Source organism: Merops nubicus, unplaced genomic scaffold (assembly GCF_000691845.1).
Source record: "Merops nubicus isolate BGI_N331 unplaced genomic scaffold, ASM69184v1 scaffold15613, whole genome shotgun sequence".
Classification (NCBI taxonomy): Eukaryota; Metazoa; Chordata; class Aves; order Coraciiformes; family Meropidae; genus Merops; species Merops nubicus.
The window spans coordinates 1-53,013 of NW_008597021.1; the positions used below are offsets into that span (position 1 = coordinate 1).

Here is a 53,013-nt window from a genome sequence, read left to right on the forward strand (position 1 = left end):
CCGGCGCCCCCTGCCGGTGAGACACGGGAGTGGCCGCAGAGCAGCGTCCCGTGCCACCGCGTGCGCTGTAGGCGGCAGCGGGTCGCACGATGGGCTGGGTGCGCAGGCCTTGTGTAACCGCGGGGACGTGGAGGCTCTAGCAGGGCAGAGGGGCCGGTGGTGCCGCGGGGAGGACAGCCGACCTTTGTTTCCAGTCTCCTAGGTGTGGTTATTAGACTGCCACGTTGTTCATAACTTCCTTGCCTTCCACGGTCGCCTTTCCAGGCGCTTTCTCTAACAAATGCACGCTGGGAAACACCCTGAGGATGCATAAAGTAGTGATGGTGTGAGAGCTTTCATGACTTGAGTGATGTAACACCTCTAATGCATGAGTTTCCTTGCATTGTCACAGGTAGTTGAGCAGGGGTTGAGACCAGCTGTGGAGACCACCTGACTTCTGAAAATAGTTGTTTTGGTCCATAGGAGTTCTTAATCTTACTGTTCTCAGATGAGTCTTACTTAGCTGAAATACTCACATAAATGAGTGCTTTACTTTTCATGTACACCTTCATTTAATCACCCTATTTTTTTTTCACAAGGTGGTTTAGTGGGTATGGTAGTGTTGGGTTGATGGTTGGGCTTGATGATCTTTAGAGGTCTTTTCCAACCTTAATGATTCTATGATTAGTTTCAGAGCTTGAGATGGGAAGAAAATCTGAACTGTTTCCTACATCAGGTGTCACTGTTTCATGGAGCCTTATGGTGCCCCTTAGTTCTTTATGGTCCATTTTATGTAGTGTTCTTAACTAATTCTTACCTTCTGTGCAGCTAATAAAATTGCTAGGGAGAAGGAACTTAAGATGGTGGTCATAATGTGTGACTGATCTCCTGTGACACAGTGATCCAGGGGTGGGTGTGGTAGAATTCCTGGCAGGGATCTTTGAAGCTATCTGTACGTGACCTGAATTACTTATGACTTCAGCATTAATATGGAATTCTTCCTCAAAGATATTAAAATGGGCATCTTCAGAACCGACAATTACTAGTGACAGTGTTTTGAGCAGCTGTCAGCTGTGATAACCTAAAAGTACAGATTAGCTCGGAACACTGACAAAACACTTGTTTCAGACCTCACTGTAACCCAGTACTAAAAGATAAGTGAATTTTCATCATATTCCACTAGTAGGGAAGACTTCCAAGGGTTGACAGGCTGTGGTACCCTTTTAAATATGATTTAAACTTGGCTATCATGTTGCCATTCTTCTGCACTGTCTAGCTGCAACATAGGAACAATTGGATCTATGGAAACCAAAAGAACCCTGACATTCTCTGAGATGTTTTATAAGATTGAACTACAGAACTGCTAAATACACAATGTACTTATCTGAAATTTTTGGTTTAGATTCTGTGGCTCTTCTGGTTTCTGGGAACAAAAACTGAGACCTCCATGTCAATGCTTTTATGTGTTCTGAAAGCTTATCACATGACACTACAGAGTTCATTATTTAATTTTGACTCTTATTTTTTATTGAAAAATACAGAAATATAAATCTTAAGTTTAGGGATACTGGTTATATCTGTCCAAGGTTAATGCTGAGATTTATTCTTTAAGGTACCATTGGTGTATTTGAGGGATTTGGTTCATTCTATTCAAAATAATAAAATCAGGTTTTATAAAATTCAAGATTTAATACACAGGCTAGGTAAGCCTGAGTTATTTAAGAACTTAGATTATTGTTTTATAGTAGAAATCAAAGTGGATTATTTAAGAAATTCAACATTGCATTCAGGCTCTCTAAAAAGGCATATTTGTTGCACTTGGCATGTGCTGGAGTCTAGAAATTTACGTAGCTAAATTTTTCTAAAACGTTGCACTGTGCTTACAATTACCTGGGTCAGCACATCGCCTTTGGGAGGCACAAAACTTCCAGGATCTGCTCAGTTAAAACCCTGATGTATAATAAGGGATTTCTTCCTGATTTGAAGCTCTGAGCATCTGTTTAGAAACCTTCCATGAGTGAAAACAGCTGTCACAGACAAGGTCTGTTTTTATTCTTTTAGGAAAACCCAATTTTCTAGTTTGTGTAGCAGGCTTTGTGTGATAGGAACCATCTTTTGTTAGACTGATGAAATAGTTGGTAAGATGGTGCAAGCTTTTACAGGTGTGATTCCTTTATCAGGCCTGACAAGAAGGGAGACTCTTTACTTACAACTGGTACATGGTTTGTGTGGAGTTTTTGGGATGGTGTTGTTTTGTTGTTTTGTGGTTTTTTTTCCTTTTTTTAATCCTTAGTTGAAATAACACTACTGCTCTGTTTCCCTTAAGAGTAAGGCTGTTGGTTTTGCTCTGCTGTCCCATGATATCTTACAATGAAAGATGACCCTGTTACTTGAGGTTGTGCATGGTTTAGGGATGGGGAGGATAGTGTGTATATATATATATTTTTTTTTTTTTTTTTTTTTTCCCTTTCTTCTGATTCTAATCAAAGCAGTAGCGGTGATGACCAATTCTTTGTCACTGTGGAAATGGCTGTGACTGCCAAGGGCAGAAAAAATACTCAAAATAGAGGCTGGGGAAAAGATAGGGAAACAAAACTTGATTTACAGCAACTGGAAATTTAAGTGTCGAATGCAGTAGGTGGGATTATATGTCTCTGCACAATGCATATAAGAATTTATTTTCTTACTGAAATTCTGGTGTCAGAGGAGTTTGAATAAGCTAAGCAGGGCATGTGTTAATTTACATAAAAATCTTTAACATTTAGGGCTCCTGGTTCTGTGCACCAATGCAGTATTTGCTTCTGCTTTTTCTGCATTTGTGTTGATGTCAAGCTGCAGCTCTTAACTAGACACAATTTTTATTTTATTTGTTTTAAAGATTTGTCTCTTAACTTGTTCCTGGTGGCTTATTTTACAAAAGGTGAACCTTAGTGTATTAGACCTAAGCTACATCCAGGCTGCTGACTCTGCAGTCCTCCTTAACTGGTCATTGTCCTGAGAGTAAGGCAAGAGAGGCTTTGAGTCATTATCTTTAGTCTTCCACGTTTGAAGTCTAAAGATTTTTATCAATTATGTTGTTTTGTGAGGGGTAAAGTGGAAGACACTTGAAAGGATGGAAAAGGGGCTTAATGTGGAGCAGTAAACATGAAGTAAATCCTAGGAGGAATGCAGGACAGAAAGGAAGGGTGGCAGACTAAATGCCATGGCTATAGCAGGATTAAAACGGGAATCCAGAAGGCAACAAAACCCATGCCGTGATTTAAGCGAGTGACAGTCTTCAGAGCAGTGTGACAGTACTGATGCCTTTTATTTTCACTAATATCTGATTCTTGAGACATGTAGGCGAAGGGTGAGATTCTTCAGTTCTTGTAGTGATGGCTGTAGATGTTACAGGTTGTGGAGTAGTTAAGAATCCAAGTACTGAATCTCTATAACAGATACCTGGTTTCTGAAAAAAGGAGTGAAATAACAGCTTCTTGGCCTCAGCTAGATTATTTTTTTAGAAGTTATTGCTTTTGTCATTAAAGAGAACTCATCTGGAGCTTCACAATACAATTATACTGCTGTGCTGGACTTCTGGTTGTATTTCTTATATCCAAGTGAAAATATTTCAGTTTATTAAAGTGTTTTAATTTGTGAAGGCAGTTGGATGATCAAAACTTTTCTCTGAAGATTAAGGTATACACTGATTACTCTGGTTAAAACCAATTTAGAATCAGTTCCTCAATATCTTTCTATAACTAGGTAGATGTAATTGATTTTGTGTGGGTGAGGATTTTCAAAGGTACAGGTAGAAAATGAATACTCATTTCTTGTTGTTTCTATTGAAAATTTCCTTGTTGTCTGTGGAATTCTCTATGATAGGTAGGTTACTCTTTTGACAAACTTAATAGAAAACTAAAAAATGAACAGCTTTAAAGTGTTCTGGATGAAAAATTGTAAATCTTCATACTGCAACTGAAAGTAAAATTTTGACCTTTGGAAATGATAGCTCTTTGCACACCACAGTGTTCAGAGTCTGGCTTTGACTAGTGTGTAAAAGATACTGTCACAAGTAGTAGATGAATACACCTTCATCTGATGGTATGGACTTCTTGTCAGAAGTGTTAGCAACATTCAGGACTGGTTTATGAGAGGTTTGAAACAAAGTAATATTTATTAGATGAAAAAACTGGGAAACATGCTGAAAATATTGTAGCTTAGGAAACCATCAGAGCACTGGTTTTGTTGAGTCCCTGGTGTCTTCCAGGTCTCCTCTGTGTGAGCTCATCAGCCTGTTGCTGCCATTGACTCCTGTACCTGTGGGAACACCAGTCTGTACAGTAGGAGCTGTTACATGCTTGTCTCTGGAGTGGGTGATGAGATTTTTGCCTTTTGAAACAAGGGAAACTGTTTCAAAGGAAGCTTACTCATCTTCCCCTCTCTTCATGTCAGAATGAAGGTGTATTATAGATTTGTGTGCCTGAGTGTCAATGGCTTGGTTTTGTTGTTTTTGTAACCTACTCCAGATAGATTAATGCTTAGGTGGCTTTAATTTGCTAAGAGCTCCCAGCTCTCCCTTTTGTGGGGGAAGAAGTTACAAGCATTTCTGCTTGATGAACAAACATGCTATTGGCTGCATTGCCTGATTTCTAAAATAAACTTTTGGGTGTGTCATTGTCTCACAATGTGATAAAACGACTGTCCTTAGAGGGGGTGAAAAACCTTCTTCCATGTGGTTCTATTGAAAGTATTTCAGAGAATGCTGTGGGAGAAGTAGCAATGGAAGGCGAGAGAAAATTACTAGGGTAACTAAACCCTCAAGGCATAGCCATATGTACTGAGTTTTGCAAACACTAATACTGGTAATTGTAATAATAGTTGGAGAGTGCTGTAAGGAAGCTGCTGTGAATCCACACAATTGAAAAAGTATTGAATTGGTGGGATTTTGGAGCTCAGGTGTAGATACTTCAGTCATACCTTAGTTTGCATCCTCAACAGCACTGAACAGTCCTGTCGTCTCTTCTACTTCAGATAAGTTGAGGCTTTTTTGGAGAGCCTTTTGATTCAAAACAAAACAAAAAAACTCAACAGCAAAATAAACAAAAGAAAAGCAAATATGGGTGCAGGCAACTGTGTTCCATTGAGCAGCCATGCTTTTCTTGCCAGAGCCCTAACTTTCCTTAGGAAGCCCATGTAAGAAGGGGGTTGAACTGCAGGTATGACAACCTGAGTCTGCTTTGTAGTCTGTGTGTGGATAATTGGAGCTAAATGTTCTGCCTGTTTTTCTGTCTGCTAGCTAGGTTTTACCCCACTACAGCCATGCAGTGTAGCAGCACTACAAATGCACTAAAATTTGACAAATTCTAAGATGAGTTAAATGTGAAGGAACTGTAGATTTTTATGATTTTTCTAATGTGTAGTGTTCTATGCTTTTTTGTCATTAAGGCCCTTTTCAGACATTCCACATGAGTGTGCACATTTAGTTAACTTCTTTTGAAACAAATACAACTTCCTATTTTCTTGGGCTGAGATAATACATCAGATCTATCTTGCAAGTAGTATATTACAATTTCTGTAAATTGATTTTCATTAACTTAAAATTTGGAAAGTTTAATTTCCAGGCTTTCCATTCAGTAGTGCAAAACCATGAATTTAACCCAAACTTCCTTGTCTCTTAAGGACTTGCTGCCTGGAATATTTTTCCATAAGTCAGGCATAATTTTATCCTGGCTGGGACCTGAAGTGTATTATCTAATACCTTCGTGTTTGCTGTTGGAGGCCTTTTCTTTTACTGATGCAGTTAAGAAATAGACCTGTGTAACTAAGGTTATTTATTAGCAATGAGGAGAAAGATTACTGGTGTCTTCCACTAGTTTAAAGTTTAAACTTTGGTCACAACTGTTTACTACACTATGCATTAAAAACTGAAATACCTTTAAAGCAAGCACTTCATTAAAATCTTAATTATTGAGGAAAAAAACCCTAACAAGTGAACTTGCTACTTCTACTTCCTTACAAATACCTATAGCAGATGTAATTAAATATTGAGAGAGAGCTGTTAGGTTACTGAGCTCTGACGCACGCTGTACGTGACTCCTGAACTATGTAGCTGACTCTGGTTGGAATTTTTGGTCTTAGCACGGCTGTGGTATGTGTCTAGTTGGTCTGAAGTGCCCCCTCTGAGGGTAGACAGCTTCATGAAGATATTCTTCAATATACCAGTTTTTTTTCCTTAGTTTCACTGATTTTAGTCATCCAGTTTGAGATTAAACTTCTTTCTTTCAAACACTTCTAAATTGGACTTTAGTGTCTGTAACTCCGAAGAGAATTTGGAGCAGGATCATAGTGTGGTTTTGAAGGTAGAAGAGATGGAGAAGTTGGCAGAACACTTGATATGAGGTCACAATTTCAGAATCAGCTTCCTGCATTCAGAGGTGCAATATATTGAGCCTGGCCTTCAGGGGAAATGACAGCACTTGTCTCTGACAGCCTATTGTGGGAGAAGGCACTGTAGAAACATCATATTGTGAGTAATGTGACTTATCAGTGGAGATACAGATTCCAGCTACTTTCTGTTTATTATATATTTAGCAATAGCTAAATTGTTAATTCAGAAAGTTTTAATAGCTTTAGGAAATTGTGGTTGTAGAGTTCCAGTAACTCCAAATGGCTTGTCTGAGAAGTCAGTTTGCAGTCTTCTGTTCTTACACTGAAGCATTTGTTTCTGGCTTGTAGAATAAATCTCTGCCTGTCATTCCTTTCTTAGTTTTTCTAGAGGTAGAATTTATGAAGCATCTCTGGCCCCTTCTTTTACTCTTTGTGTTTCTTTTCAAATAGACACGTGCCTTGCAAAAGCATTTTATGCAGGACACTGGAGGAATCTCTGCCTTAGCTGAATGAAATGAGTCTTAAATGCTGATTGCAAATGATTTACGGATTGTTCTGCTGGGGGTGGGAAAGAGCTGAAGGAGCTGGCATTGCAAGTTGTTTGCCTGGTTATTCTTTAAAGGGGGGAGGCTTACATTGTACTTCTGTTGTGTTAACAGTGACATCTTGTAAATACAAACTATTAAAGTTTAATTTGGTATTGCTATTTACTGTATACATGTCATATAAAATGGTATGAACGAGGTCTGAGTAGCTAATGTCTTGTCTGGTGACACGTTAATGTGTAGTCATTTTATATTTTGACACTGATGTAAATCTAGATGTCTAAATTGATCTCAGCAGTAAGTTAATGAATAGGAACTAGTGCCAGTGGGATGAAACATGATGTAATTTTGACCAGCTTTCGACCTTCTCTTTAATAGGTAAGTTCAGTTCTACGCTCTACGAGACAGGGGGCTGCGAGATGTCACTTGTGAACTTTGAGCCAGCTGCAAGAAGAGCATCCAACATCTGGTGTGTGTGAAGGCCAGTCAAGAGTGATGATTCTTGTCTTGCTGCAACAAAGTCTTTGATTTTAGTTTTAATAGGTTATTTAGTATGTAGTACAAAAAAATAAATATCAAATATTATCTTTATACTTTTACTTTTGAAACCTAAGTGATTGTTAGAAGATGACACTAACTGCATAAATAATCTTCTCCACTTAAATCTCAGAATATTAAGAATACTATTAGCTTAAGTAATAAATATGCAGACTTGAGGATTCAGCAGTTGCATTTTTGGTTGGCTTATCAAAAGCCTTTCTTAAAGAACTTAATCTAGGTTTTGGGAAAGTAGGTGGCTGTTGACCATGATGCCTATTAGTTAACTTAAAAATGAACTTCCAATTGTGAAGCAAATGTAAACTGATAAATTTTTTTTCTCAAGTTCATAGATGGCATGAAACAATACGTGGAAGTGTTAACATGCCTGAGATTAAAATTTGACTTAGAGCTGAAATAGCCAGCTACATACTGGAAAGTTCATCTGCTGTTGGAAAGATGCCCTTTCTTTCTCTGAAGGAATGGGAGGCAGAAAAAAGAACCACCCAAAACCTCCCTTACCCCCCTCAGTCCACTTCATTACATAGAACTGCTCTGAAGCTATTGCATCATGCCGAATGCTACAAATTCCCACCACGTGTAGCTGGAATAGCTCTTGGATTTACAGAGTAATGGACAGAAAAGCTCCCATCTTCAGATCTTCCTTGTAAAAGTGTGCAAGTGCCTTTTGTAGAGCTGAACTTTGACAAGAAGTTCTGTATTCCTTGCACAAAGCTGCAGATGCCTGCCTCTACTGCTTGCATGTTCCAGATGCAATGGCTTTGCTGATGGCTGCTCTTAAGAAGTTTTATGTGCTAATGGAAGGAACAAGCTGGCCACACCCAAATCATCAGATCTCAGCTTTAGAGAATACTTGGGTTTCAGTGAAGTAAAATTAATAACAAAGAATGTTTTTATCTTAAGGCAAGGAACTGAAGGAAAGTTGCATAAATTTGATACAAGTCTTACAGCCATGTGATTTACATAGAAAACAAACATCCAAAAGCTATCCAAAATTGGGGAAAAAGCAGTGGTTGGATATGGACTCTCATACAGTAAGAGAAATTTCTCCTCATATCTAATGAATGGAAATTGCAAAGTAATTTTGCTCTTCTTAGCAGAGGGTTAAGTTTATTTGAAATGAAGTTTTTCAAAAGCAATTTAAGTAACTCAATATACTTGTGGTAAATATGTACTATTTTTGGCACTTTGGGGACCTTGGTAAAAACAGTATACAATTAACAAACTCTGAACACACAGTGGACTCTGCACTCCTTTAGAGATGTGATGGGTATTTACACATCAGTAGCTAACAGCTTATAAAAGTCTTGGTTTTTTCAGGTGGAATAACTACTATAGTAATCCTTGTTTAGACAATTTAGGGACTAGGTGTTGAAAAAAGTTATACCGAGGGCGAGGGTAAAAAATCTCATTTACTATAGCTGCAGAATTTATGGAAATACACACTACTAAGTGGATATTTGTATTTAAAATACATGATCAAAGGAAAAACCTTAAAAGATTATTTTTAGATAAAACTTGCAAGGAGTCAAAATTAGTTTGGGACACTAGAAAATCAGAGCAGCCTGTTGAAATGATAATTTATAATATAAAGTCTTTCCCCTGTTCTTATAGTGACACGGACTCTCACGTATCGAGTTCTACCTCAGTTCGCTTTTATCCACATGATCTAGTAAGTCTGTCTTATTTGTTTTTAAAGCATGCAAAAAATCAGAACACTTTCCAATTTTATAGCACTGATTAATCATCCTATGGGGTAGCTCTTTGCTTTGGACTTTTCCTTTGGGTTTAAATGAAGATAAAATACTTATATATTGTTGCAATGTCTTTGTGTATATATACAAATTCATCTTTTTGTGTAGCACTTAAAAATTTCAACATAAGTGGTTTGCTCTGATCTAAAGCATAATGATTTTCTAAATCACATGGAAATTGGATGTTCTGAGATGCTGTGTAAAGGTTTCTGGAGGTGACTGGACAACTCAGACAGAATTTCTCCCTCTGTGCGTTATGAGGCAGCAGAAAGAATAAATTTCATGTTCTGACAAAGAGAAACTTCAGTAGTTCCCTTGAAAGGGATTTAAAAACTTGTCATTGGAATCTGCTGTCTAACATTTCAATTCATATGCAAGGAGTGACTGGGGGAAAAAAAGGCAGATGCTTACACTGTTTCATACCATAAATAGCTTTAGAATTACATAGTTTTGTGATCTCAAGCCTTTTAGATTGCTGTTAAATCCAGATATCTCTGTACTCGTAATCCTCTAGTCTTGTATTGCTGTGTCATGAAGCAGTGCAGATGGCCACGATTCTGAAGGTTGATTCTTAAGCTAGGAAACCAAAGTAAAGTGTAGTGAAGGACCTAATGACCTAATCAAGAGGGGAAAATGAGATACGTATTCAACATTTGGCAGAGGAGCAAGAGACTTCCCTTTACCTGACCATGCCTTGGATCAGGAGTGTGCTCTTCAAACATGGTATCTGCTAGAGGAACTTGCTTTGTGCTCCACCGCTCCCCTCGAAAATGCAGCCTTTAAAAAAGAGACTGTGTTATCTGTGCTGTTGATTGGCCACAGTGGTCCTGCTGGAGGGAATGGTTCCATTTAAGGCAAACACATTTGTAAAATCTTGGCAAGTGTGCCTAAAGGGACAATTCAACTTAACATTAATGATAGATTCATGGTGTGTCTACCTTATAAGAAAAAAGGTTTTTAAAAAAATTGTTATAAGAACATCTGTTTTCTGACACAGCCTATCTTAGTGGGCTTTGTATTTTTATTAAGTCTTTAGAAAGGTAGTGTTCCTGCTTGTTGTTTTTATTAATATTTTTCTGGGAAGGAAAACCTGGCTGAGCGTAGTTACAGTACAGTGATGCTTTAAGGAAGCATGAAAACAACTTTCAAAAAGAGAGAAATCAAGTGTTAAGCTTTAGGGTTAAGTACCACCTAGCCCCACCAAAAAACCCAACCACAAAAGCCTTACATTTTGACACTTAAAGATGACATGAGTACTTAAATTTTATTCTTTGACTTAAAAGATTGTGAAGATTTTTCATTAAATGACATTTTAATAATACTGTTTAAAGAGCAGTGCATTTAGATGTTTCTTGGCCTGTTAATTAAATTTATAAAGTGGGTTAGACAACACATACATCCTACAGTAACTTTGTAATCTTCTGAGAACTCTCCTTAACTGCTTTTTATGGTTGTTGGTATTACTGTGATTTCAAGGGAACTGTAGAGTGACAGAGTACAAAATAAGTGAGAAATACAGTCAGTTGTAAGTAGTGCTTGACTAGTTAAGGGAAGGCTTTTCTTTAGCTTGCTTATGAGTGTATTTGGAATGTAGTGAGTTAGAATTTGAGGACTGATGCACGCATATGTTGCTTTGTCATGCAAACCCAACCATTTGGCATGAGTGTGCATGCAGATTAGCTGCTTGGAAGAAATGTGTGGGATATTATTTAAGTTCAGGATTGGATTATTCTTGTAGCATACATTAGCCCTGTTAGTGTATCAGTTTACTTGTCTTCAAATTTGAAGTTTTCAGAGCAAATGGGATAATGTTCTCAGAAGACCTTTGAAATAAGGCATATGCTAAAATACCAAACTGTTGTGCTGTGTGCAAACTAATATTAAAGCTGGTGCTATTTATTTGCCATGACAGGAAAAGCAGAAGCCTGAGAACTGACACTGTTTAACATACAAGTTCTCAAAAGTGAAAGTAAATAATTGTATCCATTTACACCAAAGCACTTTTCAGTAGAATATAGTGGTATAATAAAAATGATCTTTTGTTAATACTGACTTTCTTTTAGCTTTCTCTTCCTCAGATCAGGTTGAACAGGCTGCTAACCATGGACACGGATCTGCTGGAGCAGCAAGATATTGACCTGAGCCCTGACCTTCAGGACCACATGCAACCTCAAGAGGAAGCAGCTCAAAAAGTCAAGCAGTACTATCGCTTTTGGATCCTGCCCAAGCTTTGGATTAGCATCAGTTTTGATAGATTAACTCTTCTGGCTTTATTTGATAGGTGAGATCCTTGTATGTTACAACACTTTAAAGATGTAAAAATAGTAACTAAACTGTGAGTAATTAGAGTGATCCTTACAGAACTTTACTTATTTACTGTACTGTGAAAGTTGAAAGAATAATCCAAAATCCAGTTCCTCTAAAGTAATGGAGGGTACTCTCCATTTTTCTCCAGCAGTGCTCAAAAGAGGAGAAAACAATGCCTCATTTTGTGAGTGGGGTGATAACATATTTGCATGGTCAAAAAGAGTTGTTGCTAATCTTTAGAGCTAGAAAATGACCTCCAAAAAATAATTGAAAGAGTCTGGAACCTCTCATACACTTAGATTATTTCAGGAGGTAGAGAGAACTTAACTGCTGTTGCAAAGTATTTTTCCAAAGGGTTATCTCATACTGTAACCTGTTGTCCCTTCTGCATTTACCTAGTGGAATAAAAGAAGGGTGACCCTCCAGTTACCAGCATTTGGAATATATAGAGTATTTGAGTTTTGGTAATGAGCTTCCTTGAGATAAACAACATGGTAGTTATTCTGTCCAAGCAGAAATGCTATTAATTCTGTTCCTGTTACAGAATTCTTTTTATTCCACTTGGCCAAACTTAGACAAGCAAGAGTGTTTTTAGTCCCTTCATTACAAAATCAGGAATGACAGATTACATACAGATAAGCTATCATGCATATATTTTTCACAGGCTTGTAATCATCCTTCGTGGACCTTAAATATAGACTTGTTACAGAACATGCCTTTGGTTGAGTATTTGGATTATTGCTGAAGTTATCTTCTGCTGTTTAAAGTTCAGTTCCAGAAGATGATAATTGCTTTCAGCTATCACTGAAATCCTGGTAGCTTCTGGCTTTGCTGAAAGCCAGTGTACTACTATGGTCTATGCAAGCTGAAATCTATTCTTAGCCACTTTGCTACCAGTACCATAATTCTTGTTGATTTCTGACCTCAGCTATTCCTTTGCAGCTTTTACTAGACAGTTAAGCTCTAAATTTGGTCTCTCTTTCTTTTCTTTTTTCTCTCCCAGGAATCGTGAGATCCTTGAAAACGTCTTAGCTGTCATCCTAGCTATTCTAGTTGCATTTCTGGGCTCTGTACTTCTTATAGAGGGCTTTTTCAAGGATATTTGGGTCTTCCAGTTCTGCCTGGTAATAGCCAGTTGTCAGTACTCGCTGTTGAAGGTATTTTAATTTCTATCTTCACTTTTTATAAACAATAGAAATAGCTTTAGGTGGGTGTTGCAAGTTGGTTAGAGCTTTAAGGACGAGATTGCATGTTTATTGTTTAAAAAGGAATGAGTAAACTTCAGCTTGGTGGAAAGTTTGATAGATGGCGGTACAAGGTCACTTCACTAGAATGGCTCTGCATACAGTTGTTAAATAGTCCTTTATTTGTTGTTCTCATGTACTTTGTTTCCCCAAAAAGCACATTCGTTCTTGCTGAGAACAGCCCACAAACTAAACCTGAAGTGGTTTTTTTTCTTTTAGTGGATGCAACTTAATATATTCATATTAAGCAGTTATATCTAAGCATATTTTAAAGCAGAGTCTCAGTTTCCGTTAGATAAATGTTAATGATATTTTTAATTTAAGAATGATTTCCTTATGGCTAAAGCATCAGGGTGGAAACTAGATTTAAAATTAAAGTGCATTTCGTTTGGTTTTTTTTTTTTTAAACAAAGCAGAATTTCTGAAAATGTTTTGTTTTTTAAAACTTTGGCTACACACATCTGCTCTTTGAAGCAATTTTATGGTTTCATACATTGTGCTCTTTAAAGGCTGTAGAGTGGCTTGACAGTTAAAAAGTTGATTGTAGATATGAAGAGAACTTGAATCGAACAAAGCAGAATTTCTGAAAATGAGATGTTTTGTTTTTTAAAACTCTGGCTACACACATCTACTCTTTGAAGCAATTTTATGGTTTCATACATTGTGCTCTTTAAAGGCTGTAGAGTGGCTTGACAGTTAAAAAGTTGATTGTAGATATGAAGAGAACTTGAATCAAGGAGGAGGTGGGGGAGAGGTAAACACACTTACCTGTAGACTTGGTAACTTTCCTCTTTCCATCTTGATTTCAGAGCGTTCAACCAGATTCTTCTTCCCCCCGACACGTAAGTCATGGACACATGCCACTGTGCCAACCCTGCAGATGTAGAACACCCACAGAGAACTGATCTTTTTGGTTTTATCTTTTTGGATATATCTCTTATGTACCACCTTATAAGGCACAGGAGGTTTATGTTGTATTAATGTGTGAGAAGGGAACTGGTACTATTTGCCCTCCTATGCATTGTTCATATTTAGCAGTTCATGTCCTCCCTCTTCTAAGACTAACTGTTGCTATAGAGCCACATCCTAAGTTTTTTTTTGATGACTATTTAGTATTCCAGTAAGTCTACTGAAAAGTATTTTTAATGTTGTAATTTGCTATGCTGGTATGAACTGACACGGCTTTGATGGTCTATTCTGGTCTTGTAGATCAGTCAGTTGTCCTAGGATGCACACAGGCTTTTTTTTTCCTCCCTCTTAAGCTGAGCATGCAATGCTCTAATGAGCATTAACATTTGAGCATGGAAATGCTCATGTGCTCCTGTTGCACAATATGTTTGTTCTACTATGCATCTGCTAGCTTGCCAAGACAAAATATTTTTATGTCCTAAATAAGATACGAGAAAGCATTTTTCTTCTGAATCAAGTAATTCACATCATTTTAAGTAATAAATTGTATGTTTTACTGAACATGCAAATACAGTTTTTTTTTTTCCAGTAGGAGCAGTATCTGAGTAATAAACTAATTGATTTTTCATCAAAATTAATATATCTTCTCTTGCTTATGAAGCCTAGCCAGAGTGTCTCTGACATTTAGTATTGCAAGAAACATACTTTAAAACTTAGTGGAGGATCAGGATAAGTACAGCTTAGTGTAACCTGATCTTAACAGTTGTGTTATCAAAGCCACAAAAAAAAGACCTATCACTGCAAGGCATTGCATCAAGGATTTTATGAACAAAACTTAAGGATGTGCTGAGGTGACAGGACATGAATTAATGAACGACGATTAATTTTGGTTCTGAAATTATCTGTAACAGAACAGCAACAAGTGCTTTTTCTGCTAATAATGTGTTTTTGTTGCTCTTTCTGTTTAAAACAGGGTCATAATCGTATCATAGCCTATAGTAGGCCTGTATATTTCTGTTTATGTTGTGGTCTTATTTGGCTGTTGGATTATGGCAGCAGAAACATATCTACAACAAGATTCAGGTTGTATGGAATGGCTTTCACCAACCCATTGCTGCTGCTGTCAGCCAGGGACTTAGTTATAGGTGAGTAATTTTATTTTTTTTTTTTTTTTTTATGGATTTGAATGGTTTGCTTCATCACAGTAGAAGACTTTTTTTCCACTCTGCATCTTATGACACTGTTGCAACATTACCTTCTAAATACAGTTCATTTAGTTTTCTTTGGAAAGAGTAGTTTTAGCTTTCCTGAAATTTATGGCAAAATTTCTCCTTCTCTTTAACTTTGTTGTAACAAACTGCAGAGATATCAACTACTGTAGTGTCATAAGAAAAAAAAAAAAATTTATCTTTTTAATTACCTAGTATCTTGGTCCTGATCCCTGAGCCTTCTGTTCTTTCTTCTTAACTTGGGCTTCAACATGCTGACCTGTGCTTGGACCTAGATACTCAGTAGTTAAACATTTTGATTTGGACTCTCTTCTAGAGAGACTTGTGGCAAATAAGTAGGAGTTCTTTTAAATCAGGTTATCAGTGTCTAGTAATTAGGTAGAACAGTACAGTCACAATTTTTAAGAACATTATAGACAGATTAAATCTTATTTAATGTCTCCTCTCAAAACAGCCTTATTAACAATAGAAAAAATATAATTTTGAGCTGTATGAGGTACTTTCATTGTATTCAGAGCAGCACTGTGCATTCACTATGTTGTTGGCATTTAACATACACTTTCCCCCCCCAAAAAAAAAATCAAATAAAAGCACCCCCAAACAAAGCAACCCCTGAGAAACAGCAAACCTTTCCTCTGTTTACTTAGAAAATTTATTGAAAACAGTAACAACTATATAATGTCAGGCAGAGCCCACAGAAAGGAGAGAATATTCAAAGGCTACTTTATTATGGGAACTCCTTGCATATTCTTTAATGGAGCAAAGTTATTTGGATGATCTTCTCTAAATTGCCTCTTTGAAGGGAGAAGAAAATCTGTAGGAATTCACCTAAATTGAACACACTTGCTTTTAACTTGTACCAAAATATTTGTGCATGAAAGACTACAGCAATTAAATGTTATGACTGCATGCCTCCAGTTCTTGGGCAGTCTTCTGTCCAAGTAAAAATAAAAAAAATTGGTCTTCATTTTGATTCCTTTTCTAAATTTTATTTTGGATTTGACTTTATTACTGATTTGTGCATTTTTGGAATTAGGTTTTATTGGATTTTAAGAAACATCCTGAATTTAACATTTCATACTGTTTACTTTTTTGACTTCCTGCTAGTAAATGTTTTATTTAAATCTAAATGACCAGTGGGAGGGAGGCCCAAGCCACTTATTTATGAACAGAGTATTGTCCAGGCATTTCCAGAGATGCCTTTCTACAGATCCTATGGCTGTACTCATGCACTGGCATACTTCATTCTGTGTCTGTGATGGAAAAAGAAGTTAGGACAGCAGATACTTTTGAGTCATGCAGGATACAAAACTAGCTTCCTTTCACCTTGTTTATGCCCTGCCAATTTTGGAAGTCTTTTCTTACCTTGAGTCATTGCCATAAGGTGCACACATATCCCCCAGAGTAATCCATAAATGCTTATGGAGGTGGTATGTTGCATTGTGAAAGCAACCTACTTTTTAAAAGTACTTAATCTTTTCCAGTTTTAAAAAGATGTGCTGTCATCTTCTCTAGGCTGTGTCCATTTTGGGATTAGCTGTTAAACTTCTTAGTTCAAGAATTCTGAACACTTTTTGATCATTGTTTTTCCTCTTCTCAGGTGTCTCACACCAGCTTATGTAGTTTCTATTTCTTAGCAGTTCTACCAATAAGAAATCAGATCGACAGAACAGCTCGCACTTTTTAAAGAAAATAAACCAACATAAAAACCTCCCCCTGCTGCCCCCTCACACATGCACACCCTGGCCTTTGGAGCAGCTTTTAATGTTGCTGGAACACTGTTTCAAAAAGCTCTTTGTATTGCCAAGCAAGTCGGCCTCTCACAAACACACTTTGTTAGCACAAAGGAAAAATCTCAGCTGCTATTTTTTTCCCATTCCCAGGCATAGATACTGGAACAACACAGGTGCAGGGCAAGGCAAACTTTCTTTAGATAACATAATTGCTGTGTCCTTGCCAACAGACCTGTGAGGACTGATACTTTTTTTTTTTTAATTTTTCTGCCCTATGTAGTGGACTTGATCAGCTGGTCTAAATCTGCTGCACATGTATAACAATTATTTTCAGTTTTAACCTAGATGGTCCCCATTAGACAGTCATTCTGTTACAGACTTAAAGCCATTAGAAATGTTGCCTTTTTGCTTCACTACTCTTTAGATCTGGGAATATACAATTTGTATTTTGTAATTGTTTTCAATACTCTCTAAACTGTCAGATTTTCTGCTAGGGTTATTTTCATGGGTTGAGTTTTCTCTCCCTCAGAACCTAGAACTTGTGTTAGGCTGCTGCTTGTGAATTGTATCTGAACTACTGAACAGTTGTGTAAAAGACTGCTATTTCAGAATCTTTTATTCCTTAAGATAGAATGTAAATGTTATGTGCACATTGGGACGTACCATTCTCTATTAAAATTAAGTGACATTTGTTTATCTTGGCATTCTTAAGTCCTGTAACTTGCAGAAGTTTTAGTCATTCATACAGTTAGTAATTTTAATTTTAAAAATAGTCAAGTCATTTAGGATCAGAACTTCTCAGAAGTGGTGTGGGAAAATGAGTAAAATTGTCAGATGTTATTAGTGGCAGAACACCCAGAGGTGAAATGCTTGGCCTCTCTTACGTCAGTGTGGCTGGTGTTACTTGCTCCTGTAACTCCAGACAGGCTCGGATAAGCCTCATTTACAAGGAGTGAAAACTTAGAAATCTCCTAATCTGTAAACACTCTTGGCTGGTCTTTGCTAAATAAAAATGGAAAGCCTGAATTGGCCTGTGTCCATTTCTACAGCAACTAAAACTGAAGTACAAGAAGTCTTCTGACTGGTCTGTGTAGAACCATACTATGTATTCAGTCAGTTCTGAGTCACTGAAGTTGAGATTTACATAATGGATGTTTTCCTCAGAAACAATAGTAGAAATACTTCAGTGATGTTGAGTTAAATGATGTGTGTGATACCCTAGAACACAGACTAAAGAGTATGTTACTGTACTGTATTTCTCATATTCACTGCTTTTTCAACTTTCTTTTTTTTTCTGTAGTGTTTACACTATGTTTCCCTATAGTGTTCTTCATTGGTCTTCTGCCTCAAGTGAATACATTTGTGATGTATCTCTGTGAACAGCTGGATATTCATGTTTTTGGTGGCAATGGTAAGTGTTGGGACTTTATTTTTGTCAGCGTCAAGAGTATCAGACTAGGAGCAGCCATCCAGTTAGTAGGCTGTTGTAAAAAGTTCAGTGATGGCACTATTTAAATCCCTGCATTATAAACATAGGACACTGTTTTTTTTTAGAAAGGCTAAATGTCTTCTGATTAATTACTGGGAAATAGAATTTCCGTCCTAGTAAATCTGTCAAAAAGTATCTTTCTTTCTCAACCGATTTCTGGTGCAGTTTTCAGCCATTCCCATGGTAATGCTGTTGAATAAGTAGGGAGGTGAATAGAACCACAGAAATTGCTTTTAAAAAAAATTTGTAGGGGAAAATACAAGTAGTTGATGCAGGTGTTTTTTTTTTAATAGAGGGGTGTTGCAACTAGTGGTCTGGTACCTTCCTTAATATGAAGTACTTTCTTATTCTAATCAAATTATATGACATTGTTTAATTTTTTCTTTCTTTTCTATGATACTCAGCTACCACAAGCCTGCTTGCAGCACTTTACAGTTTTATCTGTAGTATTGTGGCAGTAGCATTGTTGTATGGACTGTGCTATGGTGCCCTGAAGGTGAGCAAAATTTGAGACACAACATACATTGATGTTTTGGTTTTATTCTCTGCTTCCTTGTTTCTTAGATATTTAAATATGCAGAAAGTGAATTAGAAGCATTAATCTGATTTGGTGTGGGGTTCTATACTTGCTCAGCTGTGATGTCAATAAAGAAGATACAATGCAGGAACAAAGCAGATTTTTTGCCTTAAAAAGTGTATAATTTGTGCCTCCGCTAAAAGGCTATTTTTTTGGCTTAAAAGATGTGACCCTTACAGTCCAGTCCATTCTACATTGATTCTTGGAAAAAATTGTGTAGGTGGCTTGCTTCTGGCACAGCCTCCATGTATGGGTTTGATCTCTCAGAATGGTTCATGGGAGTATTTTTACAGTGCTGCAAACCAGAAATAGTCTTTTCAAATTAATCTGTACTTGAAAAGAAACCAGGAAATAGTTTGTAGTGTGAAAGTGAAGATATGTGCCTATCTAAAAAGGTAGGAGTTTACTGGCAAAGGGAGGAGGAGAAAACCTCCTCCAAAACCAACAGCTTTTCCTTACTGGAAATGACATTTTATTTGAAAACAGTTGGGGTGTTGGTTCTGCTTGTTGGATTCAGGTGTGTCAATCAAATCCTGTGTCTGCAATTAATTGTGTTATGTGTGCCTTCCAACTCAAGAGCTAACTGTTTTTTTTTACCATCCTGTCCCAGAGTAAAAAGTTGCTAAAGGAAATACTCCCATGATGCCATCACCCACAGAACATCATTAGCTTTCTGTGAATTTGTACATTGGTCTCATTTGCCTTTGGTAAAAACATCTGTTCAAGATAAACAAGCTTTAGCAAAGAATCACAGATCATGAAAACAAAAATAAAACCACGGGTTTAATCTGAAGTCAGCATATTAGAAAAAGCCAAATCTGAGTAAAAACATACTTTACTTTCAAAATTAAGAAGTGACTAAATGCGACTCCCAGGAACCTGGCTTCTCAAGGAATGCAGGAAATTCTTCATAAGGGTTATGAAAACTGATGACTGAGTGATTAAGATGGTGGAGGCTTAAGGGGTGTACACTGTTTAGAGTTTCTCATTTACAGTTAGACATAGGTAAATACTGAACAATATTTTTATACTGTAAGTCCTGTTTAATTTTTGTGGAATTGTACTTACTTTCTCCTTTCTCTTACTAGGATATACATAATTCTTTTGTATTAGATAAGTGTTACATACTTTGTCTTTTTTTTATTAACATTTCATTTCTGTTTCCAGGATTCTTGGGATGGGCAGCATATTCCAGTTCTCTTCTCCATATTTTGTGGTTTGTTAGTGGCAATATCGTATCATCTCAGCAGACAAAGTAGTGACCCTTCTGTGCTTTTGTAAGTGACTCAGCTTGTGTCTGTTCCCTAAGGAAGAAGCAAGTTGCAAGGGAACTTTATTTAATAATGTTCAATATTAGTACTGTTTGAATGATAATCAAGAGCATTATCAAAAATAGTATGGTATTGGTTCAGTAGTTTTGGCAATGAGTGTTCCCATCTAGCATGGGGAAACATTCATTCATGGTGTTATTGTAAGTTGGAGTATTGATCTGATAATGAGATTATTTCTGATTCAGTTAATAATTACCTGTGTAAAACAAAGTAGTTCGAGTAGGAGAAACACCTCCCATAGAATAGCCAATAGAGGCTCAGTCCACATACCTGGGTTAGGCAGAGCTTGAACTTGGATTTAAATTTAGCCATAATGTTGGATGAATTTGATAAGCAATAGTCTGGGGTAGATAGCGAGGGGCCCCTTCTGTGAGCAGGAAGATTAATGATTCATGAGTGTTCACACAGAAGGAAGAATTTATCTTTGGGTTGACAACTAAACCTTGTCCTGTTACTCTTAGTTCAGGTAACTTTACCCTGTTGGTATGAGGTCCTTCTCCCTAGTTACCTGTCTTTTTGTTCTTTCCAAGTACTGAAGCCTGCTTGTTTGACCTGCACATTCACCTCTTCAGCCAGATGTGGCACAGTTAATCAATGAATTTTATTTCAATATGTAATTGCCTTTGAAGATGTAGGGCTCATTCTATAGTGAGCTTCCTGTCCATAAAATGAAACAGTGCCTATTTCTGTGCCACATAGGGTATTGTACAAAAAGTCACTCAATTAAGGGGTTTGTGAGATGCTTAGGTATGGCTAGCTGTGCTGCATGTGGTCTTCTAAAAGCTTAGCTATAACTATTTTAGGCTTTAGTACCAGCAAGGTCTGCTGTGAATTTAGTAGTTTGGTCAGCATGGCTAATTCATTAATGAATCATGGCAGTACAGGTTTTTTTTTTGTTGTTGTTGTTACAGTTGAAGCTTGAAGTAGACCAAGAAAATCTTGGTTTTCTAGTCAATGTTGACAAATAGACCACATTGCACCAAGTCACACTTCTGTTCAGTTATTTATGAAGTAAAATTTAGTTTCATGAGTACTAAGAACTCCACTTAAAATTCACTGTTTGTTCAGTTACTCCTGTTGGTACTGGAGAAACTGCTCTTTGAACAACATCTGGCAGCTTATCTTTAATAGTGGGCATTGTATGCAACCAGAGAACTAATTCCTTTACAGACTTGAGATCTCATCTTTTGGAAATTTGCTCAGCAATGTGAAAGCACTAACATGGCAAGATAAATTCTTTCTTGTAATCAACTTATAATGGAACTTCTGACTTTATTTTAAGACCACATAGAACAATACATGCCTTTCAGTGGTTTCTTTTTTTGTCTTTAAGCTCTTTAGTGCAATCAAAATTTTTTCCTAATTCTGAAGACAAAAACCCTGAGGATCCTCTGTCTGAAGTCAAAGATCCTTTACCTGAGAAGCTTAGAAATTCTGTGGTAAGTTTTTTTTAAAATTACAATAATTCAATTTAAGCATTTACTTTTGGTATAGCATCAATGTGGCTCTTACTCAGCTCACAACACTTGTTACTATGGTGTTGATCAGAACAGATATGAGAGCATTTCTTCTAGCTCTGCAGATGAACACGTGCTACACTAGGAGTATAATGCTTGTATTGCAACTGAAGTTATTTAAAAGGAGGCACATGAGAGAATTGGAATTCCCTAGTCTGAATTGAGTGAAGTATGACTGAGGATTTTCTTCTAGCTCACATTAATACTAATAATTGATACTTTTGTGTAGAAGTTATTGGAAAGGAGTTAATGGTGGCAGAAATATATTAACTCATTTTTTATTAGCAGTGAACAAGAGTTCTGTTCACTGTTCCAGAAGCAGAAAATAAAAAGAATGGAAAGTAGTGTGGGGTTTTTGTGGTTGGTTTTTCTTAGGTGTTTTTTGTTTGTTTGTTTTTTAAAAAAAGCAGACTTATTAAGTGACTTATTCCATTTACTTTAGCACATATTTTGCTTTTTTGAAAAAACAGACTTAGTGATTTAAAAAAAGAAATTGTATTCCAAGTAGTTAAGATCTTCAGGCAGTAATTGCTGTAATTATTTAGCCAATTTTGGAGTAGTTAATCCTTTAATGATTTTCTGGGCTGTAAATATTAACACTGTATTTACAGGGTGGGAGCAGATCTAAACTTGAAGACCTCGAGTTGTAGTGGCCCTAAGTGTGTATTGCCCCCTTGTGACTGAGTCTGGCATTACTTGTTTTGATATTTTTTTGCCCATTATCAACAGTTTTGTCTTAATTTTTTTTTTTTAAGGGTAGTGGAAAGTTCACACTCATTCCACAGGGTTGTTCCAAACCCACCCTTCACCTTTCTGCAAAGGAGGAAGGAAAAAGGCTGAAGAGCCTGGCTATACTGCCTGGTCCTTAGCTCAGTCTTGGCAGATGTTGATGTCTTCTAAAGCTCTTAACTGCCCCATAGTTCAAGTAATTCTTAGATCATGCATGTGAAATTTGGTTGACCTTTCCAGCTCTTTCATTACATCCCCTCACAGTCCAGAAAAAGAGAGAATATATTTGGTATATTAATTTCACCTGCCTCACTTTGGGTATACATCTTTCCACTTAACTCCTAGCTACTAGAACTGGACTCTTAGAACTAAGGCTCTTAGCTACAACATCTCTCTTGTGAAATTTCTGGTAACTTGAAAATCATAATCAGTTTCCATGCTACTGCTGATGGGCATTAGGAATACAAAGAGAACAACCAAAGCTGGCATTTTCTAAAATTACTTTGTTTTGACTCCCTAGAGTGAGCGACTGCAGTCTGACCTGATCGTGTGTATAGTCATTGGTGTGCTCTATTTTGCAATTCATGTCAGTACAGTATTTACAGTTTTACAGGTAAGGTGTTCCATTGTGTTTGCCATTGGTCTTCTATATCCAAATACTCTAGTGTGATATAACAATTGCACTAGGTCTTCTGACTAGTTTTAGATGGTCTTTAAGTATAGTGTGACAAACATGTGACCAAAGATTTTTCATACTCCAGTTCTAGATCATTAAAAAATATTCTTCCTTGTTACTTTTTACATTGCAAATTTTTAGTCTCTGACACAAAACATCCTCTTTTCCTTCATCTCAGTTAAAAGTTTGGGAGGTTTGATTCATAAAAATTAAGAGGCTGAACGTTCACTCAGCACGTGCATGCTAGCATGGCTGTTTGTAGACAATAGTAGAGGGGGGTGCATTTTTATTGAACTGGTTATTTACAGGACTTCCAAGAGCCTTGGAGCTTAAAATATCTGAAGCAGTAATATTAGCTAGACTGACAGCTAGAAAACCCCAACTTTAATGTGTGCATATGATCCTACTTGATGACATGGGACCAGATCTTGTGCTTGAATTTAAGTAAAAGCATTTGGCTAAAAAGTTTAACTTAATTGATTTTTTTTTATTTTGACATTCCTGTAATGGAACCATTGGTTAGCTTATGAACAGCCTTCTGTTAGGTAAATGAAAGTTTCCTGCATGTATTTTTGAAGGATTTTGCCCTCCCACTTTTAAAAAGTGTCTGCATTTAGGTAGCTTCTAGTTTTCAGGCAAAATGCCCTACTTAAGCAAATGTACTAGTTTTTTTCCTAAGGAAAAGTACCTCTTCTGTTGTATGGCTGGACTTCAGCACTCCTTCATGATGTTGTTTTCTCACATGTTTGAGAAACTTGGCTGTATGCTCATCACCAGTTGTATAGCTCAACAGGCTTAGGCTTCACAGAATTCCTGGATCAGAGCTCATAACAAAGTAATACAATCCTAATTTTATCTAGAAATTTAGAGGAAATGTTAAAGTATAGGAAGCATTACTGTGAAATCCAGTCTTCATACCATGTTAATAGAGTAACATTCTGTGACTTCTGTGAAAGCTTTTGGTCTTGGTGGGAGGCTTATTATTCACCTTCTTCTCTAGAGAATACAAGATTAATGATTTGTTTTTCCTGATGCTTATACCTCCTTTTATCCAGCTGATGAAAATGTAAATTGGGTTCAGCCTTTAGGGGATAATAGCTTTACCACTTAAAAAATGAAATGGAGATGGGTCAGAAGCAACGGACTGTAAAGGGAAATTGGTGTACTTACTAAAAATATTTCTCAACTTAGTGAAAATTGGTTAGAAATGATTAATTCACAAGCATTTCTTGTTCAGTCTTAAAAGTTGGTAATACAAATTATGACAAAATCTGTTCCCAACTTACTATTGCAGGAGCACCTGCCTAGATGCTGGAAAAGGTATTACATTAATTAGTGTATGAGTGTTTATAAAACACAAACCTAAATTTCTTCAATTCTTCTTCTTTTTAGCCTATTTTAAGTTATGTCCTCTATGCATTGGTGGGTACGGTAGGCTTTGTGACCCATTATGTTCTGCCTCAACTCCGAAAGCAACTTCCTTGGCATTGCTTTTCTCACCCACTGCTGAAAACCAAGGAATACTATCAGTTTGAAGTCCGAAGTAAGTATCATTCATGACACTTTTTGGCAACTTACTGTAGCTGCTGATAACTTGTGTTACCTAATAGTATAATTATATGGTAATATATTTCATGTGCTAACATTCTCAGAGTAGATCTGTTAAAATGGAGTCTTCAAAAATCTTAAGTTGCAAATTTTGTGCTAATGATTGCTAATTGATTAGTTTTTATCAAGGTAGTGTTTCACTAGGTGTTTCTTCAAGACAGTAAATGTTCAAAGATCTTAGAGGATTAGGTATGGGGAATGCTGTCAGAGATTTCATCTTGTCATGGATTTGATTCTTAGTGGTGCTGTTGACATGTTTAACTACAGAAAGTGTAGAGCAGGTGGCCTGAAAATGGCAAAACACACCTAGGTACCAGTCTTGCTAGTTGATTTCCATAGACACTTAACTTTCACCTTGTGCTAAGTCTTTGTTTCCATGAAATCTTTCTCTGGAGGCTGCAGAAAATGTGAATTTAGTTCTACTGCTCAGCTTCCCAGTATGGATAACTATAGTGGTAGATGATGGGGTTTCCACTCTTGGAATGCTTTTATTGTTAACAGCGGACTTAAGAAATTTCTGTCAAAAATTGCTTAGAAACAACTGAAGCTTTTTTTTTAACTCTCTTCAGTTAGTTTTCAAGGTGTGAGACAGCAGTGAAACGAAGTGAGCATTCTGCTGCTCTAAGAACAGGGAATTACCAGAACTGATTTGCAGACTTCCTACCTTTGTAGCAGATATGCACTGTGGTCTTACACTGGTGTCTAAATTGTGGACTTTTTTCAGTGATTGAGTGTAAAGATGGATAAATATGAATAGTAATTGTTACATGATGCCAAACTATTTGGAGGAAGAAGGGGAAAGTCCAGTTTTTGCCTTTAGGTTTAAGTTTATAGCATCTCCCAGTTTGAGTTCTGTAAATTAAAGAATTCATGCCTTGTCAATGACTAATTGTCCTTGTGGCTTCTGTTGTAGAAACAGAGCTTCAGCTTTTGCTGGGGCTAATCTAGGCTTGTGCAGTCATTTGTAACAATGAAGAGGGGTGGTAATTTTAACAGCATCCTTTGTGTGCACAGTTTTTAACAGAACTTCTGACATAGGCTTTTCTAGCCTATATTTGTACTGCCTTGTAAAACAAGTTTTTACCTTACCTTAATCTGCATTAATTTGAAACACAGAAACCCTGTTATATATTTTGCAACTATTGTAGAAGTTTACTAAAAGTTCTTAAGTATCAGATATTTGTGTTGGCAGGTTACATATACTCTGTGTTGTAGAGGTGTAAACCAGAAATCATTTGTGTCAGCTATGGTTGGAAAATAACCTTTTGCATGGGATAAAAGGTATAATGTCAAACAGCTTCCATCAGTATGAACACTGAAATTACTGAAGAGGTGGCAGTGCAGTTCTTCCTGCCCTGTGTAGTAAGCAAGTAGGTTGCAAGCTGTTGTGTACAAAATGTACAGTACAACTGTTTAACAGTTTAACAGTACAAAACACTCCTCTTTCTAGGGACAGAAGCTTAGAACGAGCTTCTCTTTATTTTGGTTGCTAAAACTGAAAGTCACAATATGAGAATATAGGTAGTGTTTGTCTCCACAAATTACATGGATCAAGAATCTTCTGTTAGCTGAGATGAATTTGACAGTACAGTCTTATTTCTTCTTGTTAATATCTTGACAGATGCTGCACACGTTATGTGGTTTGAGAAACTTCACATTTGGCTCCTTTGTGTAGAGAAGAATGTTATCTATCCACTGATAGTCCTCAATGAGCTTAGTAGCAGCGCTAAGAATATTGCTAGCCCAAAGAAACTGGATACTGAGTAAGTAGAAAAGACTGTTGCCTAATTTCAGTATGTCTAATGTGGTGGGAAATCAAATGGTGAGTTCTGGCCTCGATGGGAAGGCAGTTAACGCCATTGCCTTAAAACTAAGGTAAAGAATAAGTTTTTTTCGTTATTTCAAAATTCTTATAGAACCAAGTCACCTTGCAGACTTAAACTGAGTGGAGTATGACATTGTTAATCTAGGAACCCACACAAAGATAAATCAATTCAATTCATAACATGTACTGTAAAGACTTCAGAACTATCTAGTGGTGTGATACCAGAATGTATTGTCACTACTTCAGACTTGCAGTTCAGATAGTCATGTTGTAGACTCTGAAGATCAGCAAGAAAATTCTGATATTTTGTCAGGGAAGATGTCTTTAACATTGTCTGAGTTGATGTGCCAGCTTGCAGCCCTTCTACAGCTTTCTGCTCTCATCAAGGAATTAATTCCCTAGGCCTTCCAGCCCCAAATTATAATCTGTATTGAGACAGAATTGCACTCTGCTTCTTAAACTGAGCCTTAGAGTCCCTCGAGCAGTGTAGCTGACTGTCTCAGCAAATGAGAGTTCAGTAATAGGCCCTGCATTTTTTGTCTTCAACAACAGTGACCAGGTTGTTTTTTTGGATTTGAAGTTCTATTGATTTAGAACAGAAGTGCTGTAGAGAAAATAAATCTGAAATAAAATGGACTATGTATTTGAGGGATGGGATGGGACTTTGGGGGGGGTGGGTTTGTTGTTGTATTTTTAAGTTTAATAATCTCTGGATCTAATAAGTTTTTACTTTGAGTTTCATTACTGTTGTCACTAAAAGACCTTTAGGAGGACTGTTGCTATTACATTGTTATTTTATAACCCTTTGATCTGAAAAAGACTATCATTAAGTTTATCATTAAGTTATGGTTCCCTTCATATAAGCCGGAGCAGTGTAGTCATGCAGGAAATGGTGATAATCCAGTGTTCATTCTGTCCTTTTACTGATTAATCTTAGAGCACTTCTAGCTTTTTTGCATCTCAATATTCATCTTAATTCTCCAGTTCACTTAAATTAAAGACCAGGTTTCTGTTCAGAGTACAAGGATGTTTCACATCTGATTTTTTTTCTTTTCTAAGCAAGACTTGCAAATAATGCTAATTCGTGAACATTGTTTGGCTTAAGAATACTGATGGAAAGACTTAGATTGGTTTTTTTAAAGGTTATTACCTGAAGTTGTCATTAAAAAAACCAAAACAAAAAAAACCAACCAACCAAAAAAAAAAAAAAAAAAAAAAAAACCAAAAAAACAAAAAAACAAAAAAAAAAAACCCAAAAATTTTTTTTTTTTTTCCTGTAGTCCAAAAGCAAACCTAAATCTAAACCTTGAGCCTGAAGAGATTGGCATTGCATGACAGCAACTGTTTATGTGGTCTTTAAACCCCTTTTGGACAGCAGATAAGTAACTGTTTTGTGTGAATTTCTCATACAGGTTGGGTGCTTTAATGATCACAATAGCTGGCTTGAAGTTACTGCGTTCATCATTCAGTAGCCCAACGTGCCAGTATGTCACTGTTATTTTCACAGTGCTCTTCTTTACTTTTGATTACAAAAGTTTTACTGAGACCATGCTGCTAGATCTCTTCTTCATGTCCATACTCTTCAGCAAGGTAATTTAACTCTCTATTTCTAGGTGTTTCAGGTCATCCAAAAGGGAAAACAGATAACAGGTAGTTCTAACTGATAGGTAATCTCCAGATCGTCAGTCCTATTGGTACTGTCATCAATATACCATAAGACAGCTAAGACTTCTCCTTTCTCAAACATAAGTGCTTCAGGACACGTATAACTTCTGAAACATTTCATGAGTTCCTGTTATTATGCACTTCATTGTTTTACTATTTTACTTGCTTTGTTATTACATCTTTTTTTAAGTCTCAAGGCTTCTGGTAGACCAGTAAGAACTCTAGGGCGACCAGTAAATTCCTCAGGCTACTTGTGTACTGCAAAGTGTGTTCTCAGTCAACTCACTGAATTTTTTTATTTTTTTTTTTTTTCCTGTAGCTTTGGTTACTCTTTTATAAATTGAGGTTTGTATATACCTACATTGCTCCCTGGCAGATCACATGGGGATCTGCCTTCCATGCTTTTGCCCAGCCCTTTGCTGTGCCACGTATCCTTTGAAAATGGGGACCTTTTCCTCAAGTCATGTATTTATAACTTCCAAATGTTGTTTTTTAATGGACTATGCATTATGGGCTAAATCTACTGAATGAACAGGTTTGTCTGAGTGTTTATGAAAAACTGCACACTGTCTGCCTTGCCGAGATGCTGCAAATTATGCTGTAGTAGATGGACCAAGAGTAGAACTCTGATATAAACATGGAGCAGGAATTATTTCATTCTGAGAATGACACAATTTTTCTTTTGGCAGTCATTCCCTTTTTCAGCAGTCACTGACTGTGGTTTTAGTTCTTGAGTTCTGCATTTTAAGCTTCTCTAGGCTGGTTTGAATGGAATGTTGAGTTTGTGTTTTCTGTAGAATCTTGAGAAAGAGAATGATTACTGTGTCTAGTGCCAAATTTTCAACTATTTCTGTTTTTAAAAGCAGTCACCTTATTGCTGGAGGCACTAAAGATACTTGGCTGCATAATACTTCTAAGGACTTTTTTGCTCTTAATTGGTGGTGCTCTCTGTTGGGTACAGTCACAGAAACTTGAAAAGTGGTTGTTGCTTTGCTTTCCTTAATTCAGTTATCCAACAGATTCTGCAATGTTGTTTGTCCAAGCAGCTGTGTCAGCTTTCTTCTCTACTCCATTGAATCCTTTTCTGGGAAGTGCAATATTCATCACTTCATATGCCAGGCCTGTCAAATTCTGGGAAAGAGACTACAAGTAGGTGAAATAAGACCTTTCAAGCTTGTGTCCTTTGTTTTTAATAATGTAACTATGGCTAAACGTAGTGTTTTGGGTTTTGTGTTATTTTGTTCTTGGGTCTTTTTTTTCCTCCAAAGCACTGCTATTTTTTTCCCCCCCAGAGAAAACAGGTTTATAGCACTGAAAGTTTTAATTGAACTTGCTTCTGAAATACTGTAGCAGCTGTTTTTTATAGTAGCAACACTTGCTTTAGCCTCTTAAGTAATTTCTACTTAAAGGTATGTCATCCCATTAATTTTTTTTAAAGATAAAAACCATGGCATTGTAAAGTGTGATTTTAATCAGAAAGTGAATTTATGTACAAAAACTGTTTGGGGGACAGTTAATAACTGTAGTTGACCTATGTTTGTTATTGCTTGTTCCACAGCTAAAACTGGCTAACAGTATAAAAAAAACTTCAGATCTTTTTGATCAAGGCTGGATCAGTAGTAAAAGATTCTTTATGCTACATTCTCCCTGTGTTTTATTTCTCCAAAGTCCACTATTGTTGATGAAACATCAGACCAGTAAAATGTTAGATAAACAACACAGGGCAAGATGAGTGGATAGTTCTGGTATTTATGGGGAATCAATTTTTCATCTCACTACTTTATTGCTTTTGTCCCTTCTAACACTAGGAACAGTTTTAATACAGTGTTCCGAATGTCACGTTAAAAGAATTAAGGTTGTTAAATTCAGCCAAAGAAATAAGAACTATCTGAAAATTACCCTTTCAGTAAAGTCTACTGGAATGTTAGCTGTGTTGATCTAATTGTTTTTAAGTTTGTTACATATAAAGGTTTATGATATTTATCTAAGAAAATACATACACTTATATCTAAAGCTAAAGATCATTCTGTGACTACCTACTGTGGACAAACTTTATTTTGGTATTGGATCATAATGCTGTATAGGCAGAAAATACTTTTACATATGAGAAGAGTGGCAAACTTGCATATAGAATTATTTTAAAATAACTTTTTGAAACTATTTCAGTAGAATATTTTGTAACAGCAGTGGTTTGTTCCCTTAGATTTTCTTGCAGTAACAAGTTCTGTGTTAAATATGCTTTATTTTACTGTTTTCAGCACAAAGCGTGTGGATCATTCAAATACAAGACTGGCTTCACAGCTTGATCGAAATCCAGGTAGTTTTCCCAGTCTGTTTTTGGTGGAGGTTTGGGGTTTTTTTTGATTGGTGGTGATTACAGATGGGTTTTATAAGATTTTTGTAGGATTCATATAGCTTGCCCTCTTCAGCCCTGCCCAGCCTATATGTTCTGTCTACTGTTACTTTCTCCTCAGTCATTTCTTTCTGTTCTCTTTAGACTGTCTTTTTTTTTTTTTTTTTTCTTCATGTTGCCCTCCTTACCTTTGTGTGTCTGCTTTACTTCTTGGTGCATATGATTACAAATAAAGACATTTTGCTTATTATTCTTCTCAAGTAGTTAAAGCCAGACATTGTTTGAGGAGGTCTCAGTGTCATGGTGATGAGACTGGTACAACAGTCACTGCTGAGATACTTCTGTGCTCATTTCCTTTTGCACTTTATTGTGCGGAATAGATTGATGGGAAATGCATGAATGGAACTGAAGGAATAATTTGGAAAATGGAGGAGTGACTAAGAAGAGAAAAAAAAATATGGTCAAAAGTGCTAAATGTCACTTAGCATTCATTTGGAGTAGTTGTCCCTTAAAAAGAGAGGGGGTGAAGTTGGAGAACGACCTTGAAATGTTGCTGTTAAGAGAAATGTAGGATTCACTGTGAAATGATAATTGACATTCAAGCTTGATGTTTTCCTGCAGATTCAGATAATAACCCAAATCCAATCTTCCTGCAGGTTCAGATGATAACAACCTGAATTCAATCTTCTATGAACATTTAACCCGTTCCCTTCAGCACAGCCTATGTGGAGACTTGTTGTTGGGTCGGTGGGGAAACTATAGTACTGGGGACTGCTTCATCCTAGCCTCTGACTACCTCAATGCACTAGTACACCTTATAGAGATAGGAAATGGCTTGGTCACTTTCCAGCTGAGGGGGCTTGAATTCAGAGGTGAGTGTGTTACAGTTCCCTGTCTGTACTGAAAAGCAAACTTCTGCTTTGGAAACTTATTTTCAGTTCCATCCTGTAAGTTAATTGCTTTGGAAGTGGGCTGTAGGGCCTCCTTATGCCCTCATCACATGTGAGGAAAACCAGCTTGCTCTACCAGAGTTGATGCTGTCTTTCCATTTTAGTGCAGCATGGCTACCATAATTGATTCTTGGAGACATCTAGCCAGAATGTGACCCTAGAGAGACAAATTAAGCTATCAACGCCTCTTGTGTTCCTTGACAGAGAGTTCACTTGGTGTTGCAGAAACATAATTGGAGCTGGGTTGGATTCTAAATGCTTCTAAACACAAGTCACCATTAAAGCAATCCTAGTGTTCAGCTTTCTCCTTTCTGTTTTCTCCCAAGGAACTTATTGCCAGCAACGAGAAGTAGAGGCCATCACTGAAGGCGTAGAGGAAGATGAAGGTTTTTGTTGCTGTGAACCAGGCCATCTTCCTCACATGCTTTCCTTTAATGCTGCCTTTGGGCAGCGGTGGCTGGCTTGGGAAGTGCTTGTGACAAAGTATGTTCTGGAGGGTTATAGCATCACAGACAACAGTGCAGCTTCCATGCTTCAAGTCTTTGATCTCCGGAAGATTCTCACCACTTACTACGTGAAGGTATGGTTTGGGTCCTTCCAGCCCTCCTGGGGAGGTAGGCTGGATTACACCTGGGAGCTGCTTGACATCTTGAACTTCTAGTGTCTTCCATATGAGATCATACAGTGTGATACAAATTATAGACGTATGAACACCTTCAGAGGATGGAGTTTGCTGTACTGATGATTACTTCATACTCTGGTGCATGAGCAGGACAACAACCCTGTTGTCTAGAACAGAGAGAACGCTTTCTAACTGAAGCTGGAGTAGAACCTTGAAAGCTGTTACCCAAATATAATAGCTGTCTTGTTAATGAAAAGTTAAATTGTGTGTTCTCTTGGAGAAAGCCAGACTGCTCTGATCTTTAAAAACTGTCCACAACCATCTTTGGTGGGTTTTTTTCAAGAAAAAAGGCCCAGCCCTGCTGTTATAAGATGATTCTGGGCCTCAGATCCCTTGAGATAATTGGTTTGCTAACTGAGATCTTTCATAAACCACCCTCGTTCAAAGAACTGAAAATTTTTAGGTTGATATATTTCCAAGATACTTATTCAGACACATGTTGTCTTGTTCCCCTCCCCTGACAGACACAAGGGTGTTAAACTGTCTTAAACTCATTTTATTAAGCATTTGAATTCTTTAGAAATCCAGTATCTGTCTCAATGTTTACTGGATAAAAATTCCTACTTATATGTTTTTCTGCAAAATTACAGGGAGTCCTGTCCCATGCTTTTTTCTTTTCCTTATTCCTTCAGTGCATGCTTCACAAGTCTTGACAGTCTTTGAAAAATCTGCCTGTGTACAAACCTGTATTGTGTTTTCTGTGCAAATTTTTTTGTCTGTTAGCTAAATAAATGCTACTATGTATCAGTCCTATTCATTGCCAGGAAAACAATGTAAATGAGCTGAAACAACTGAGATTGCTGACTTTTTTCAGTGCAATACTGACTCATATTTTAACTACTACTGTTGCAGGGAATCATCTATTATGTCACAACATCTCCCAAGCTGGAGGAGTGGTTAGCTAATGAGACAATGCAGGAGGGGCTGCGGTTGTGCACAGACCGCAATTACGTTGATGTAGACCCAACGTTTAACCCCAATATTGATGAGGATTATGACCACCGTCTAGCAGGGATCTCCAGAGAGAGTTTCTGTTTGATCTATTTGAACTGGATAGAATACTGCTGCTCTCGAAGAGAAAAGGTAAGTATGAACATGTGAGGAAAGCCATTCACTATTTTAGAATGTTGGTTTGACTTGCAGGCTGCTTTGATATTGATTTTTAAAATAGGGATTTATAATTAAAAACACCTATAATTTACTGGCTTTAATCTTCTACTTGTGAGATGTGAATTTAATTTCTCTAATGTCATTTAACCTGTTCATTAATTAATTTTCATTTGCCAGCTCAAATGAGTCGGTTGAATCTTATGCATTTATCTGCATAGAAAAGGGTGTATTCATAGAACTGATTTTTTTTTTTTTTTTTGCTTAGGTTTCAGTGTTCACAAATCAAACCTAACTCAAAGAAAAAAACAAAGAACAACAACCCCCCCCAAAAATGAAAATACCTGTTGCTATCTTATAAGACTGTCTTAGTGATCATACTGTACTGTTTCTTTGGACCACTGGAATTATTGGCTTGTGAAAGTGATCACGTTGTATTCAACCTTTTTCTTCTCTCCAAATCCTTCTACATTTAAAATAGAATATTAATGTCTGTAGAGGGATGTCTTGACTTACTGTTTACAAAAAAAATTTTAGGCTAGTCAAAGTAGTGTTTCCTCTGAGAATAAGCAGAAATTGATTGGAATTCAAGACAAGAACATAATTGTAATTTTTTAAATGCTTTGCATTTAATGAAGGATCTGAGACTTCAGAGTTCAGTTTTACTTTGGAGGCAAAAGTTAATTAGAAGCCCATTTTAATGAGTGTAAGATTTAAAATATTCTCGAGTAGAATGACAACAACTGAAGAAAACTGTTTCCCTCCAAGTCATGACCTTATGAAATATTTTGTGTAGGTACTGAAAGTCAGGTTTAATCACTTAAATGAATGATACTATTGCCTAGGGCATTGCACACCCTGTACAGCTACTGGTCTGGCTTTGAACTGAGGGTGAGTTTCCCCTAGTCCAGGCAAGTTTACAGTTAACTCAGAATTACAGACTTGTAATGCATGGTTCAGCTTACGTACCTTTGTACATTTTTGGATCTTTTTACTCATTCTGGCAAAAGGGTTTTTCTTCACCCATTCACCTGACTATTCTTTTTCTCTCTTGCCATCACAAGCCACTGGATTCAAGTAAGGACTCACCCCTGGTGACATTGTGTTATGGACTGTGCGTTCTGGGGCGGAGAGCGTTGGGAACAGCTTCACATCATATGTCTAGGTAATGAAATACTTGTTTCCTTTCTCAAAATCCCACTGGGTCCCTAGGTTAGACACTAGGTGAGTACCTCTTCATAAAAGAATGGGATATTTAATGTCATCTTCCCTTAAACTAGACAGAAACAACATGTAACTTGACTTTGTTATAACCACCAGTGAAACATAACCAAAGAACAGCAAATGAGAGCTTGGATTTGAGCATTTTATTCAACTAATGATGGGGGGGGGGAGGGGAAAAAAAAAGCACCAATTGAGTTCTAAAAGTAATCTCCATTTCCTACTCCAAGTGTGTGTGCTGTATGGAAATAGAGGACAGCTGAGGAGGACAGCTCCTTAAAATGAAGGACGCACGTCTTGATGGAAGTTGGATCAAATGATTATGAAAAGTTTTACAGTTTAGCTGTGTACAGATCTCCTTCAGTTCAACTCTGTCATCATGCTTCAAACTTTCTTGCAGGCTCACAGCCTCAACTTTAGAAAGCTGATGTAAAATACAGTTGTAATGTTTCAGGAAGTCACAGGGTGGTGGCTGAGAAAGAAAATAAAGAAGCATAATTGGATGTAAAGCTATTGGTCAGCTGAGTGCTGACTGTAAAACTTGTTCTACTTGACTTTCAGGGAAACTGACTAATTCTTCCAAGTATGAGCCAATTGCCCCCTGAAGGTCTTGCAGATAAGCAGTCCAAAGAGCAATTGGAGCGTATTTGATTTTTCACTCTTACTTTAGCTTAGTGAAAGGAAGCAATATCTTTAAGCATGAGGAAGTTGTCAGGATTTTTATTCTGTACTACTGCGTGCATAACTGAAGCTACATAACCACCTTAACTGGTGCATTCCAGCGTTACATTACTTGAAAAATTTTCTGTGTTAAAATATCCAGAATAAAGTCAGGCACTCCTCAACATTCCTGTTTTCTTTAATCTGTCTAAATAGTATGTATGTGTGACTCATTCATTACCTGTTCAGTGCACACAGACATCTAGTGTCCAGGCTTTGCTTTCACACACACCCTTACTCGTATGTTCTCTTTTTGCCTCATCCTGTGAGTTATCTTCATACAGAAAAAATTGTGTGCCTTCCTGTACAGCTCAGTATTTCTGCTTTTTTCAGTGATGATAGATGTGGATGTGTTTGTATTTCTGTTAATATTTGGGCTTGTTTCTTCATGGGATATTTGTGGGTTTTTTCCCTCAACAGTAATCTGGAATCTTTCTTGTATGGCCTGCATGCCCTGTTTAAGGGTGACTTCCGTATATCTTCAATCAGAGATGAATGGATCTTTGCTGACATGGAACTGCTGAGGAAAGTAGTGGTTCCTGGAATACGAATGTCACTTAAGTTACATCAGGTGAGAGATGACAGAGGAAGATGTGTCCAGTTCCTTTTATTTCTGTGCATTCGTTCTAAAAATAAGCATCTAGGAGAGAGAAAAGAGGAAGAGAATAAAAGGGCATGTGATAGAGATGGACACCTAAAAATGAGGGAATAACATGTCTAGTCTTTTTTTTTTTATTACGGTTCATGTGGAAGGTGATGTAGAAGAAAAGGGAATGCATTTTATGCTCAGAGCTTGACAATTACATCAAATGTAGATCAGAGGTGATGTTAAGCCCTGTCTTGACAGGGCTATCAGTCCAGAGAATTCCCTTATGAACAGCTTCTCTGGTATTTCCCCCTCCTTCTTCTATTCCCCACATATATGCAGTTGGCTGAAAAGGTTATCATGCCATTCAAAGCTGTGGCACTCTCCTCCAGTGGCAGCTGGTTTTCTTGTTGTCTGTTGGAAGTGTTGTAGTAACAGACACTTTGGCATTACTCCTTGATCTCCTCAGTAAGGTTTCAGGTGAGAATTGGTTGTTTTTAAATAAGCTGAAATTGAAGTTGGTCTTTAGAGTGAAGTCAGGGTGAAGATGAACAATCCCAAATTCTGACCAGTGCATCTATTAACTAAGCTCAGCAAACAAAGCACGTACTGATTGCTAAGCACTGTGAGAGGGAAAGTGTTGGTCCTCTAGAAGAAGAGGTTGCTTGAAAATTGTAGTAAGTAGGCAAAGTTTAGTTGCACTTCTTTAAAAATAGTTTTTTTTTGTCTTCACTGCAGACTCTTGGAGATCCCCAAAGCTAGCACTTATTGAATCAGCTCCTTCATGTAACACAAACTCCCTGAATTTAGCAGAAGGCATATATTAGGAGTGTATGTAGTGAAGTAGAATAATTACAAAATCATTGTTGAGACCAGCAGAAGTACCACTACAACAGTTCTGAAGTGTCCTCAGTATATTTGGGTTACTGTGTGGAATGGGTTTGAGTTGAGTCAGAGAATGAAGAGTGAGATAAATAAAAATATCACTAAGAAGGAAAAAAAAAGTTTACCGAACATTAATACCCTATAAAGGGTGATTTTATTCACTTGTAGTGCAAATGTATTGGGGCTCCAGCCACTAGCTATTAACCACTATCCCTTTTTTAAACAGAAAGCTATGTCATCTAAATACCAAACTGAAATTTCAAATTGTGTTCGTATTTGACAGGCAGGAATATAAGTTGTGTCAATAGTATCCATTACAGAAATAGTCTGTCATCAAGTATTAACGTGGAGTTGTTAATAGAAAATACAGATAAACCTTACTGGTTTTCTTCCTGTTAATATTTTCAATACAATACAGTTTCAGTGAATAATCGTTGATTTACTTAAGTTTGTTTTACAGTTGGAGATTTGTAGACAAACAAATAAGCTAAAACTGAAATGCTTCTGTAGGCAATATGAATAGATATAAATTTAGTGTAAAATTCAACTAGAAATTTACTTGAATCACTAATAGGCAGGTCCATCCAGTCATTTCAGTTTTGAGTTAAAGTGAATACAAGCAAAGAGAACTAATCTGTTGGAAAAGGTCACTTTTAAAATGTTCTTTGGTAGGTATTTGATATTCTTGATGTCTAGCTGTGTAATGCACTGAGCCTTTCAAGTGATTGAGGTGTGAAATGTTGGATTTTTATATGTAGTTACTTCTGAAATGTTAACCGTTTGCTGAACGTGTGTTCTTGGACACAGGATCACTTCACTTCTCCAGATGAATACGATGATCCTTCTGTCCTTTATGAAGCCATAACAACCCACGAAGAAAATCTGGTTATAGCCCACGAGGGGGACCCTGCCTGGCGTAGTGCAGTTCTCTCCAATTCCCCCTCCCTCCTTGCTCTGCGTCACGTAATGGATGATGGCACCAATGAATATAAAATCATCATGCTGAATAAACGTTATCTCAGTTTCAGGGTCATTAAGGTAAGCTTGGTGCACATTCCACAGCACAACCCTATGTTGTGGTATATTTTAATAACTACACCAAACAGCTACTTTAACTCCAATAGTTACTTTTTGTTACTGAGCTGTCATTGCTAGGGCTGGTTCTCCTCGGAGAGTGGAAGTACTTAATCAGAAAATCAGCGTCTGACTGAGAATATCTAATTTCTTATCTTATTCTTAGACTTGCTTTATGTTCTCAGCAGCCTATGTCTGGAAGTTCAGCCTTTTAAAAAAGCAGATATTGAATGCTTGCAGTTCTGTGGTGCAATGTTAGATACACTCCTGAAGGCTGAAGTACAGGGAAGGTCTCATCACACTCTCTCCTTGTTTTGCTTCCTGACACAACCTTTCTGCTTGGCTTTTGCAGGTGAATAAGGAGTGTGTGCGTGGCCTCTGGGCAGGACAACAGCAGGAGCTCGTCTTCCTGCGTAACCGTAACCCAGAGAGAGGAAGTATCCAAAATGCAAAACAAGCTCTGAGGAACATGATCAACTCCTCTTGTGACCAGCCTATTGGGTACCCAATCTACGTCTCACCTCTGACTACTTCCTACTCAGATAGCCACGAACAGCTGAAGGAGATTCTCGGAGGAGCTATCAGCTTAGGAAACATCAGAAACTTCATAGTGTCTACATGGCACAGGTGAGCTGAGGAAATGACGTCTCATTAGCATGTGTTCATGCTCTCAGATTCCGTTAACTGGTCTTGTACATGCCCAACACAGTATAACTTCACATATTTAATCACTTGGAACTAGGCCTTGACTTTCATTTCAGGCACACCTGTAGCATATGGTGGCAACTGCCTTAGTACAGGACTGATCTTAAAGGCCAATGAGTAAAATGCCGCAAACGATGTAAATGACAGCTGGAAAGGAAACACAACATAATCTAGATACAAGATCTACAACTTCAGTTCTAATCTCGGGTCTAATAACAAGACCCAGTGCAGCTTATGTATTTGTTGCTTTCAGTACCATCACTTTCAGCCCATCATGCCACCTTTACAGAATTGTGACTATTTGGTAGGGTTCCTGTCTGTTAACACTTAGCATGAAAGTACTGATATTAATGTTGTTAGGGTATGTTCATACATAGTGGCAACTGTGTGTGGCATTCAGAAACGTGCATACCAGTTCCAGGAGCTGGAGTCGTAGCTGGAATAGTCCTTTAACTGTTCTGTTGGTCACATTTGCACTTAGACATCTGTAGCACATCAAGTGAGAACTTACTGCCTCACCCCAGAACATGCCACATTTGTTACAGTCTGTGGGGGTTGGTTTCTGTCACCATCAGCTTGTGGATAGAGTAACAGGTGGAAATATGAGACAGAGCAGTATTTGGATCCAGGCTGTGTATGCTTTGGGATTCTGGATCCCAGGAGCAAATAAAATCGGAAAGGAGTGCCCAGTGTGTGTGAGTGTGACAGAAAGAAAAGACTAAGAAAGGAGTGCCCAGTGTGAGTGTGACAGAAAGAAAAGACTAATTAAAAATAGGAATTGAGGGAGAAGGAATCTGCTGTGGTTTTTGGCTCTGTCTGGAGTTAAGGCGATGTGGTGAAAAGCCTGTGTGGTTCCAAACACTGGAAAATGTTGGCTGCCCTGCTCTGTGAATGTTCAAAATTCACAGGAGAATTCGTGATTCAAGTAATTGCAATATGTGTTTCGAACAACTTGAGTACATTGCTGGAGGTAACAGGAAACCAAATACATGAAAACAAACAAAACCAAACAAGAAACCCAACAAACTTTCTTTTCCTGCTCATCTGAATAGCCAAGTTTTTGCAGTATAATAATACACAGAACTGCTGTGTTGAGCATAAATTTTACTAAGCTGTTACAAAATAACGAGGATATTCTACCAGCATTTTATGTTTAGAATTTGATCACTTCATTGTACTTCAGAGGTGACCTGATTTTTTTTCAAATGCTGTTTTGTACCACCGTTTGGCTTATCATAAATAACTGTTACTTGAATAGCTGTCATGAAGAAAATTTGAGCCTCTTAGAAAGCAGCGTTTATATTTGCAAAGCATATGCTGAGAAAATAAAGTTTTATCTGATCTTAGGGAATGCTGTGGATTATAGTGACTAAAGCTTTTCGCTTGTTGTTGTAAGGCGTTTTGTAGAATCCCAGTGATTAGGAGGCCTGACTTGCTGTGTCACTTGCATTGTGTTTACAGACTAAGGAAAGGCTGTGGAGCTGGCTGCAATAGCGGTGGAAACATTGAAGATTCAGATGCTGGAGGTGGAGCTTCTTGCACAAGTAACAATGCAACTATCAATGAGTCGCAGAGCAGCATGTCGCAAGGAGGGGGGAATGCAACTACAGGGCAGGGACCTGGAGCAGTACAGCACCCTCCTGTGGCAGCTCATCCCGCAGCTCTTCCTGCAGCTCATCCACCAGCTCATCCCTCCACTCTGGGTAAAGCTGAAATTGAGAAAACCCAACGATTTTATGCAAGTAAAATCCTATAGGCAGAACTGGCCTTTCAGCTCTTTGGATCAGGCCTAAGTTACAAGAAAAAGTAAACAGAAGTGACTTGGTTACGTGGTGTTAACAGCTTCTGGGTTCATCTTGCACTACAGTGCTGGTTTATGCAATGCAGGGTTCCCAAATGGAGATTTGAGCAATAGGGACATAGTTGTGCTGGCAAAATAGATTAAATAACTTTTTAAAACACATCTCTACAGACTCAGTCTCTTCACTTGTGACATACTGTCTGCAAATACTAAACTTGTAATTTTTTATGAAATCTTTGTTTGTTTTATGTATACAGTGGAATGGATTCTCTATTTCCAAAGTATTTTAGCTGAATCCCATCCTAAGAGTCTGTAGTGATCTGTAGTTAGTGAGGTGACAAACAGTAAAGCTGAGAAAAAGCTTTCTAAACACTGCCTTTACTCACAAAGAATTTTAAAGTGTATATAGTTGAATGATTTTTTTTTTATCTTTGCACAATGTAATTTGGCCTATAAGCTGTGGAAAGGTATCTACAAGTACTTAGTATAGGAAAAGTCATGACACCAATGCCCATAAAATTACAACTATTTTTAAGTGTATTAAGTTTTTCTGAGCTTTTTTACAGACAGCTTTTGCTCTAACAAGTTTTCTGACTCGACCTTTGGACATCCAGTCAAGCATGTTAAGAAAGGATATTTAGTATTTTGAAATGTGACCATCTCTACCTGCCTCAGTGCCTTAAGCATGGGAAACTTAAGTGTTAATGTTAAGAAACAAGTTCAAAAGGCTGAAGCATTTTTCAGGCTACTTGTCTTGCAGGGATTGAGTTGAACAGAATATGGAATTCCAAGATAAGATGAAAGGCATGTATTCAAATGCTCTGCTCTTTGAAATGCAACAGATCATCTGCAATACAGCTGCTCCAGATGTTGACTAGACCCATCAGTTCTGTATCTAAGTGCTAAAACGTCTGTGTCTTGGCGGTGTGACGTGCGTGAGGCTTTCTCAGACTGATTCTGTGTCTCTTGCCTTTAGGCACCAGTCACAGCTCTCACTCGGTGCAGTCCAGCCTGGTGAGACACTCCCCTGCCCGTGCCTCGGTAGCCAGCCACTCGTCCTACTGCTACGGCAGCCGCCACTCGTCCCTCCGCACGTCCGCCACGGGCTTCGTGCCTTGCCGCCGCTCCTCCACCAGCCAGATCTCCCTGCGGAACCTCCCCTCCTCCATCCAGTCCCGCCTCTCCATGGTGAACCAAATGGAACCTACTGGCCAGGCTGGGGTCAGCGTGCAGCACGGACTGCCCTCTTCCAGCAGCTCCAGCCAAAGCATCCCAGCCTGTAAACAGCATGCCCTTGTGGGCTTTCTAGGGACTGAAGGAGGGAGCAATTCAACTGACTCTCAGTCGGGTGGTAATGCAAGCCCTGCAAATCAAATGCAAGCCAAAAAGGATGACGTTATTTACAGAATCCAGGTGAATAGTCCAGAGGAACCAGTTAACCTGTGCTTCCATGTGCTTTCCCTGTGTTACCTTGTATGTTGTTGAAACCACTACTTGAAATGCCCACACACAGAGTGGAATGTATTGGTGTACAACTGTTGTACAGCTAGATCTGGAGAACTAACGCAAGGAAGAAGTTTTCTGGACAGCCAGCCTTCCTGCATGCTTAGCAATCCCCACTGACATGCTTTACCTGTTTTGCTGCAGTGCAGCTTTGAGAATGTCAGCTGAATGGTTCTACTTTGTACTTAGTTTGCCTTTATTTGTTACAACATGTAAAGCTAAACACCTTCATTTGCAGGGCAGAAAGCACCTAGCTTTCTTATAAACAGAGTAGATTTTTCCAAAAAAGTGTAAAAAAAAAAAAACCTCACATTCATTTTCATATATTTGTGTTCTTTGGTTTTTGCCACAAGTCTGGGTTTACTGAGCAGCAAATGATACACCAGTGACTAAGGTAATGGTGGTAGACTTACTCATGTGACACTCAAAATTTGTATTCTTGTTCTGCTAGCTTTTATTAGCCCCACATACGTGTCTTTGGCAGTATATTAATGGGGAAACATCAAGAAGCATATTTAATAGGATAGATGGTAACAAATGTGATTTCATTGCTGATGCCACTTTGTTTCAGAGTAATCCTCTAGTGAACTGCATCATCATGGGCAAAGCTGAGAAATTAATTTTGCAGGTCTAAGCTTAGTGGGTTTTGCTTGGGGCAAGGAGCCGTTTTATGAAACTGTTCAGTTCCTCTGTGTGAGGAGGATACAGGGAAAGGTGATGTGCCATTGGGCAGTAGACATTGTGGGTCTTGGGGGGGCCTTGGCTAACCATGCTAGGAGATAAACAGCTCTTTAACCTAACAGTAAATCCTCCAAGACTACTTCTTAGAGTGTCTTATGAGACAATGAGCCAGTTTTAACAGCTCATCCTCACTTAACTCTTCCCTGCTACTGGACCACATGCTGCCAATGTTCCTGTTGTGCCAGCTCCTCAGACCCTGCCATGAACCCGTGTAACTGAAAGGAGGGGTGGGAAAGAGAATCAGAGCTGCTGCTTCAGACAGCAGTGAACTGGTGTATTGTCAGCTGTGTCTGAAACTTCCAAATTCTGTGCTGCTTGGGATTTCTCCTAGCCTGGAGCTTGAGTTTCCAACACTGAAATTGGTCAGAGCTTGATTTCTGTGGGTCAAAGGTCAAAGGCAGTTCTCTGGAAATATGCAAAAGGTTACAGTTCTGTCTGTTTCTTGTAAATTTTGGCTGAACTAACAGTCAAAACTCAATTCCTACTTATAGTTAATGGATCCCAGTCAAGTACTGGAAGGGATCAACGTGTCAAAAAGGAAAGAGCTGCAGTGGCCAGATGAGGTGATACGGCTAAAAGCTGGAAGAAACAGCTGGAAAGACTGGAGTCCTCAGGAAGGCATGGAAGGCCATGTAAGTTTTGCTGAGAATTTGACAACTAATTTAAAAAAAGTCAGTCTTGATTCTGTGGTGGTCTGCCTAGATGTTAAGGCAAAAAATACACGTAAGTTGGGTCAGTAGCTATCCTCCAAGTCACTGTTGATGGAAGAGCAGGTCTAGACTCTGACATTAAAGCAGAGGGATACTTCTACAGCTGTATCTAAAAGATGCAGGATAGCGATTCAGATGTTATCAAGCACCTATCCTTTCTTGCCTTCTTCCAGCTCTTGTCATGAACTCGGGCATTTCGTTCATTTAGACAACCTTTGTTTTCCTTTCCATAAACTGTCAACCCTTGGCCAAATAAGAACCACAATTTCCTAAGTCCCTGAATGGTTAACAGTATTTGTTCTTTAATTATTCTGTTGAAAATAGAGCCAAGTAAGATTGTCTTTTTATTATGTAATAGGTAAGTGATAGGTGTTTAAGAAGGAAATGTTCTGTAACTAAAACTTGCAAAGGCCTACTCACTGCATTAGCTAGAAAACTTATATTCTAATTTAGGCTCTCTTCAGGACAGTAAAAATCCAGCTCTGTCTTTCAGTATAAAACAAAAAGCCTCAGACATACATTTTTTATTTTTTAGCCCTTTGTGTCTATAAAGGTGCTCCAGTGAGTATTCTTCCAGTGATAAATCGTGAAAGGAGAGAGTCACTGACATGGTCTGCATTGGTTCATCAGTACAGCTGTGTTTTCCTTTGGAATATGTCAGTTCTGACAGGCTGTAAGATTTGGCTTTGATTCTTACCTCAGTTGGAGGTGTTGTTTATAAATTGGGTTCAGGGACTGGGTTTTGCTGTCTGAAAATCTGCACCCGCATCACTGTGGATGTATGAGCAAAGTTCAGACAAGAAATGGCAATATGCTGGTAGCAGCATGTGGGCCAAGTCTCCCTTGCTGTTAGATGTGTGTGAAGGAAGGGCCCTGGAAATTCCATCCACAAATAACTGTATTGTAGTTGATACTCTTTAGATAGTAGAGTTACACTGTAGGTAGCACTTAGGAGTAGAGTGCTGTTGCAGATATTCATAGTTATGTTGGGGTTAGATGTTCTACTTTGGTAATTTCCTTGTTAGTTATTGCCAAACAGTGTCCTAAAGATGGTGAATGTAAAGGGTTACAGCAAAACATGTCCTGTTGCCTTCACAGTGTTTTCAGGAGTTTGTGTTTTATAAATTGCAGCATGCTGATATGTACAGTGATTGATGTTACAGAAAGATTAAAACAAGAGGATTTGCAGGTTAGAGTAAGCTACTGTTCTGAAAGCTTCTCATCTATTTTTGGTGCAGCATACTGGTAGGTTGTTGTAGAGCAGCATCTTTTAACCTAAGAAGCAAGGGGGAAGCACCAGATTATCCTATATGTGATTAAGAGGAGAGGATTTAACTTGATGACATAGTTTCTGCTGCCTGCTTCAGCTGCCTCTGGTTAAACATACTAGTATCAGGAAAGCCATTAGCTCCTGGGACAGTCTTCCCTTTCTGATCCAGGGGCTGCAGACAGGCAGGAATGATTCTTACCTGCTGAGATGCTGCTCATCAAGCAGTTCACCAGCCACAGCATTATGTCAGTGATGTTGGTATGAAGTTTAGCACTCAGTTGTTTAAAACTTTTCTACTGCATAGAAAAAAGCATTTTTCCTAACTCTGCTTTTTATTTTGCTGAGTATACAGCATATATAATACACAGAAGACATTACAGGGTTTCTTGAAGGAAATTAAATTTAGCAATCTTCTTTGTATTGTAGCTATTTTTCAACGGCTTTGAGATTGTTATACTCTGCATTGGACTTCTATACCTGGCACTGGCGCCATGTGGAAGTCTCCCCCCTGAGATTCTTACATTTACTATCTAGTCACATTTTGCATTTTGTCAGTCATCTATGGGCATCAAATAAATACCAGTCATAATAGTAGAGATGGTAAAACTCAGTGCAGGGGGATGGTTGCAGTGAGTTATATTCTGTGTACAATTCTTGCACATACAGTTTTTAAGGAGCTACAATATTTATGACTTTGGAGTCAGCTCTTTGGGATCTCAAAGGCACCAGTTACAAGTTGGACAATAAAGATACAGTATTTGGACTTCATTGTGGGATGTTTTATGTGTCTGGGGATGGAATAGTCCTGGCGTCGCTCCATACAGCAGCAGAAGTAGTTTATTTGGGCAGAATTTGGTTAAGTCAGACTTGAACAGGCTACTTAAATATCATACAGTTACATCAGACAGGGGAACTGAAGATGCCATGCCTCCCTGGCTGAAATGCTCTCCTCGTGGATGCAGTATAGATCTCATGCAGAGGACAAAGCTGAATCTACTTCACCCAGTGTTGGAGAAACTGGCAGCTGTCAGCTGGGTATAGTGAGGATTAAGGGGGTCTCTTAGATTTGATCTTGGAAGATGGTTAGTTGTAATTTTCTGTCCTGTTTCCCCACCTGTATTTTCAAAACTCTGGAAACCTTCTCTTGGATTTTGTAAACATAAATTTGATTTACTTTTTACCTTACCTTGTCTTGAATTCAGGGTTCTTTTCCCACCACTGGCAAATTTTGAGATAATTCTGTTTCTGTGGACCTGGCAAAACTTAAAACTATATTACTGGAGCATCCTTGTGGTTCCTTGGGGCACCCAGAAGTTAAGGGTATATTTTTATGGAAGCAGATAGGCAGAGACAGACAAGGTCATGCAAGGGCCTGTATGGGAAAGGAACCTTCTGATTGGTGGTATCAGGCAAGATCCTTGGAAGCAGTAGATCAAAGCACCTGAATTCTGTAGATCCAAGGGTGTACGGGACAGTTTGTGGCACTGTTTCTGAAACCCTTCTTTGTAATATTTGGTCACTTAAAATTATCTTTGAGTAGTTTAAGTTAAAAGATCAACCTTGAATTCACAGTGGGTATGGAACAAAACTAGGGTAAGAGATTTGTCTTAGAGGAGACAGTAGTTTCCTGATAAGCCACATTTCCATGCAGTTATGTGCTTGCTGAACAACATTGGGGTATTTTAAGACTATTGCAACCAGAACATCAAAATATCCCAAATCCATACATATACTTTTTTCAGTTGTTACTTACTTTGCATGAACTGTTTGGTTCTGATTCGGGTTGAGTTGTTTGTTCCTGCTGCAATTCAAATCAAAGGCTGGCTGTTCTCAGGTAAGCTGCAGATCTCTCAGGATCAGGAATTCAATGAGTAGCTTATTTTTGGGTATGTTGTCAATGAGAAGTTAACAGCTAAGTCAGTACAGCACTTAGATTCTTGCTCCTTTTGCCCTGTAAGGGTCTTCAGTTATCAGCCACAACTTTGATGGGGCAGCTTTCCCTATGGAACATAACTTTTATTATACTTTTTTTCCCCTCCAGGTGATTCACCGCTGGGTGCCTTGCAGCAGAGATCCAAGTAGTCGGTCCCATATAGATAAAACCATCCTGCTGGTTCAAATTGAAGATAAATATGTTGCTGTTGTTGAAACTGGAGTCCTTGAACTTGGGGCTGAAGTGTAAATCTCTTTGAGACTGAAACTTCCCTTTCTCCAACGGTTCAGAAGAGAGAAGGGTCCAGAAGAACCAGCTCCCAGGACATGAAACTTCAGTCCAGTTGTAGGAAAGGACTTGAAACACACATTTTGTCTAAGTCCCTTTTCCCAAATAAACAAGTGTAAGAAATTTTTTTTAAGTTGTTAGCTGCTGAAGAAACATTTGCATGAAGGATAGATTTGTTGAGACATATCTTTTTGTTTATAAATTTTGTTTATGCATTGCGTAATGCTTTAAATCAACAAACTTTTCAGTTCTAAGATCAGAGCACCTCATATTTTTCTAATTGTTTTGCCAAAAATTGTCATGTCTTGTCACAGAGCGTGTGGAATTCATCCACCTTATTTTAAAGAAATTGACTACAAACCTTCAGTTTGGTGAAACAGTGTAAGGGTTTCAGGTGTGACAAGAAGAGACTGAACAGATGTATAGATTCTTATTCCTTATGAGCTAAACATTAATGAGAACTGCACTAATTTTTTTACAGCAATGCACTAAAAACAACCCTGAGATTGCTGAGAACATTTATTTATATATATAAATATAAGTATATAAAATACCATTATTTAAATTGCCTTTGGGATTAATCCCCTCCCTCTCCATATATATGTTGATGGTAAGGGCTGTGCCATGGGTTTGGTTCTACGTTCTGTATTTCATACAAGTGCATTTGCTGCATCCTCTTCACAATAAATGGTGAAATAACAAATATCTAGAAGAGCACCTGAGTATCCCTGTACTGCATCAGACTATTGTGGTGGCAATGGTACCTCAAATCTGTACAACATGTCTAGCTTCAAAGTGGACCCCAATAAACTCCCTTTCATCTGTCCTCCCTCCAGTAGCCATGGCCATGTTGCTTTACACCCAGAGCTGGCTATGTTGTTTCATTGGCTCTTCTCTGGCAGAAACAATTGCTTGAGTTTTATAGGAGGAGGTGCAGGTCCGTGATTGCTTCATGGAGACTTGAGGGGTTTTTTGATTCCATCCAATTTAAAATGAAAAAACCGCAACAACAAAATGCCCCAAACCAACCAAAACAAACCAACAAAACCCACCTTCAGCTTTTGAAGAGCTTTTATAGAAGGCACAGCCCTAAACTTCTATCACTTTTACCACCTTGCCTTTTCTTTCCCTTTAGTCTTCATTCTTTTCTATGACTTGAATTTTATTTTCTGTGATTATATATTCTATGTAAGTGTAATTTGAGTATTTATAACTGTGAAGTTGAATTATTCATGTGTTACATATCCTAGGTTTTATTGTATTTTTTTAAAAGTGTGTATTCAGGGAAACAAGTAACTCAGAACTATCATGGGAGTGTGAGAGGGAAACTGGTTTGTTCTTGACTTGCAGTTCCTATGACTCACTTCTCTTAATCCGTAAGAAAAAAAAACGTACCTGTTGTGATTGTTTCCTGTTTCTAACCTGTAATCACATAGGACTCTGTGGGGAACCTGCACACAGTCCTAGCTTTTGGGAGCAGCCATCTTCTTCCCAGTCACCTCCGCTTCTCTATGCGTAACGTAACCAGAAGACACTTCTGATACACCACAGAGGTTATTGTGATTGTTTCTCTGGCATCAGAGAAACTTTGTCCATTATGTACCTAACATAAGAGTGAAATTATATGGGATGAGAAAAAACAAAGGAAGAAACAGCTACCTGAGAAATAATGGTATTCCAGCTCAAGTCACTGTATTCCATCTGGCCATGAAGGGGTAAGTCTGTGTGCCTGGTAGCTGGCCAGTTCTAGGTGCTGTTCCCAGTGAGATGTACTGGGACCTTGCTTACATCCTGCACTATGCATACTGGTACTCCAAGTACTGTGCTCCTTACAGTTGCATGTTACTGTTTGGTTTATACACATGCAGTCCCATTTAACTTGGGTATAAATGGACAGTTCTGGGTCTGCCACCACTGAAATAATTTTGCTGTTGTATGTAGTTTACCATCTGTGCACGTTGTAGTGTAGTTGAATTCATCTCCTGCATGAGATGAATTTTCAATTGAAGGTGTTAAGGTTTTGGATTTTTTTTCCTGTGTCCTTCCCTTCAGGTTTCCTGTGTCACTAGGAGTATTGCTTCATTTCAGAAAGAGGAATTTATCTGAAAATAGGCCCCCATTTGATACTAGGTGCATGAGGCTTTTTTTTCTTGTACTGAAGCCTTGAGGCAAACAAATGACTGAAAAACAAAATACAGTGCATAGGTTTTTTTTTGTTTGTTTGTTTTTAGAAAACTTGACTGAAGCAACTTTCAATACGTTAACCCTGGCTGTGAACAATCTTTCACTCTCTTCAGGGCAAGACAATGACAACGACAACGTACGTTGCTGGTAGTAGACATGATGGGAATTAATGGCTTGTTAACATATAAATTGTAGAGAATGTGTATTGAATTAGGTCAGCAAACTGCAGATGAGTTGAAGACAGCATTTTTTTTTTTTTCTTCCAGAGGCAAAGGGAATTAATGAGTCTTTTTTTATTTTTTTTTTTTTTAATCTTAAGGCTTTTGGTGTGTTACCTTCAGGAGATGGGTTTTAATATGGCCAGTTAACAGGTTAATATCTTCTTTCAGATACTCAGCAAACACTTGTTGTCAAGCTGTTCACATAGGGTTCATACCTGTTGTAGAGCTGCTCAACAGAAGCCACCTAGTTGAAATTTCACTCTTTATAAGGCTTTTTTTTAACAGATTTTTTTTAAGTTCTGAATGCAGAACTCTTTTTAAGATTCATATATGATTTTTATGTTGGTTTGTGCAAAGTTTGTCTTAGTTTCTACTGTGCAAGTGACAATACTGTGTTTGTTTTCTTCTAACTCCTCACAGGATAGATCTGTCCATGGAAACCTCTGTTCCAGATGGAGATCATTTCATCTTTTGTTTTCTTTTCTTTGGCTGTTGTCTTGATGCATAATATTTTTTTCTGCTATTGTGAGTATGGAAAAGATGGGTATTTTCAAATCCGATTAGTCCTGCCAGTGCAGATTGAGCTCAGCATAGAGCAGAGATTCATTTTTTCCCTTTTAGTTCTTTCGAAGCTTTCATGGAAACCTGTTATAGATGAGTGCTTTAATTCTCTTCTCTTGCATTGTTTGATATTCTCTTGTCATAAGAACATTCCAGTTGAGTCCCATTGTTTTAGCTTCCAGGTAGATTACAATCTCTTTTGTTTCTCTGAGATTTCTTTAGAAGTGATATCTGTGTGTACACACGTAAGGACTTACTGCTCCCTAAAACAAATAATTACAGAAAAGTTCTTGAAGACCCCACTAGTCAGATTATGTTAATTAGTAAAAATGGCTGCTACTTAATTTTTTTTTTAAAACTTCTTCCCATCTCACCTCCCTGTAAAATCTTTTAAATTATCGTTCAAAACAAACCCCTAAAATGTGTGACACCAGTGATGACACCTAGACTTCTGTGCCACTTGCACTTGTGTGATACTTGTGATGAATTCTGGGGAGCTCCCATGATGCAGCATTTGTGAGATGATCTGTGAGAGTTTAGAGGAAGAGCAAGGGGGAAGATGGTGGTGATGATTATTTTTAAGTTAATTCCATGTAGGTAGATTAGTCCTGCAGCCACTTTGCCTGGGACATTTGGCATGTTTCTGAGCAGTCATCTCCCTTTTCCAGTCAGCTGTGTAGTTCATCACCAGGCACTCCTTACCCCCCTGTTCACAACCCCTCTGGGAACTGAAGGACTCTTCTGAGAAGCCTAGATGACTGGTGAGGTGGAAGATGGAAGATGTGCAGCACAGGTCCATGCCTGTGGCTGTCTGGCAAGTGGCCATGAAGCTTGCTCTGGACTGCAGTGTGAGGGGGCAGGAGAGATGCTTTACAGCTGGATTCAAGTTCAAACGTTCAGATTGTTTCACTGATGATGCACACAACACCATATGACCTAGGAGTGTAGATACAGAGACACTGCTTTAAAGACCTTGCTCAGTTACAGAACTCTCCATTCACAAAACAAAGCAGGTTAAACTGCATTTCTTACCATTAACAATGTTATTCAAATATTATTCAACTTAGACTGGATTTGGGGTTGTACCACCACAGGTTTTATGTACTTAATTTTATTAAGGAATTTTATACCTATTATATAGGCATCTATTCTTTTCTTGTCTGGCTTGCTATTTGATAATCCAATGCAGTACATTCAGTGGCGTTGGACTCTTTCAGAAATTATACTGGTAATTACTGGTGCCTTAGTAAAAAAGTGGGTACATAACACCTTGGTGGAAAGTAAAGCATGTGGCTTGTTTCACCCCAGCATGATATGCATATTTCCAAAAAGGTGAATAAGATGGCTGCCCCAAAAGATTTCAGGAGTATCCATACATCACTCAGTCACAAACATCTAAATAAGAGCAATTTTTATGACTTCTGGTATGTACAGTTTGAATAGGTAATCCCAGTACACCTAGTGCCCACCTCTGAGAGTTGGCGATCCAATAGCTGGATTCTTTAACTTCTTACACAGACACCCTCAAAAGCTTGACAATAAGCTGCTGGTTAAGAAATGGAGAGGGGAGCAGGGCATAAATGGGAGGATGGCTTTGTTTTTTTAATGGACAATGGAAATATATATATATATTGCCTCGACCAGCAAACGGATACCTTGCCAGGGATAGGGATATATGTACCTGCGTGTCTGTGAGCGTGTGCGTCTGCGTGTGTTACTGGAAACAGCCTCCTGTAAATATTGTAGCTGTTTAAAATGGAAAAGGCAGAGAGTTTTTTGCAACGTGTTGCAGCAAAAGGACAGTATTGACAGTGGAGAAACACTGAGAAATAAAAAAAACTTTTTTCACTTGTTGTCATTTTATTGCACTGTTACATTCTCTAAAGATGGCTTTGTTGTAAATTCCCTGTGATTATTATTTTAAGGTTACTGAAATCACTAATGAAGGATTCTCTTATTTTAAAATTATTTCTCTTTATGTAGCTGTAGGAGGAGAAAGGAGAACGTCAGCTAATCCTGTTTTACTCCCAGCATTGTACCTCTTTTCATGCTTTTCCATAAGTACAAGTGCCAGGTGCCCTCTCTTCTGCAGTTAAATGTTTTTCTCTTGTCTTTGTTGAAGCTTTTTTCTATATTTATCATAAATTTCTATTTGCAGTCTTTCAAAGCCCAGAACACAATTGTCTTTATGCTCAGTAGTTTTAATTGTTAATTCTTAATACTTCTCAGGGAAGTATTTTACCTAGTGCAGTTTATTCAGTGATTTTTAGCTCTCTGCTGCCCTTGATCTGATAGCCAAGTGCAGCATTGTATAAAGTCCTGACGAGGAAGTCTTGCTCCTGTTCTATGAAGCACATGTTGATACTGTGAGACTAATTTTAAAATGCCTGCCACCGTTATTCTGCCTCGAATTTCTTCATGCTAGTACAGAGCTACAACTTCATCTTGCTCCTCTGAGGTAGAACTGAATTTTTCAAATGTAAAAATGATGGTGAAATCACAGATTAATTGGACAGCTCTGGGTGTTTCAAACTAAAGAATGATTTTTTTTGGCGGGTTTTTTAATGAAAACAGAACATAATCCATCTACTGGAACTTGTTTCTGTTGGCCTGTACTAGACAAGATGACTTGACCAGCAGCTGCTTTGGGCCTCCATTTATGAATGGAAAAAGAGGAGAGTACAAATACAGCCAGTGTTCCTAAGGAAAAAACAAGTCCTTTTTAATACAACCTGGTGAGTCTCATTGGAATGATCAAAAGGCCTGTAGTTGATGTGCCTACAAAAGCAGGTGAGCTTCTAGCTATATTTTTAACAGTGATGTTATCAAAAAAGGGCATGGGCAAAACTTCCAGCATGATGTAGGGGTGGCAAAGGAGAAGGGGGATTGATACTCTAGTCCAGTTTCTTACTGTTGGTAGAAAAAAATTAAAATTGGGGGATCAGAGCCATGGTTACTCCTTGGAATCTAGTTACTGGTTTAGTTTTGCCTGAGAGGAATCCATTTTACATGCTCCCAGCCTGTATTGATGTGAGCCCATATCTGTGAACTGAGAACAAGGTGTTTGCTTCAAAAATATACTGTCAGTGGGACATAAAACAAAGTCCATGTGAGTGTGAGGCTGGCCACACAATTTCCTTATACTGCCAAAGATGATCCTGTATTGTGTTTTTAATTGGCCTTCCTTTGAAAAATAATTCATGTCTAGAAACGTATGTCCAGCAGGACATAACCACGCTTACTTTTGAGCATCTCAGAGTTTTCCTTTGGCTGGGTGTGTGTGGCTGAGCTTTGGTTCATTTCCAGCTCCCTTTAATGCTATTAGACCTTAGCAGCTGAAAAGTCAGGTTATTTGGGGTTACCGGGTTATTTATTTTAAAAGCATGTTGGGGGACCAGCTGTGTTGGAGCCAAAATCTGTTTCTGGTGCCCGAGGCTGCACCAGGCCGCGGGTTGGGCGCGCTGCGGGCGGGGG

The 53,013-nt window shown here is 38.1% G+C and overlaps 1 protein-coding gene across 1 annotated transcript; it reads left to right on the forward strand.

The window, feature by feature from the left end:
* Nucleotides 1-7,279: 7,279 nt before the first annotated feature.
* On the forward strand, nt 7,280-47,126 carry PCNX (pecanex homolog (Drosophila)). Its single transcript, XM_008936570.1, has 28 exons — nt 7,280-7,362; nt 9,066-9,123; nt 11,284-11,486; nt 12,516-12,669; nt 13,566-13,598; nt 14,639-14,810; nt 17,928-18,038; nt 18,521-18,612; nt 19,861-19,970; nt 21,358-21,463; nt 22,791-22,883; nt 24,339-24,489; nt 26,176-26,317; nt 27,792-27,969; nt 28,364-28,472; nt 29,064-29,193; nt 30,303-30,361; nt 31,054-31,269; nt 31,674-31,927; nt 32,882-33,112; nt 34,201-34,301; nt 35,498-35,648; nt 37,356-37,586; nt 37,975-38,249; nt 39,789-40,030; nt 41,105-41,541; nt 42,864-43,004; nt 46,394-47,126. Exons 1-28 carry the CDS (start codon nt 7,313-7,315, stop codon nt 46,532-46,534), a joined length of 4,371 nt encoding a protein of 1,456 aa, XP_008934818.1. The 5' UTR covers nt 7,280-7,312; the 3' UTR covers nt 46,535-47,126.
* The last annotated feature ends 5,887 nt before the right edge of the window (nt 47,127-53,013 follow it).

What these genes read in the sequence shown, in the direction of transcription:
- PCNX (XM_008936570.1), top strand. Translation starts at nt 7,313, where the DNA reads ATGTCACTTGTGAACTTTGAGCCAGCTGCAAGAAGAGCATCCAACATC. An exon ending in GCTTTTATCCACATGATCTA is followed by an intron (nt 9,124 to 11,283) that starts GTAAGTCTGTCT and finishes TCTCTTCCTCAG; the next exon opens with ATCAGGTTGAACAGGCTGCT. An exon ending in TCACCACTTACTACGTGAAG is followed by an intron (nt 31,928 to 32,881) that starts GTATGGTTTGGG and finishes CTACTGTTGCAG; the next exon opens with GGAATCATCTATTATGTCAC.